Source organism: Neophocaena asiaeorientalis, unplaced genomic scaffold (assembly GCF_003031525.2).
Source record: "Neophocaena asiaeorientalis asiaeorientalis breed wild unplaced genomic scaffold, Neophocaena_asiaeorientalis_V1.1 scaffold30, whole genome shotgun sequence".
In the NCBI taxonomy this organism is placed as follows: domain Eukaryota; kingdom Metazoa; phylum Chordata; class Mammalia; order Artiodactyla; family Phocoenidae; genus Neophocaena; species Neophocaena asiaeorientalis.
Genome location: NW_020174923.1, coordinates 1,764,040 through 1,823,328, shown reverse-complemented (window position 1 = coordinate 1,823,328; position 59,289 = coordinate 1,764,040). Strand labels below are relative to the sequence as shown.

Genomic DNA, 59,289 nt, shown 5'->3' with positions numbered 1-59,289 from the left:
TCTACGCCCCGCCCACGCGCCCCACGCTGCGCTCCGCGCTCCGCGACCCGCCCGGCTGCGCGAGGCAGTCTCGAGGGCTCGGGGCCCGAGTCCTAGTGGCCGTCGTGGCCCCAGGTTCTCGGGCGAAGCGCGGTCACGAGGGGGCCACGAGGCGCTGAGATCAGCCCCGCGCTCGGCCTTTCCGCCCTGACCTCTCGGGGCGCCGCTCTCCGGGGCGCCGCTCCCCGGCCGCGCCCGCGCCGCAGGGTTAGCTGCTCGTGCATGTGCTCGGCTGGCCGTGGGTGTGAGCAGAGCCCTCGGCGTGACAAAGTCCACCGGCGCGGAAGCGAGTCCGCGGCGGCCGCAGGTGGACTCACGGCCCGGCGCGGGTATGCGCCCACTGGCGGCCTCCGAACAAGCCCCCGCCTCCCACTCGCTCCTTTCTGTCCAGCTCCTGTCATTCTTCCCCAAGTTCGCACCGCGCTCACCAGCCCCTCTGTCCTGACGGCTTCCTAGGATGGAACCTGGGGAACACCTACCTGGCCCTTTGTAATCCTGTTTCCTCAAACCCTTATTCACGACCTCACCTAAAGGGACGCCCAGCTGCCCCCTGAGCCAGCCCCAGACATGACTCCTGCCCTCCCAGCCTTAACTCAAAGATACTCCTAAGTCCTGTTTTTCGTTCTAAGCCCCTGTCCTACTGCTGCAAAGCAACCTCTGGAAGAGGTTCTCATGTTTAGAATCATCCAAGTTATCCAAAAAGAAAATTTGTGGGCTTCCCTGGTGGCGCAGTGGTTGAGAATCTGCCTGCCTATGCAGGGGACACGGGTTCAAGCCCTGGTCTGGGAAGATCCCACATGCCGCGGAGCAACTAGGCCCATGAGCCACAACTACTAAGCCGGCGCGTCTGGAGCCTATGCTCCGCAACAAGAGAGGCCGTGATAGTGAGAGGCCTGCGCACCGTGATGAAGAGTGGCCCCCACTTGCCGCAACTAGAGAAAGCCCTCGCACAGACACGAAGACCCAACACGGCCAAAAATAAATAAATAAATTTAAGAAATAATAATAATAAATAAATAATAAAAAGAAAATTTGTAACAAGATTAGAAGACTGCAGAACGGGGTAAAGAAATGCAAAGTATATGGCAGATGAAGGATTTTTAAATGACTTTAAGGAGATGGACATCATGACATGAAAACGAGCAAAGAACAGGTACTTTGAATGATCCATTAACATAAAAGGGTTCAACTTTACTCAAAATAAAATGAAAAACATTCCAATGCTTTTTTCTTATCGATCAAGTGACAAAACTGTTTACAGTTGACCCTTGAACAACAGGGGTTTGAACTGCAGAGATCCACCTCTGCACAGATTTTTTTCACTAAATACATAACGGCAGTGCTACAAGATCCTCGGTTGGTTGAATCCATGGATGTGAAGCTGAGGATACAGAGGGTTGACTGAAAAGTTATATGCACATTTTCTGACTGCAAGGGGTCGGTGCTCCTAATGGCCCATGTTGTTCAAGGGTCAACTGTATTTTGAAAGAATTGCAAGCTTGGGACCTCCCTGGTGGCGCAGTGGTTAAGAATCCACCTTCCAATGCAGGGGACACGGGTTCGAGCCCTGGTCCGGGAAGATCCCACATGCCGGAGAGCAACAGCCTGTGTGCCACAAGTACCGAGCCTGCGCTCTAGAGCCCGTGTGCCACAACTACTGAGCCCACGTGCTACAACTACTGAAGCCCACACGCCTAGAGCCCATCCTCCTCAACAAGAGAAGCCACCGCAGTGAGAAGCGCACGCATCGCAATGAAGAGTAGACGCCGCTCACCCCAACTAGGGAAAGCCCGCGCGCAACAACGAAGACCCAACGCAACCAAAAGTAAATAAAATCGATTCTTTAAAAAAAAAGAATTGTGGGCTTCCCTGGTGGCGCAGCGGTTGAGAGTCCGCCTGCCGATGCAGGGGACACGGGTTCGTGCCCCGGTGCGGGAAGATCCCACATGCTGCAGAGCGGCTGGGCCCGTGAGCCATGGCCGCTGAGCCTGCGCGTCCGGAGCCTGTGTTCCGCAACGGGAGAGGCCACAGCAGTGAGAGGCCCGCGTACCACAAAAAAAAAAAAAAATTCTCGGTCTGTGATGCCGTTTTTGTCACCAAAAGGTGACACCTGAGCTCAAGGTCCCCTGAGAGAGGAGTCCTGTCGATACTGGCGGGTGGGGGGGAGGAGGGTGCCGTTCGTGAAGTTCAGCCTTATATGAATGGGACCCATGAGCACAGTACACGCGCACCCCGATCTTGCGATCAGCTGCGCACACAGGTATAAACCCGTACTACATCAGTGACCAATGACCTATAGAGTTCAGCTCTATTTTTACTATGGGCAAGCACAAAATAGGTATTTTTCCAAGTTAGCATTGTGTTCAGGCATATACTAAACATTCCTCCACGGGTGAAGGGTTTAACATTCATTTTTCGAACATTTTTAATTCAGGCAAGAGTGTATAGAAAAAACGGGGTCCCAGGTTGCCCCATCTCATTTTGGCCCCTAGAGCGTGAAAAAAGAGGAACACAGTGTGGTCTCTGCCTGAAGCTGGTTCCGTTAAGGGCCCTCCTGGGACCTGTCTCAGTAGAGAGGGCGCCCTTGCAAATCTGACTTGCCCAGGTGGGTTCGCTAGGGTGACAGGCAGCAAAATTAATTCAGGAAGGCATTTTATAAGACTATCCCCTCCAAGGGGGAGGAGGGTGGAGGAGGGACGGACTGGGAGTTTGGGATTACTGGATGCAGACTATTATGTAGAGGATGGATAAACAACAAGGTCTGACTGTAGAGCCCAGGGAACTATATTCAATATCCTGTGATAAACCATCATGAAAAAAATATGAAAAAATATATAACATATATGTATAACTGAATCACTTTGCTGTACGGCAGAAATTAACACAACATTGTAAATCAACTAAACTTCAATAAAATAAATTAAAAAAAAAAGAATATCACCTCAAAAAGGAATTAAAGATGTAGCCATCTGGGAATTGTCTGGCAGTCTGGTGGTTAGGACTCCGAGCTTTCACCACTGAGGGCCTGGGTTCAATCCCCCGTCAGGGAACTCCCGCAAGCTACGTGGCATGGCCAAAAAAAGAAAAAAGACGTACACATCTGAATGCAAACATGCAAAACAAAAACTGGGGCGAATACTGCTAATTGTGTCAGTTTGCCTCTGTTTTGTGCCCTGTGAGCTACCCAGGAGGCTCGATCCACCCAGAAGAATGGAGAGTCGCTGAGGCTGCCTTAGGGGTGGGGAGTGAGGGTATGCACGTCTCTTCCGGGAAAGTTTCCGGATGCAGTGTAGCTCTGGAGATTGGTTGCTCTGTCTCGTCTGTCTGTCTGTCTCTCGTCAATCCTCTCCACATTCTCCAATTCACTCCAGGGAGCTGCTCTAGTTAATCCAATTGCTCGCCCAGTAGGCGGGCACCCTGATGGGCCATCAGTCAGCCAGTGGATGGGCCCATTTTTGGCAGGCGCCCCTCACCCCGTGCAATGAGTCATCCGGGAAGTGCCCAGTCCCACTTCCCTTGCACCTTCTGGGGGGCGGCAAGCATCACACCTCACGTGCCCAGAACACGTGTGTCAGGAGAGTGTGTTTGACTTCAGATCTTTGTTCTGGAGCATGGCCTTGGGTCTGCCTTAGATAGCGAGGGTCGTGTAACCAAGACAGCATTTCTTTTCACATTTCAGCTGCTTAATTTGCTCCTAAAATATAGGGTGGGAACATTCTGAATTAGCTTCTGATTCTGGCTCTAACTTCAGGGACCAGCTTTAAGGCGGTGAACAAGCCACCGCCTCTTAGGGTCCCAGTTTGTTGCCCTGTGACATGTCTCAGGACATAGATGCTCAAAGCCCCATTACGGGACTAACAAGCTCTACGTGCAGTTGTGATACGTAGTAGCTTTATAACTTAGGGCACTGAAAGAAGAAGGTACCACTTCCATCACCAGGACCTGCAAGCTTGTGTGGGTGTCACGTTTAGGAGCATGTGTTCAGCTGGGACAGAGGCCGGCGCAGTGGTTAAGAGGGTCACCCCTGGAGTCACCCACCTCTGTATAGCTCTGTCACTCGCCAGCTCTGCGACCTCTGAAGGGTTGTCCGACCTCTGTGCCTCATCTTCCTCCTTTGGGAAGTGGGGATTCTAACAGTCCCTGCCTCACAGGCTCTTCAGAGGGCTGAGAGATAACATACCCAAAGCACTTAACCTGGGGCCCAGGTGAGGGACCTGGCGGTGAGTTAAGAGTCCGTGATTGAGGGGACGCCCAGTGTATTCATTTCCTGTGGCTGCTGGTAGAAATTACCGCAAAGTCTTGGTGGCTTAAAGCAACAGAAGTCTTTCGTCTCAGAGTCCTGGAGGCTGGGTGTCTGAAAACACTGTCTCTCGGCTACACCCCCTCTGGCAGCTGCAGGGGTGAATCTGCTCTTTGCCTCTTCCAGCTCCTGGGGGCGGCCGCCGTTTCTCGGCTTGTGGCTGGCATCCCTCAATCTTCAAGGGCAGCATCTTCAAATCTCTCTCTGCTCCGTCTTCACATCACCTTCTCCTCTGGGTGTCAAATCTCCCTCCACCTCCCTGTTATAAGAACACACATGGGGCTTCCCTGATGGCGCAGTGGTTAAGAATCCGCCTGCCAATGCAGGGGACACGGGTTCGAGCCCTGGTCCGGGAAGATCCCACATGCCGCAGAGCAACTAAGCCCGTGAGCCACAACTACTGAGCCTGCGCTCTAGAGCCCGCAAGCCACAACTACTGAAGCCCACGCACCTAGTACCCGTGCTCCACAACAAGAGAAGCTACAAAAAAAAAAAAAAAAAAAAAGAGAACACACAGGAGGGCATTCAGGACCTACCCGATAATCCAGCATATCTCCCATCTCAAGACCTTTACTTAATCACATCTGCAAAGACCTTTCTTCCACGTAAGGTAACCTTCACAGTTTGGGGGGATTAGGACTTGGCTATCTTTTTTTTGTTGGGTTTTTTTTGTTGTTTTTTTGTTGTTGTTTTTGCGGTACGCGGGCCTCTCACTATTGTGGCCTCTCCCGTTGCGGAGCACAGGCTCCGGACGCGCAGGCTCAGCGGCCATGGCTCACGGGCCCAGCCGCTCCGCGGCATGTGGGATCTTCCCGGACCGGGGCACGAACCCGCGTCCCCTGCATCGGCAGGCGGACTCTCAACCACTGCGCCACCAGGGAAGCCCTTGGCTGTCTTTTGGGGGGCCATGGAGAGAATGGCTGTGATTTTTTTGCCTCCACTGCCCATTTGAAGATGTGCCCTTGTCCCCTTTAAACTTCCCTAACGGCAAACATGTCATCTTTCCCCCCCAACCCAGCTCTCCCTTCTGACTTCCGGTTTCTGCTGACAGCTGCCTTATTTTCTCCATTCCCCGCCTCAGGACTGTCTTTGATCCTCCCATCTCCTTCCCCTCCTGACACCACCCTATCCACACTTGACATTAGTCACCAGGTCTCAGAGGCACCAAGTCCCTGAGCACAGGGGAAACTTCTCCCCTAACACCTTCGATTCACGGACACAGAGCTGAGCCCTGCAGAGAGGCGGCAGCTTGCCCACGTCACCTGGCGATGTGATGCCCAGGCTGGACCAGAGCCCGTGGCCCGGGAGATGCCCTCCTACCACAGCTGCTCATCCTGGTCAGGTTCTTCCCGAGGACAATCCCCCATCCTTTCTCTGTGCCTCTATTCAGCAAACATCTATTGAGCATCTCTTGTGTGCTAGCTGCTGGACAGTCAGTGATGGGCCAGACCCAGGCCCAGCCTTCCATCGCAGTCTGGTCCCTATGCCACCTTGGCCTGGCCTGCTTGTTTTTCACCTGTCCTCCTGTCCCAGGCAGCATGTTCCTTTTCCTGCACCTTCGGGGGTGTCCCTGGGTGCAGAGCACCCTGCCCCTTCCTGACCCCGTGGAAGTGTAAGCTGCTTTCAGAGCCCCAGGCTTGCCCCTGCCCGGGAAGCCCTGGCCCCCAGTCCAGGCCCTGAATGTAGGCCCCATCCGGGTGGGTCCCCTCCTGCCACTCTCCGTCCTGCTTCCTGTCCTGGGGTGACTGAAGGAGCCCCCAGAGCTGCCTCTGCTGTTGAATAGAGTGGTTCCCCCCTCCCCCTCCCCCTCCCCGCCTCCTATCTCTTTTCATTCTTGCTGCTTCCCAGGAGGTGAGGGCCCCCCGACTTGGTCCCCACCAAACCTCCCCAGAAAACAGCTCCCCGTGTCCTTGCCTCTCTGGGGGAGCACAGCGAGGGCTGAACAAAGCCGGGGCGGGTCCCTCAGCCCAGGGCTGCTGAGCGAGAGCTGAGAACCCCCCCGGGGGCTGTCACCCATTCCCAGCCCAGAGCCCAGGAACCTGCGGTCCTCAGGGAACTCCTGTTTGGTCCCCAGTAGGAAGTGCCCCTGCCTGTGGTTTAAACTGTACACATCCTTTCTTTTGACCCTGAGAAACCCGACCAGCTGGACAGCACAGATACCTGACATATTTTTTGGGGGGGATGGTGTACCTTTCCTGTGAGTGTGGGATTTCATGACCCAGTGCTGTACCCAAAACATCAGAGCTGAAAATAGCGGCGATGCTATTTGCTCACAAATCTGTGGCCATTGGGTGGCTGGTCTCTGTCTGGGTGGAACGTCTGAGGTGTTGTCTCCGCTCCCGTGTCAGGTGACCCAGAAGTGGAGGTGGGTGGGGACATGGGAGGGGTGGCAGGGTGGCCTGTAACAGGGACAAACGTCCAGCTGGGTCCTCGGTTCTCCACGGAGCCCAGGGCCTCTCCCTCTCCACGTGGCCTCTCCAACAGGATACAGGGTGCAGGCTATGTGGTAGCTCAGGTCTCCCAAGAGAGCAAAAGCAGAATCCCCCGAGCTTCCTTAAGATGTTGGCCTAGAGCCAGTACAGAGTCACCCCTGTCCCGTTCTATTGCTTGAAGCAGCCCAGATTCAAGGATGTGTACCTTGCGCATCAAGAGGCCATGAATGCCAGGAGGTGTGCTCCACTGCAGGCCTGTAGTGTCACAAGCACTCTACGTGCCTTATCTTTCCAGATGCATCCTAATTCTTCTGCGATGGAGGGCTGTTCTCCCCCTCAGTACACTTCCTATGGGCTGGCTTGCTCCTAGGACTTGCTTCATCTACATGTCTTATCAAGAAGGGACTAAGGGAACTGCAGGTGCCCTGGGGCCCTCTGAGCGGGACTGTTATCCTGCCAACCCCTCCCTCACCAAGAGCTTTCTTTTGGGTCAATTGGAGGAAAACGTAGTGATTTGGGCCACACTCCCATTTTACAGATGAGAAAACTGAGTCTCACCAGGGTTTTTAGCTCACACACTTGCTAAATTAAAGGTGACATAAGAAATGAGCAAATTAGGTTTGAGAGCCCAGGACGCTCGTTTTTTAATTGAAAAATTGGGAAATAAATTTACTTTTCAGAAATTCATTTCCTGGACAGCTTCTCTGGACTGTATCTAATCTGTCAAGCAAGCGATATCCATGTGGTCTTCCACGGCCACCTTTGCTTAGACGTCACTTGGCCAGACCTGATTCTCTCTCATACCTTTCGCTGGACCCCAGGAATGAGTTCACCCACAGAAGCAACCTTTTGTGAAAGGAACTCACTCTCAATGGGATGAAACCTTCTCCTCGAAGGACTAGGTAAGCCCCCACCTCCTCCTCTCCCAAGAGAACATTTGGGAATACTTCCTTATTTGAAAAGTATACGCACAAAAAGTTGGGGTGATTCTGGGTTCTTTCCTTGGCTTCTTTTCTGTGGTTCTTGAACCTCACCTCCTCTTTCCAGACTTACTTCCCCTTCTTTGTCTCTTGATGTCATCTACATTCTGCCCAAAGAAGCCACCAAGTATGCATGAAGTTCTCCCTCGACTTTGCATGCATTTAAGTCACTCCTTCCACTCAGTGACATCGAGGAGCATCTAAATGCCACCCCAACAAGGAGCCTTTCTCCGTATGGCCCCATCAAGCCAATGCCATGTCCTCTCCCCTGAACTGGGAAGGCGTGGAGACCTCCGCAGGGCTCTTGTGATCTGCTCTGGTTTTTGCGGTTAATTGCATTATGGTCTACTCTGCGAGCTCCCTGACGGCAAAGACTGTGATCTACCAGCCTCTTCTTTCCTGGAGCCACCCAGCAAAGCCGTGCCTCGCATGGGGAGATACTTGCTGTTTGTGTGGAAGTGTGTCTGTGCATAAAGAATGACCATGCTTACCTTTCCAGGACTGTGTATATGTTATAGAAGCATCTCCGAGGTCACCCCCTCCAAGAATTTGGAAACAGGGAAATAAGATTTTTATTTGTTTTATTTTTAATTATTTTTAGTTTTTATTTTATATTGGGGTAGAGTTGATTGACAATGTTGTGCTAGTTTCAGGTGTCCAGCAAAGTGAATCAGTTATAAATATACATGTATCCATTCTTTTTCAGATTCTTTTTCCATACAGGTTATTACAAAATATTGAGCAGAGTTCTCTGTGCTATACAGTAGGTCCTTGTTGATTATCTATTTTATATATAGATAATAACAATCTATTATTATCTGCGTATCTGTTAATCCCAAGCTTCTGATTTATCCCCCCACTTCCCCTTCCATAACCATGTGTTTGTTTTCTATGTCTGTGAGTCTGCTTCTGTTTTGTAAATAAGTTCTTTTATATCTTTGTTTTAGAGTCCACATATAAGTGATATCATGTGATATTTGTCTTTCTCTGTCTGACTTACTTCACTTAGTATGACAATCTCTAGGTCCATCCATGTTGCCGCAAATGCCATTATTTCATTCTTTTTCATGGCTGAGTAGTATTCCATTGTATATATTACCATATCTTCTTTATTTTTCATGTGTCGATGGACATTAGGTTGCTTCCATGTCTTGGCTATGGTAAATAGGGCTACATTGAACACTGGGGTGCATGTATCTTTTTGAATTATGGTTTTCTCCAGGTATATGCCCAGGAGTAAGATTGCCTACAGCCATACCACCCTGAATATGCCCAGCCCAAGCTCTTCTGATCTCAGAAGCTAAGCAGGGTCGGGCCTGGCTAGTACTTGGGTGGAAGGAAATAAGATCTCCCATGGACAGGAAGTTGCCAGATATATACAGCAAAGAAAAAGACAGGATGCCCAGTTCATTAGAATTTCAGAGCAGCAACAAATAATCTTTTAGTCTGAGTACGTCCCATCACATACTCATACATGAAAAATTATTCGTTGTTGATCTGAAATTCAAATGTAACTGGGAACCCTGTCTCGTATCTGGCAACCCTACCTGGAGAGTTAACGCATGAAACTAACACATGCAGATTCGAGCAAAGTCATCACCTTAAGAAGTCAGCGTTGGGTCCTTCAGCAAGACGATGTAACTGGAGAATACAAGAAAAGCATACTGACAAAACCACTTTAAACCTTCTCTTGTAACATAGCTTAGGAATGGGCCAGTCAGAAAGTGGAGGGTCAAAGAGACAAGCTTTGCTCACTATCTCCAAGTTTGTCCAGGAGAATCAACTTTGAGGTCCGGGGCGGCTCTGATCCCTCATGTCTCTGGGTGGCAGGGGCCACTGGGGTTGTCCAACGGATTCCCCGGGTTTCCCAGGAAGAATTGTTAGAATTTGGCTTCTTGTGCCTCGTGGGGAGTGAATACGCTGACCTGGGAACTATGACCTCTGAGGGAGGCAGCTAAATGACATTGGTTTTTCTTCCGCCCCATTCTCTCTGTGAACTTGACTCTGATCCATTCTCCACGCGCCGGGTCACCCCCATGGGACATCCAATGTCAGTAAGTCGTGTTTTACTTCAACTAGTGCCCTCTGTTTTCTGGGTCTCTGCTACAGCCGAGGGCAGCATCCGTTTCTTCAAGGTCCAAGGGCAGCATTGACGGAGTGCCTCCTTTACGCCCCGTAATCGTCACACTAACTCTCTATCCAGCTTCAGAGACAAAGAAATAGAGAGGTTTTGTAACCCCTCACAAGGGGTACAGCTGGGACTTAAACCCGTGGCTGCTTCCCATGGTTATTAACCATTATTAACATTCTGGCCAACATGTTTTTAGGACAATTTTCAAAATTTTTTATACAATTTTGAAAGGTCTTTCCATTTACAGTTATTACAAAATATTGGCTATACTCCCCGTGTTGTACATACATCCTTGAGCCTGTCTTACACCCAATAGGCTGCATCTCTCACTCCCGCACCCTTATATTGCCCCTCCTCCCAGAGCCCACTGGAAACCACTAGTTTGTTCTCTAGACCTGTGAGTCTGCTTCTTTTTTGGCAAACAACTTCTTGAAACACAGGTACACCCACGTTTTTACATAAGTAAGCTCAAGTTATATATATGTGTGTGTGTGTATATATATATATATATATATATACACACACACACACACTGTTTGAAACTTTAAAAGAAAATTCAGCCAGATCTTGGGGAATCTTCTACGTCTGTGCTTCTAACAGCCAGGCTACAGAATCCTGCAGAGAAGAGCCTTCAGTGTGATCCAACATCATGACAATTCGGAAAACAAGCTCAAGAAGCTTCCAGAGAGGAAATGCAAACATTTAGGAAGGAGAAATTTTCGCCCTTGAGAGAAAGTGACGTTCTCACGCCCTTTCCCACCTAGGCCCATCGACCGAAGCCTATTCCTTTCTGAGGTCCCTTCGTGGAGTCCCCTACTTTAAGTAGACTCTTCTCCCATTTGTGCTTTACAGGTGGACTGAACTTATTCGAACTGCCACTTGAAGTAATTTACCCAGGTTACCAGGCCGGATCCTGAATCAACAGAGGTGTGTACGTAAAAGAAAGGACTCCAAACGGAAGCAAATACGAGAGAAGGAAATTCAGGAAAGTCAGAGGACGGAGACCCTGGGACTTTATATTCACCACCTGGTGTTTCAGAAGGCTGTTACTTTCTGGACTGTAAATTCATCCTCCCGGATGAAAATGATTACAAACCACTGCTGTCTTTTCCCGAGAATGTACATGTCTGCAACCCATTCTTAGGAGAGACCTTGGCCTTGAGACTTAAACCACCCGGTGACTCATGTCAACAGGCTGTTTTGTCAGAGAGTTTCCATAATTAGAACCTGTGACTGACATGTCTGACCACGAGAATGTATCACAAGGACTTTTCGTGAGCGTGGGTTTTTTAGCAAAACCTGACCTGTTGAAATGTCAGGGCTTGGCGTTTTGGCCTTTGGGGTTTTTTCAGGCTGTCTGTCCTTCCTGGAATCAGCTTCTTTGGATACAACCTTCTCAGCAACCCTATGGGGTAAGGTTCTTATTGTCCCATTTTATGGATAATGACACTGAGGTTCAGAGAGGTAGTGTATTTCATCTGAGACAGGCCATGGCGGGGAGGCGGGGATGTCTCACCTTGAGCCCAAGTCCACTGACCCAGATTCTAGGTTCTCTCTCCCGTGGTGCCCAGGCCTGAGCCTCCAGGATATTATGAATGAGGTCGGTTGAATCTTCGTGCTCTCTACAGAGTCTCCGCCCGACACAACCAAGGTCAGTGTCCAGTGCCTCATTCCCTCAGGGCCCCAAGTGCCTGTATGGTTGACTGGAGCCACTGCAGCCCAGAGAAGACAGTGACCCAGAAAAGCCAGGAGGAAATTTCAGAAGGAGGGAGCGCTCCGTGGTTTCAGATGCCAGGGGCGATAGGCTGACAAACGCACCTTCTTTGTTGTGACTTTGTGCCTTCCTTGGGGACGTGCTGTTCCCTCACTCCGGACTGTCCTGCACTGGCCAGTCCTCCTCCAAGACTCAGCCTGAAATACTGCCCACCCTCACAACGGAAATATCGTTATTGTTTAAGATATAACACAGTGTCATGATTTTATAAAAAAGCACCCACCATAACAAGTTTTTAAACTTGCTTTTAGGAATTTCCCTGGTGACACAGGGGTTAAGAATCCACCTGCCAATGCAGGGGACGCGGGTTCGGGCCCTGGTCTGGGAAGATCCCACATGCCACGGAACAACTAAGCCTGTGCGCCACAACTACCGAGCCTGTGCTCTAGAGCCCGCGAGCCATAGCTAATGAGACCGTGCGCCTAGAACCTGTGTTCCGCAAGGAGAAGCCACCGCAATGAGAAGCCTGTGCACTGCAACGAAGACCCAACGCAGCCAAAAATAAATAAATTTATTTAAAAAAAAAAAAACAACTTGCTTTTATATACGTGTAAAGTGGATATGTAAATTTCATACTTAACCTTTGTAATGTATATATTTTTGTACTCGCAGATTATATATATAAAATATGCCAATTTGTGTATAGAAATGTTAAATACCAAAATGGTACCGTATTGTGTATAGGTTTTCTATCTCCTTTCACTCACTTTTATTTATTTATTTATTTATTTATTGGCTGTGCCGCATGGCTTGTGGGATCTCTGTTCCCTGACCAGGGATTGAACCTAGGCCCATGGCAGTGAGAGCCCCGAGTCCTAACCACTAGACCACCAGGGAATTCCCTCACTCACTTTATAGTGGATATATTTGATATCAGTAAGTATAGATTTACCTAATTTTTTTTCTCAAAATGAATAGTTTTAAAAAACACAAAACTAGTAAATGTTCCTTGCAAAAAATATGTGAATGGTACAAAAAATATATAAAGTAAACAGCCAGACAGTCCTCCTTCTGGAGGGAACCATTATTAAAATTTTGGCAAACATCCTTACACACACAGACACCCACGTTTTTATATGAATGGGCTCAAGTGATACATACTGTTTAGAAAACTTTTTAAAAAATTCAGCCAGATCTTGGCAACATCCTTCTATGTGAATCACAGCATGAGATCAATCTTTTTAATGACTGCATTCTATTTTACTGGGAGATTATAACTGCTTGACTGAAACACTGACGATGAACGTTGGCTTTTCAGGTTTTCCGGATTATAAACAATGCTGTGATACACATCCTCAGAGGCAGAGAATTCTTTCTGGGAAAAGAAAGAAATGGATTGAAAAGCCAGTCTGTACCAGTTTGGAGGTCCCGGATGATTGCAATTATGTTGAAAAATGCACAGCACGAAAACGTCTGAAGGTTCAGCCAATGTTCGCCCAGGTTATTTCTGGGCAGAACCAGGAGTGATTTTCTTCCTCTGTGTACTCTCCTGTCCTTTCGAATGTTTCTATTCTAAGCACGTCTCACCACTGTCTTTCGTTACGTGGACTCCAGTAGAAATGTATTTTTACATGGCATAAGAAATGTGTGCTTTCTCACCACTCAAGCATCACCCTGGCGATGCCCTCTTTCCTGTTTCCTCTGCACCAGCCTTTGCCCTCCATCTTCACATCTGTCCTCTCCCTCAGAGGCTGTCAGTCCTCCTCTGTCCCTAAGGTAGCACCAGCTGCCCTCATGGCGGGGGGGGCAGCTGTCTAACTTGGAGAGCGAGCTGGACTCGTGGTCCCCCTCGGATGGCACCTCCATGGGCACAGCCTGGTTTCCCCACGTCGGGAGCTCAGTGGATTGCAGCTCGTAGGGAAGAATCCTTGAGGGTCACACGGGGGCCAGAAGGCCTCCCCGCCTCGGGCACATCCGGCCCCAATGCCCCACGCACCCTCCCCCAGAGTTTCTTCTACCTCCAGGCAGGTGACCCCGATGACCTGGCCAGGAGGAAGCTGGTTGCTTCTGGGCAGCAGCTGCCCTCGCTCCCAGAAGGTCTAAGAGGACACAGAGGGTGTCCTCAGTATTTCCACCGAGGTCACTGGTCGAGTGGGGTGTTGGATGTCTCCTTAGTGCTGAGACACTTCCTCTTTCATTTGTGTCTCATTCATCCCCCACCCCCCCACCGTCTTGGAGACTGAAAAAGGGGAACGTGAAAGAAAAACTGTACATTTCAGATGCAGCTCCAGCACGGAGACTGTGTGACCGTCTTCAGCAGAGGCCGGGGCAGTGGGTGGGGTGGCCAGGGTGGGAGTGGGATCGCGGCATCCTCCAGGGGTCCCGAGGTCACTGGACCCGGCCTTTCTTCCTCCCCTCCTGTTCACTTTCTTAGCTCCCGCCCACGGAGTCCTCAATGCCACCCACAGGAGATCCTTGGGACCTCAATTCCTATTTTTCAGGGAGTGACGTTCTTAAAGTGAAAATCAAAGTCTGCGTTTGCTCATTTCACTGAGTTTACTATGTTCATTTGCAAGATAGATAGATATAGACACACATCTGTGTGTATACATATGCGTGCACGCACACACACACACACACACAGATTGTGGCAGCTTTTTGGAAACTATCTGAGGCTCAGAAAATAACTCGCCTGACAAGACATCAAAGAACTACAGAAAGAGGCCACGGCACCAGAGGCCGTGGCGACGGACTGCTTCGCAGTTCGCAGGGTGACGGATGATAAGCATCTATTCGCTCCAGCAAGCTGAAGTAGAGCTGTAACATTTTGCTTGTTCCGGGAAACAGTAACCGAGTCACAAACCACAAATAATAGAAGTTAGAAAAATCCCCTTTTAACCTAATGGACTAAAAGATTTTAGCTTGCTTCTCATTTCTGCTAATGGCCTCTCTCCCTTGGCACTGCCGGAGCTGGCCCATTACAGGCAAATCAAGCCTTGGTTTGCAAGTAGGACAGGATCCAGAAGATCATTTATAAGCTGGGTGTTTGGGATGCAGGATGTGTTTCCCCTAGAAACTGTCTTCCCAGAGTGCCTGGGTTCTCAGCTTCACTACACAGCCCAACCCCCGCTGTACCTGGGCTGTGAGTTTTTTGTTTTTATTTATTTATTTTTGCGATACGCGGGCCTCTCACTGTTGTGGCCTCTCCCGCTGCGGAGCACAGGCTCCGGACGCGCAGGCTCAGCGGCCATGGCTCACAGGCCCAGCCGCTCCGCAGCATGTGGGATCCTCCTGGACCGGGGCACGAACCTGTGTCCCCTGCATCGGCAGGCAGACTCTCAACCACTGCGCCACCAGGGAAGCCCTGGGCTGTGAGTTTTTGAGGGCAGGTTGTCTGCAGTGCAGGAGAGAGAAAACAAGTCAGCTCCTTCTCTCTCCATAGAGCCCTGGCTCTGGGCACAGTTTAAACACAGGTTAACTTTCTTTTCCATCTTCCTAACTCCTCTGAGGCATCCAGGTCCCAGTGTCCTAATCTCCTGGATCACAGCATCCTCCCCAATCTGCCTTATCTGTTCTGGGCTGCTCTCCTGCTGGGGGGCTCTGAGACCTCAAACTCCCCACCTTTCCCCACCAATGCAGGGGACACGGGTTCGAGCCCTGGTCCGGGAAGATCCCACGTGTCACGGAGCAACTAAGCCCGTGCACCACAACTGCTGAAGCCCACGTGCCACAACTACTGAAGCCTGCGAGCCTAGAGTCCACGCTCCACAACAAGAGAAGCCACCGCGATGAGAAGCCCGCGCACCGCAACGAAGAGTAGCCCCCGCTCGCCGCAACTATAGAAAGCCCACGCCAGCAACAAAGACCCAACGCGGCCAAAAATAAATAAAATTTTTAAAAAATACAAAATAAAACAGTTATCATTGAGACTTAAGATAATGGCATGTTAATGAATCATATATAGGGAAAACAGACTAGACAGAACCATTAAAATTATTTACAGTGGCTGTGATAGCCTAGTAAGATTGGGGAGATTATTTTTCTTTTTACCAAAAGTTTTTGGTATTATATGGAGAAAGTTTATACCAAAAAAAGGTGTTAGACAGAAGATACTCAGGAGCTGCTGGATTCTTATCCCTGCACTGATCACTGAAAACAAACAAAAAGCAGGTCCTTCTTAGAGGGAAAAAAAGGCAGAAACCAAGCTGGATTGAAACCAATCCTGATGATGACTGTCATGGACTGAATATTCACATCCCCTCCAAGTTCATTTGTCAGAGCCCTAATCCCCATGTGATGGCATTTGGAGGTGAGACCTTTGGGAGGTGATTAGGTCATGAGGGTGGAGCCCTGATGAATGGATTAGTGCCCTTTGAAGAGGCCAGCTAAGTGAGGATAAGTCTGCAAACCAGAGGAGGGCTCTCCCTGGAACCTGATTCTGCTCAAACCCTGGTCTCTGACCCCCAGCCTCCCAAGCTCTAAGAAATGTATTTCTGTGGTTTGTAAGCCACTCAGTCTATGGTACTTTTTATAGCAGGCTGAACTAAGATAATGACCATAAAATGAATGAATCTGACCTTCACATATCTGAACGCTCCAGTGAGTTTTGGAGGCTATCAGATCCAGACTTTCAACACCTCAGAAAGACTAACAGCACACTCTTGAATATCTATGGCCTGTTACAAGGACATTCCCCATGAGGAAAAGAGTGCAGGAAAAAAATAACAACACACTGGGGGGGTCACTTTCCCAAAAACCTACTGAGTTCCCCTTAGGGTCCTCAAAGACATGTACTTAAAATTTTTCCCATAAAGTCCCTCTCTTTACTTTTTTTTTTTTCAGGAAAATTTGAAGACCTTATCATAGGAATTTTGTATTATCATTATTATTTTTGGCCTCGCCGAGTGGCTTGCGGGATCTTAGTTCCCCGACCGGGGATTGAACCTGCGCCCTCGACAGTGAAAGCCCCGAGTCCTAACCACTGGGTCACCAGGGAATTCCCAGAATTTTGTATTATAGACTATAATACTATATTACGCTATGAACAATTTTTGTTGCAAGTGGGAATATTCTAGAAGGCTTTCAAGAATCTGAAAGTAGTAAAGAATGTGGAAACCATTGAGCTCAAGCTCCTTATTTCCCAGATAATTGGTCTAATCTTAAACTCCTTAAGTTAGTGACCGTGCACTCAAGGGTCACTTGTCCACACAGTAGGGACACGTTCTCTCCACCCCTCCTCGGGCTGGTTCCACTCAGGCTCCCGTCACAACTGGACTGTGAGTCTCCTAAGGAGGAGACCCTGTGTTGGTGCCTCTTGGGAACAGTCAGACGTGTCAGCCGGGCCCACGGGGAGCTTAGCAAAAGCATCTGTGTAACGATGTCGGATTCGTGTCACCGTCGAGCAGAAGCATTAAGACGTGAACGTAAATCGCTCTACAGTAAGTGCCCCGGGAGAGGGGTAGGATGGGAGGTGCACACAGAGGAAGAAGCTGCTCCAGCCTCGGGGTGGTAGTCATCCCGCCATCCTCCTCAGAGCGAGGCCTTAAAGGGTGAGCAGGACTTGGCCCATGGCCAAGAGAACCAGAGAGGCGAGACGTGGGGAAGACAGCTACCTAGTTCAGCTGGCGCGAAGGAAACTGGAAGGGCAGGCTGGCTGGAGAGGGAGGTTGACGCCCTGAATGTCGGACAGGGGTTTGAACATGATTCTGTTTCATGCGCTTTGGAGAGGGCTATGCTGTCCGGTGCACCTGTGTTACGCTGACGCTCATTATTGCCACAAAGTTGGGCATCCACCCTTGGTCTGGAACGTCATCCTCCTTTACATTGATTTATAGCATCTTCCCCCAAACTATCACCGCTGCAGAAATGCGAGGGCAGCCTGGACAACGCTAGCTCGAATGTGGAATTTCATCAGGACCGCTGAGCCCTGGGTGCTGTGACGCTCTTCCTTTCGGGATAAAGTCTCGATATACTCATTCTGGCCTTAAATGAAACCAGTGATTTAAATCTCCAAGTCCACAAGCACTGGGATTTTCCATGGAGAATAAGAGAAAAAGAAAACAACTCTACTTTTCCTCTCCCGAGGTCAGTGGTGTTTGACCTCGTGGCATCTTATGAGTTAAGTCTCTCTTCTTCCACGTTTGACAGGGGAGGAAAATCAAGGCCCCAGTCTAAAGCAGCCGTGGACTTAATTACAAAAGAATGATCGACTTTTAAAAAGACTTTTTTGTTTTCCTATCATGTACCTTCATGGGGAAAAGATAAATCAACACACTCCTCCACTCAGTATAAATGTTCACTCTGGACATAACTTCCCTCTGTATCCTTGGGGCCAGCACAGAAGCTTAACCCTCTGCCCTGAAGAGTTACTTTGTATGGAACACTTGTCTGAGCCCTTCGTCATCTTGGTGGACTCGGAAAATGGATGCTCGGGAAGTGTAGGTGACAGTGTTCGGCAGATACCCCTTCCTCTAGCTGCGATGCTGTATTCCAGGGGCCCCACTCACTTCTGAGGGAAAGTTACAATATGTCTTTTAAAACAATGCCCAAGTCATTCCTTTTCTGAGGATTTGCCAAATTTCCCGTCACCAAACAAACCTCTGGTTTAACCTATGAACTGCGGGTTTCCTGCATTCTCAAGAGACCAAAGGCTCTTTTCTCTTTTAACAACCCACACTGTGGGCAACGGAACAGGTCATTTTGAGAGCATCTCATGCCAAGGCTCTGTGACGGTGCCCAGCACTTTAGCGGACAATAGTTTTTTAGCTGTTTCCGCCGACAAATCAATATTCTCTTGTTCTAACAATAGCCTAAGAAAAGTGTTTTTTTTTTTTTGTTTTTGGTAAAGACTTCTTGGTTTCCTTTGGGGGATTCAAATGCTCAAGTGAGTTTAGTTTCCATTTTAAAAGATCTTAAGTCTAACGAAGGCTAATTTAATGACCTGTTTCCAATCTAGAAATTTGTAGGTATTTGTAGATTTGTAAATACCTCTAAGCCCCAATTTTTCTATCTCAGTTTTTCTTGGGACCAATAGTGAAGTCTCACCGTAAAGGTCAGGACTTGGACACAATTTTAATTTTGCCAGAAAGGCCTGGAAGCCACCAGTCCTGGATTACAGCCATCACCACTGAACATTTATTCACACCTGCTTTGCAATTCCGATTGTGGGAAAAGGCCCTTCATTCTGCTTTGGGGAAGAGAAGTACGTGCTCAGCTTCCCATAAACGCCACTTAAAGAAAAGGTATAAACAGACCAAAAGTTATTCAACAACTTCTAATTCGGCTGAAGTTGCAAAGGGAAAAGATGAGCGACGTGATTTCACGAGAGTGGTAATTTTACCCCTGTGGTCCCCACACAAGAGAATCCAGTCTGATCACAAGGAAAATAGCAGGCTGATCCCAACGCACGGACAACCTACAAAATACCTGACCAGCATTCCTCCTTCTCAAAACAGCCGAGGTCATCAAAAACAAGGAAAGCCTGAGCAACTCTAATAGCCGAGAGGAGCTCAGACAGACAGGACAAATCAATGGAAGACGGTGCCCTGGAGGGATTCTGGAACAGAAAGGGGCAACAGGGAAAAACTAAGGAAATCTGAATACAGTATGGGCTTAAGGATAAATTATCAATGTTGGCTCATTAATTTTGAACCAATACGGTGAATTAGCATAACGTAAGATGTTAGTTAGGACGATGCGAGATGGTAAATGGGGAAACTATTGCCAACAGTGTGGAGTACAGGGAAACTACTATCTTTGCAATTTCTCTGTAAATCATCATCTCAAAGCTTCTTGAAACAAGGAGTGTAACATGTTGGTTTGTTTTTAAAACGCTATTTTGATGACAAAAGACATAGCAGCATTACTCCTGCAGGTGGACAAATCGTGAGCCCAGGGACACCCTAGGGCAATTTCAGCGATTTTAAGAGGAGCAGAGAGAAAAGTGGGGTGTTCCCCATTCCCACATCAAAACAAGTGTTTGGGAACGTTCTTGAAGCCCACATCTCCGTCTTCAGTGAGGAAACGTTTACAGACTAGTATTAAGTCAAAGTATCGCTGGAGATCTGACAAAGGAGCGATTTCTGTGCTTTCTGTCACTGGGTGAAACCTCTGCTTTCAAATATTAAGTGCCTGCTTTACACTTGACATTTAATCAGATTTAAATAACATCATAGTATGGAATAGTTTATAAATGTTTATTAAACGCCCGTAATTTTTACAAAGCAAATATTAATAGCAAGAGGCAAAATTTTTGCAAAATATGTACAAAAGTAAAAAGCCTGGATGACTAGCAACTCATTTTATCAAATCAAACCATTCTTTCCACTTTCAGACCTCCTGTAGAAATAATTTATTGCCAATCCTGAACTAAAGCACTGACAGAAAAAAAATTTACAACAGTATCAGATAATGTGCTCAGTTCTGGGAAAGTTATAAAAAGATATATGTATAAAAAATCCTAAGCCACAAATACTTTCATACAGAGCTAATACAAATCATGTTTTGTTAGGTACAGTATCTATGAGGTTGTTACGAAATAGACTTTTTGATAAGGCTTCCGTGGTAAATGAGCTCCACCTTTAGACTAGTAAAGCCATTTAAACATTTTGCGATTCTGCTTTCAAGTAAGAGGTAAAGAAAGGGTAAATGGTATCGTCTGTTGCACTGTTACATATACTTTCCAAGAATTAACCCCTACCTGCCCCCTCTGTTTTTTTCCTAGAGCCATCAAATAGGCATGATTTGAGAACAAATGCAGCCCTTTTACTATGGCAAGAAATATTATAAACAAGCTTTCCAAAGACAAACCCAAATCAGAGAACAAGTAAGTAGCATACTTCTATCATGACCTTCACTGATTGATAATGTATGCATACTGGGTCCCTACTTCCATCCATCTGAACATTTTCATCATTATCAAAGGTAATGTGGTTTTGGAAAGGTCGCAGAATCTCTTATCAACCCAGAAATTACTGCCCTATCATTAACACTTTTTTGTTCCATACGAGCTCTGGCATTTGAAATCAGATGGTTAGACCTCGATGTCACAAGAATGAACAGAGTTATTTAAATGCTAACTATACATTCAAGTACAGACAGAAGAATGCTAGTGGTACAAACACTGGTACTTCAGATTATGTTAATAATCACTTATCAGCCTAAGGCTAGTATCAACTCGATGGTACTTGAAAAGGCCATAAAGTTCAACTTGTTTAAAATGTTCTGGCTTAGACTTATACTTTAATCTCTCTATAAATTTATTAAGCCCTAACCTCGTACCATAAAATAATGGGTATGTACTATCACTTGCTTTATTTGGAACAGGGGGACATGTACACACCACTCACGTACAAGTCCCTCCCTTCCTCATGTTTACTACACTGAAAAGCCAACCTGTGTCCTATCACTAAAAAAAAGAAAAAAAAAAACACAGTACTTTTTGTCCAGCAGCACAAACACATGGACAGATCATCTGTAATTAATGTAACTTTATGTACTGAAATGATGGGAAAGAGAGATAAAGTCAGACTTCCAACTGAAAAAAGACATGCAAAATTTATTCTCGATCCCTCAATTAAAACTAAAAGAAATGAAAAGGTAACAGAGTGACTGTCTCTAGATTTATTAGGGAGTTTATTACAAATGTTTGACTGAGCTTTACAGGCACGATTTCATGGATTCAAACAAGAAATTAAGAGTTAACACTGGTATTTAGCCTTCTCATCACATATACAGAAATAACATTGCTACAAATTGCAATGAAGAGAATCTTGTTTCAAATGGCTTGGTTTGGGGTTTTGTCTAAATGTATCATTATATAATGAAAGCACCAATTTGAGGGTTTCTCAAATAGTGATTTGAGTTTCAGAACATAACAGAACATAACTTGGTAACTTTATTCTTCACATAAATAAGGCATAACACCGGATATGTGTACTAATGCTGAAAATACATTTTACCAAAAGCATAAATACAAGTATTGGGATATACATTGGAAGTTCAGATTTACTCATTCCCGCTTACAAACAATTCTGGGGCATATGATTTTTGTGAGTCTGAACCAACTCTTCTAATCACTTCTGGTATTAAGGGAATCTTCCTTTCTTCTGCTTTATACTGACCACTGCCAACAAATGAACAAGGGACCTCCCTCAACAACCTCCCTTGGGAGTTTAACCAGAGGACCTTTACCATGTAAAACACGTCAGTGCAGCTTCAAACCAAACCAAACCAAACCAAACCAAGCCAAACCAAGCCAAATCATGTTCACTCCACGATGCCTTCTTTGGTTGCTGCTGTGATCTAGCTGTCAAATGCCCTTTCCAGACAATACAATTGAAAAGAAGATTTCAATGCAATAAAATATTTGGCAGCAAGCAATGATACGGGTTATTAAAAATATCTGACAGAGGCATTAAATTATTTGGATCTTCAGAAAAACGTTTGACAAAACCTCTTCCCTATAAAATAATCAAGGCAAAAATCTGTGCTGTTCTTTGATTTATAAGGCAACTCTGTATACTATAAATTTCTTCAAGATCAATGAAGACACTTGTGTGACATTTCTTAAGAATTAATAAGCAAGAAGACATTCAGACTTAAGAGGAGAATGTAATAGAGAATTGGGCACATTTTATTCCAAATCATAACCATGAAGACTTAGAAAATCAAACACACTGAACAGCTTTAAATCCAAATTAGATTTTTAGAGACTGGGGGGACACTGGCATAGGAAAAAACTATGAGCTCCCTTTCAGCTTTGTCACTGAATCTCATCTTCCTCTTCACACAGTGGTGTTTCAAAAGGGTCTGGTTTTCATGCTGTAGGTATAGGACTCCTTCAAACGGTTTAAAAGTACAGTATATAAAACATGTGGACTGAAGCCTTCAGATTGGAACTTAAAGTTCCACTGAGTGTCTAAACCAGCCTGCCATTAATGTAAGTAATTTACTGCCTCAAAATATAGGCTAGGTTTTATTTTAAAAGAAAGCTGACTTTGAGACTTCACACACGTCAGGAAAGGAAATCTCAAATGCCCAAAGTGATATCCTATCTATTTGGTGTTTTAACATTTCTTTGTGGTAGTCAAAATGGTGCTTTGTCAGGCAGTATTTATGGTTCATATCATATATTTCAGATCTGAAATATAACTTAACTGAGAGTAACCTTCCTCTTTATACGTACACTGGAGTGAAATGATGCTTTGGCCATTCGATAGGACCATTTGCTAAATTTACACACAGACTTTCCACCCAAAGTCTCCACGTTACCGTGCACATACTCAGATACTCCTCGGCCCTGAAATGGTTCTAACTCTGTGGATTAAACAATGCACTCTTTTTGGTAAGAAGCACTATAGACATAGAACTATTCCGACGTGCGTGAACTCTGCTGTACTATGGACGCCTGCATCAGGATGTAGGGCTACATGTCAATAGCTCAGGTGTTACCAAGACACGAAAACACTGGCAGTTATGGGTGTAATGATGGTGGAGTTTCAAATGCAAGAAAAGTCAGGTACATTGAGAACAATCCCTGGTCAGTTCACTGCAAAGCCCTATTCTTACTAGACAGCAAGACAGACCCAGAGCCACTGTCTTAGAAAGGCTGGGTGATCCAGAACGTTGACCAATCTTTCAAGGACTTTCTAGCCAATAAAATACCTGAGAACACAGTCAGCTATACAGTAAAGTGAAAGATATCACAGTCTTAATCACAATTTTCAGGAAAGGAAGAAAAGCCATCAGACTCTCCAAACTGTCACCAGTCTTGTCCATCTGTGTCTCTAATCCAATTCTGGCACTACGCATAACCTACAGGGCAGTATTTTTAGTACTGCAGACCAGCCACTCTGATGAGCTCACTGTGGATGTATCTGTAATTGCAAAGCTACTTCATGGGTACATTTTAATTTGGTAAGTGGTGGAGGAGGTCAAATGTAATCACCTTTCAGTATGAACTAAAAAAATTACTACTTATTCTTGAAAGTATCCTTGAAACCTTCAAAATGTACCTCAAGAAAGCTGGAATTTCTTAAACAATAATGTTGCAAACCCATACATACTCTTTCAGAGACACACCAAGAATGAATAAGGATCTCAAATAAAAGTGAATAGTGTGACAGGAAAATACTGCCCTTGGCAAGCTCCAAAAAACAAAAAAAATCCCACCGTCTGGAGTTGATGGGAACAGACAGGAGAGCGAAAGAACAATGTTTGTGATGGTGCAGCAGTGGTCCCACCGTAAGGACCCACATCAGCTGAGACAGGATTTCAAAGTCTGAGAGTAAAACACATAATATTCTTGGGAAAGGGTGTATTTATTTAGAAAGTTCTATTATCAGGTTCTTGCACTTTTTTAGTTGCTGCTATGGCCAGAAGGTTTCCCGTATGGCACAATGATTACATGATATTTAAATATGAAAAGGGCAAATGACATTTCACTCATGACTTTTAATCAAAACGCTACGGATGGCATGCGCCTGCCTTGTGCTCCCCTGGACCATTTGTGAGCGTTCATTACCATCAGACCAGAGATCCTCATGTAAACTTTAAACACACCAGAATATTGCCTTCAGAAACCACAGAAATTTAAAAAACAAAACAACTGTTGTGTATATAGGCAATCAGAAAACCGTGAAGGCTAAATCTGGGTGAAGCTACAGAACGCCATTCCTTAGATCACACATCTTTCCAGTGGCCCTTTCAAAACAGGTCACCATAAAGCTGGGCACAAGTGTGGCTGCTACCTGTAGGGCGAACAAACGGTATCTCACTCGTTCTAGAACTGAACATACCAACCTCAGACCTACAAATATTAAGGACACCTTCTATACTTGGCACTACAGGAGAATTCAGTTTGAAAAGTGGAAGAATTTAAAGCCTGAGGGATGCCTTGTCTGAGGTCTGGCAGGACATGACTCCACTCCAATGGAAGCCGGAGTGAAAGAGATCAAAGCCAAGCCTCAGCAGATATTGGCCCCGTGTTACTCAGCGGCTCTCAGCCACAACCAAAGGCCGCAGAAGAACGACTAAGATTTCCAAGAAGTTAAACACAGAATCAAGATTTTTCTGATTCCTGTTGTAAACTTCTATTTTAAAAAGACAAAACAAACCGAAAACAATCAAAAAGACAAAAAGGTGCGCAGACAGCAAGTGTCCTGTGCGTCACTGGAGCATGAGCTGCTTGAGGTTGTCGTGAAGGATGGTGTCCTTCACGTCACGGAAGACGAGGCGGATGTTCTCCGTGTTGATGGCTGTGGTGAAGTGGTGGTACAGGGGCTTCTGCTGCTGGTCCCGCCGCTTGTTCCGGAAACACTCCACCAGGAATTTTTGGACGTCTCTTAAGCAGTGGGGATCCCCTTCGAATTCTAAGAAATAGTCTTTGATGCTCACAATTTGCACTTTCTCCTCAAGCAAATCTGTCTTGTTCAAGAAGAGAATTATGGAGACGTTGCTGAAAACCCGGTTATTGACGATGGTTTCAAAAATGTTCAGAGACTCTGTCAGGCGATTGGTCAGACGATCTTCCATAAGCACCTGGTCAAACTCACTTGAGGAAACAAGGAAAAGTATTGATGTCACGCTGTCGAAGCATTCAAACCAACGTTTTCTTTCTGATCTCTGACCACCTACATCAACCATTTTGAAAGGAACATTTTTAATTTCAAAGTCGTACTCGTGAATGCCTTTGGTGGGTCTTCTGGCTAGCAGAATGTCTTGCTGTGATGGAATGTAATCCTGGAAAAGAAAAAAAATCGTTTCCTACTCAGTAATCCAGGAGTAATGAGAATATTTAACGTACTACTAACTGGGCTAGTGAATGGATACGTAAACAAAAGTATCTTTTAAATGACAATCCCCTGGTAACATTAAAGCATCAACGCTATTCTGATTCTCATCATAAAACAGCAAGATACGCTGCAATGTGAGCGTCCGCACTGGTTCGAAATTCGCTGCAAATGAAGGCGTCTATGATTTTTTCAGCCTGCCGGGCGACCCGAGTGCCCGTCCACGCGTGACGCCCACCGTGCCAGCAGCCACCCGCCGCTGCGTGTCCATGGCCACGGTCACGGCTCCTCGCCCCTCTGTCAACAGCGGCGGGGCCCCAAGTCAAGGTTCTCCGCCCCCCCGCGGCCCCTGCTCCGCGCCCCCGCCTGCAGGACCGAAAGCTCTACCCGGGTCGCCTATGTTCTCACGGCTGCAACGCGGCCTCTGCTCTGCCCCCTTGACGGAGCTCACTCTGCGGGGCTTCCCGGCTGTTGGCTGGGGGGCCGTTTCCGTGGCAGGGCCCCAGCTTTTCTCCTCTGCCGGCACCCGTGCCCGGACACAGCGGTGCCTCGGAGGGAGGGTACACCAAGACCCTGGACAGATGGATGGACGGACGGACGGAAGCTGCTGGCCTCCCGAGCCCCTGGCTGTGGCCGACAGTGAGTGCCCCTGGGCAGTGAAACCGGTTCTTTCTTCTCAGCTTAGTATTTTTCCAGAACTTTGATGGAGCTTTTTGCCAATACTGAACAGGAAGGCTTTAAATGCTCATCACCAAGGTCACAATTTTTTTAAATCAAGGCAAGGTTTTAAAACAATGCCAACTGTTACTCACAGTGCTGCATTTTATACCTTTCCAAATACTATGATTTTGAAATTTCATTACAGTGTGAATACTTATCTCCTTAAAATAGTGTAGCAAGAATCAAAAAACAAGAAAAAAACCAGCAGTTCTCAGTTGTCTGCAACCCACAGCGATGTATAAAGTGCCCACAGGGCTCTAATGAAACACGCTGGGGTTCGCACGTGTCCCCCCAGCTCCCGCAGACACACACGCACCTGCCTCACCTGTAATCAGCACCACCCCGATTCTCTGCCCGGCCCCGGCTTTTGGCTGAGCATTTAATCATGAACTGTTTCACATGCTGATACGGTTGTATTTCATTTTAAAAGAGCATAACATACATCAAACAGATCAATGTGCTGTCATTTACATAAATATTCCCCTACTAGTGGTCATTTAGGTTGGTTCCAATTTTTTGCGTAATATAAATGCTGCAATTAAAATTCTCATGCACATCCTTCTTTCCCCCCCTTTTGGGCTGTTTCCTGAAACCGAATAACCAGGAATAAGATGGTGACGCAGCCGAGGCTTGTGAAGACTTTCACGACTGGGACTTAATGTCCACCTGCTCTCCAGAAAGGTGGGGCCGGTTCACGGCACTCGTGCGTGCCAGCCGCCTCAGAAACAGGCCAGCCCCGAGGGGCAATTTTTAATTTTCTAATTTCATAGAAATAAAAAGTTCTTTATTATTGCCTTAGTTAGGAGCTCAGGGCTAATTCACATAAAGCGCAAACACAGGACGAGGTAATCAAGTTCTCAAGGGTCTGGCAGAGTCACGGGGATTAGGACTGTGGATTCTAGAGCCAGCTGCCCACAGACCACCTGGGTGACCCGGGACAAGTCATCACTTAACCTCTCTGCGTCTCAGTTTTCTCACCTGTGAAAAACACAGACGACAGCACCCACGGGGTGCTGTGAGGACTAAACACGGCAAGTGGGTGAAGCGCTTAGGAACCGGGTTCGGCACACGGCCCGTGTGTTCCTGTCTAGCGGTTCCCACTGTCACCACTTCTGCCAAGAGAGGGAAACCAAGGCAGCGACGGCCCCCCTACTCGTGTGCACCTGACAGCCCTCCACGGATGCAGCCTCTTCAGTCCCAACACTCACCGTCTTCGTCCCCAGCCCCGTCCACCAGGACGCTCTCCTGCCCACGGCCTGCCCCTCACGGTGGACCTTCTCCATCACCTCCCACTTTATATCAAATCCCGCTGCTCCTTCTTTGAACCTTCCTCACCTTTTCTTTCCCCTCTTTATTTTCACCGCCCCCGTTTTTTAACGTCTCAGCCTGGATTACCATCTTGCCCCTTGGTCCTCCGCACCTCCTGGGTCCACCTCTAAGCCCCCAGAGACCACCCCTCCTGCACCATGCCCTCAGAGCTGGCGGTGAGGCCCCTCCCTGCAGCAGACCGGACCTCGCCGACCCGGCTTCCATGACCCTCCTTATTCCTTGTTTTCCGGAACCGGCAGACTCTGCCCCACCTCGTCAGGCTCCCCAGAGCCCAGCGTGGAGAGCTGCACGAGCCTCACATCCTGAGACCGCCGCGTGTCCAGTCAGCGTGATGCGTGACTGTGCGACGAACGGCGCATCCAGACCCTGGTGACTGCCTTCCTGAAATCTGTTCTTGTACGTTAGAGCCAAGCACTTCTGTCAGACAGATGTGCCTCCTGGCCCCAGGCACGGCCCGCCGTGCGCGTCCCCTCGTCCCCCCAGCCGCCCAGGCTCACGTCCTCTCAAGGGCTAGCTCCAGCTTCTCCATCCATGAACTAACACCATCTTCACCATCAGTCTCATTTACTCGTCCTCTGCTTGTTTTATGTATGTTAGTTTTGTCTCTGACTAGAATGAGTTCCTTAAACATGGAGGTCAAAGAACCAAACAGCTAACGACGAGCAGATATTACAATTGCAAGGCACCAATCTGAACACCTCACTGGGTGCCATGGATTGAACTGCGTCCCGGCACCGTCCCCGCACACCCCGCCTGCATTCATGTGCTGAAGCCCTAACCCTCAGTGTGATTGTCTTTGGGGACAGGGCTTTTAGGAGGCGACCAAGGTTAAATGAAGTCATATGGGTGGTGTCCTAATCAGGTAAGTGTTGGTGGCCTTAAAAAGAAGAGGCCATACACTTCTTGCACGTGTGTGTGCTGAGCAAAGGCCACGTCAAGGCACAGCGAGAAGGCCACAGCCTACAAGCCAGGAAGAGTCCTCACGAGAAACCGGCCATGCTAGCAACTTGACCTTGGACTTCTAGCTTCAAAAACTGCAAGAAATAAAGGTCTGTTATTTAAGCCACCCAGTATGTGGTATTTCGTTATGGCAGCCTGAGCAGACTTTTGAGACATGGGGTTTATTTCACGTAACCGCCCCCGAGCCTGACGGGGATGGTTCTCTTACTATGCCCATGACGTGGATGAAGAAACTAACGTCTAGAGATGCCTAAGGCCACACAGCCAGTCTGCGGTGGAACTGGGATTGGAACTCTGGGGGTCTGGCTGCAGAGCCCTGTCCTTGACCCTGTGGTTCCATCTCCCAGAGGGTCATGGGGCTTGGCACATGGCGGGGATTCAACGGTCCCAGAACTTCAGTCAGAGGTGGCGAAGCAAACGCAATCCTGTGAGCTGTCTGACGTGTACAGAGTGGGCGGCCAGTCTGCAGCACACCCACGTTTATTCTCCTCGCCTTGACAACTACCTACTGATCACAAAAACACTTTTTTGTTTTTATTCCAGATGTGGCCTCAAAACTGTTCTCAACGTAAGGCTCTAAGCAGCCAGTACAAACTGACTGGGGCTGGCTCCGAGTCACTCGTTCCGACGCTATTTGTTGAGTGCCTACGAGGCACCAGGCACTGTCACCGGGCAGCAAGAACTCAGCCCTTCACAACCAAGACCCGAGGTCCTTGCCCTCAGGGAAAGAGGCGGGGGAAAGACCAGCAAAACCTGTAAGCGAAGAGGCCAACTGTAAGAAGGACAATGGGGCCTGAGAAGCGCCAGTGCCGATGCTGGAGACAGCGGAGGGGACCCGCCTCGAATGGCTGCTCAAGGAAGGCCTGTCCGAAAAGGCAGACTGAGAAGAACGGGGCGAATGCGCACTCCTGGGATCAGAAAACGTGAAATAACTCTCAAAGAATTAGTTTACCTACTAAAGCTTCTCTCCATTTGGCTTATACGGAACTTTTTTTTTAAGGCTTATTGCAATCTGACCACACGGAAAAGTGACAATGAAATAAGTCTTAATACAAAGTCTCACTGATGTGGATTGAGTGAACAAAAACAGACAAATACAGAGACCCTAACTTCTAGAGCACCTGTGTCTACGAAACAGGTGGGAGAAACACATACTGACTGAACGGCAGACAAGTGTAATTTAGCAAAATACAAAAAAAGAAGGGAAAATGCAAAACAGCGTTCTAGACACACACATGCTACTTTCCTACTTGCCACAGGTTTCATTTTGTGCTTTCCTTCTGTTTTATTTTTAAAGTTAAACATCTCAAAGAACCCATAAAACCACATTAAACTTTACAACAGAAATCTGGTTTAAGAGGCGGCATACGAAGCTATACTCAATTGAATGGGTCACCACTGACGCTAGGGCAATGGTTTTCGAGCATTTTCTAAGCAGCACAAAGCTTCCTTCCAGTGAAGTCTCTGCACAAGTCCAACACGGAGAGCGGCCAGCACCAGCCCTCACCAGTCGGCCACGGCCTCAAGGGACGCACTACAGGACAGTCTGATGGTCCAGCTCCTTTGCAAGGGCGACTCCTCCCACATCACGGCCTTGAGAATCCAGCCTCCTACGCTCCAACCCAACACACGGGGGTCCTGAACTGGAAAATACCATTTGCTGAAAAGATCTGAAATCAATCAGCCCACCGCGTTCTTTCAGTTTCCACTTACAGAAAAGCAAAAGACACTGACGTAGGCTAGTTAATGTGCCATCTCATTTTCAAGCATAAACTTCTTTCCATAAAGAGTTTTACTTTCACAAAATAGTGGACAGGGCATTCCTCAAGGAACTGGCAGAGGTCAGGACAGGAGAGGGAGAAAACATGAAGCAGGAACAGTCGGCATACTGCCACTAGGAAAAAGGATACAGCTTAATACATCATTTTTCTAAGTTTCCTTATCCTAACTACTGCTTTCAAATGGCAATAAACACAAACATTCAGTCTGAAAACTTACTGGTTCTCCAAGTTTATCCAAGTTATCCAGGAAATATTTTACAGATTCACCCTGAAAACAAGAAGAAAATAAATAGTTATTAGGGCTTAGAAATGGAAGACTTTGTTACAACAGTTTATATTAAACTGTCCGGTTGTACACTTAATCCAAACCCAAACATACTTCGTTTAGTCACCAATTTCAGACTGAGCAGCTAACCCCACTAAAGACGCATAAAATGTCTGCCTCTGTCAAAGTGCTACAGCCTGGTGAGGCTCACAGAGTCTTTACAGAAGCGATACCCCAAGCACTCATCCATTCGGACAGGATCACATGTACGTGTTCCGATATATCTGTGTATCCAAAGGGAAGATGTAATTAAAAGGTGAAAACTGCTTTTGTTATACACATACAACTACAATTCAGGTGGGATTATTTGTCTACATTTTCCAATCACGTTTATATCAAAAGCGAAGCAGGGATGAGGTGAGAACACCTAACAGGCAAGTGCCTAGACAGACACGCCTTTTTGCTCCTGAACCCTGAATAATGCTGCAGGCTTCACCTCTCCAATCGAGGCTTCACCTCTCTTCCCTACCTGAGTGATCAGTCTACTCTCTCTGAGCCCAGACTTCTATCAGACCTCAGGCAATTTCCAACATCTAAAGTGCAGGAGAATACATTCCTAAGAGGAAATACTCGAACAAAGGACAGGCAGGGCTGTGCCTCGGAGTCTCCCAGCGTCCTCCCTGTCCTGCTGGGTTTCTACCAGCGCAGCACTTGTCCTGCCCGAGCTCCAGAAGGCAGTGCTTCTTTCACACAGAAGAGAATCCCCTGAAGACCTTGTCTGACTGCAGGTTCTGAGGGGGCATCTGAGGGGGCAGGGGCGGGCACGTAATTCCTGCAATTCAGGTCATTTCTGGGACCACAGTTTGAGTCACGAGGCCTTAAAGCAGCAGTTCTCAAAACTTTAGTCTCTGGATCCCTTCATACATCTTAAAATTCTTCAGGATCCCAAAAAGACGTTGTTTAAGTGGGTTATAGCTACCAATACTTACCACATTAGAAAGTAAAACTGAGACATTGTAACATATATTTATTAATTCATTTAAAAATATCAATAATAAACCCATTCACGTTAACATATTTTAGTGTAGCTTCATAAAAGCCAGTGAGACACTTCTGCTTCTGCATCTGAACTGCTACTACAGGTCGTTTCCGCTGTAGCATATGAAGATCTGGCCTCACAAAGAATGCTGATTGGAAAAGGGAGCATTTTGATAACCTTTGTAACTGTAGATATTTTTGTTTCTACACCAGAATTTGACAAATGGTAGTTTCTTAAAAGTGATGTCCCTGTGGAATGGAAAGCCTACTGATGAACTTTTTGCACTTTTGTTACAGACACTAAAATTCGCTGGTCTATCTTGTACTTTGAATGGGTCTTTCACCCACCCACAATTTTGTAACACCAAGCGCTGATCACACGGAACATGGTGGGCAATTAAGTATACAGATCTTCCAAATGTTGGCATGTTTCATGACATAATATTAAGAAATCATATTCATTAATATCATAATGATCTCATATGAAGGCTTGGGAAGTTGACAACCTCACAGTGGTGGGCAGATACAAGTTTTCCTAAATTCTGATTTTCACTGGAAAGCTCAAATTTTATCAATGGCAACAAATACTGTTACTTTCCTTGAACTGGCAGGCTCAACTTCATTCATTTTCTAAAAAAATGCCTGTCAAATGCCCAAGTCTGAGTAAGTTGATTGTTTCTTTCCAGTAGAAATGATGTTCCACGAAAGATACAGTTAGTTCAGCTCACGTCACAACCAGTCACAAAAGTACTTTCCCTGGAGACCACGGTCCTGGGGCAGGAGCGTTCTCAGGGTGCCGCCCAAGCCATCATACAGCGTAGTACAGAGCTGCTGAAACTGAGATCTAAAACAATCTTTACTGCTTAATCAAGGATCTCTTCGGCGAACCTGGTGTGTGTGTCTTAAACTGCAGATGTAGAGCGGTGATGAATACACCAACTAGTGGTGTGTTTGGGGCTGATACCCCATCTGCGCTCAGGCACTGGCTGGCAGCTGCAGCCCTGCTGTTCTGTTCTCTCGGTGCGAGTGTCAGCTTAATGAAGGGAAAGAACATCTTAAGTGACACTCTCAGGAGTGCTGAACATGAAAGCTCCTTTTAAGGGTTCCTGGGATCCCCAGTGGTCCACGGACCGCACTTGAGAACTGCTGCCTTAAAGCACATGGTGGCGAGCGCGTACACGGGTGTGCGCTGTGGTGGGCGCGCTGGGGTGGGAGGCCTGGCTGCGATCTCCTTGTGACGCAAAGGAGCAGCGGCAGAGGAGTCTGCTTTCTTCTGGACCTGGAATATTCGTACAGTGTCTACAGCACCTAAAGATGATTTTTAAGAGAAGGGAAAAGAAAAAGCTTCCAAAAAATTCATTCTGGGGTAATGAAGAGATTATTTGGTCAAGCCTGTACAGGTACTTTGCGTTATTTCATCCATTTTAATGAAAAACATAATATTTTTGTTTTTATGATGGACAACATATATAGGCCAAAGGGAATTTGGGCTTAATCTTTAAATAACATCAATATTTACTTATTGAGTTGTCTGTACAACCCAAATGAGGCTATATATTTAAAGTACTTTAAAAAGTAAAATTCAAACGAATATTACCAATCCTGTTACACTGAAGTATACACGGTAGAGTCTCTTGGACAAATGTGATAAAAGGTAGTCACTCTGTTTCTGTATGAGTAAGACTTACAGAACTGCTACCCTTTCAGTAATGTGCATATTGAATACTTACATAATGTTAAATACCTTAAATGAAATTTAAAACATTTCAAAAAGGTGTTTTTTTGTTTTGGTTTTGGTTTTTTTTTGCGGTACGCGGGCCTCTCACTGCTGTGGCCTCTCCCGTTGCGGAGCACAGGCTCCGGATGCACAGGCTCCGCGGCCATGGCTCACGGGCCCACCTGCCCCGCAGCATGTAGGATCCTCCCGGACCGGGGCACGAACCCGTGTCCCCTGCATCCGCAGGCGGACTCCCAAGCACTGTGCCACCAGGGAAGCCCCCAAAAGGTGTTTTTTGACTGGTGTTACATGTTGCATTAATTGACTTTCCCTGATTTTAGAATTAGTAAAATTCACTGTGGAAAACTTGAAAATTAGAAAAAGGAACAAAGAAGGAAAGAGGCAATAATCATTAATTCCATCGCTCAGAAACAACTACAGTTAACGCTCAAAGAGATTGCCTTCCAATCACTTTTTGTATATTTAACACTGTTGAAATAATATAGACAAATCTGCATCCTTATTTTTCACTTACGTAACTGTAAGTACATTTTAATGGTCAAAATAATTCCCAGTATTTATATGCTAAAAAGTTAACTAAAACCGCTAATCTAATGTTGGATATTTGAGTTATTTCCACCTCTTAAATAAGGTTTTAATATTTTAAAAATAATGTTGTGTAAACAGCTTTATGCGCTCTTGAATTACATTCTTAGTGATCTCAGAAGAATCACTAAAGGCAAAGAGATCCAACATTTTTAATACGCCTACTACTCACTGACACACAGGTCCTACTGATTCTCTCCTACACGACAGTTACAACACTGAGTAGATGAATAGTGAAACTATGAGGACGAAAAATAAGCCAAGATCACAGGAGAGTGTCCTACAGATGCTTCTGTACTAAGCTAGAAAGCAGCCTCCCAGCGGCCCCACACTGCTGCTGCTCATCACTTTAGGGACCCCAGAGCAAAGGAGCTCTGTGTAAAAGAGAAAAGAACACGCTCCATGTCCACACTGACGATAAAGGTTCAACTACACAAAACTCTACTTCAATTAATGTTGCTGTTTAACTAATGGTCAGATAAACGAAGGTTAAAGTAACCCTAAGATGAACATGTTATCGAAAGCAGCAAGCCTCTTTCCCCCCTTTAAGAACTAAATGCTTACGCCGAACCCATCATTTCTGAGGGTATCGGGAAATTGGTATACTCATTCTGGCGACCTTGCAAATTCACAAACTTTTTAGAGAGTTACAAGTAGTACACTTCATAAAGCTTTTAATGAACTTTTGCACATTCTAAGGAATCTACTGAACATAAAACGACACAAACAAAACGATATTTTACTTGATGCTGCCTATAATAGCAGGATCCGGAAGTTTACTTTTCCACTTTTACGGGAATGAGTTAATACGTTTTGGCACACTAACGTAACAACATCGTGTAAGTCATCAGGTAACAATTATTTCGATATAATCGCTACATGTGAAATATGTATGCCATTAAGAGCTAAATTAAAGCAGGGGCTGACAAAGCTAAGCTCCGCAACCCCTTACCCGACCCACACGCTGCTTGTATGCTCACCCCTACACTCACTTGGCAGCAAAACCTGACCTCAGGTGGCTGAGGCTCTTTATATAGTCTTTATTTCTCCCACTTGGTGAAACTGTTCAAACGTTTTGCTGCAAAAGAAGTGTGGAGGGACTTCTCTGCTGGTCCAGTGGTAAAGAGTCCGCCTTGCAATGAATGCAGGGGACGCGGGGAACTAAGATCCCACATGCCGCGGGGCAACTAAGCCCGCGTGCCAGAACTACTGAGCTCGCGTGCTTCAACTAGAGCCTGTGTGCCGCAAACTACAGGGCCCACGCACCCTGGAACCCATGCACCACAGATACAGAGCCCAGGCGCCATGGAGCCTGTGCAGCACAGCTAGAGAGAAGCCCGCGCACTACAACGAAGAGCCCGCGCACCGCAACGTAAGACCCGATGCAGCCAAAAAATTATAATAAAAAGTAATAATAAGTAAATAAATAGAAAAACAAAAGAAGTGTGGAGATTACGTAATAAACAGTACATGCATTATATTATCTATCTGTAATCCAAAAAATGTTTAATGCCATTAATAAATGTGGACTCGGGGATTTATGATAAGAATAGTTCTGCATTACATATGCTTTGATTTTCGCTATTTAAAATATGGACAAGGTAACTTTGCACTTCTGTGAGTGACTATATTCTCTTTTCAAAAAAGTAAAAAAGGAAAAAATCATCCCTATTTGTTCTTCTCTTGGTATTACAATACAAATATAAAAAAGTATTTAGAAAGTTCTTTTCACTGAAGCTTCCTGATTTAACTGCATTCCCTAAGAGGGAAACTTAGATCTTTGGGGTTCAAATTATTACATACCTTTGTTTATTAGGAATTCATCATCTCACCAAAATCAAATAATATATAACACAAATATGCACGTGCTCCTGTTACTAAGTTTCAGCTTCTACTGAAGAAAGTTTCATCAGTGTAATTTACAAAGTCCTTTGTGCACCTGAGACTGTATAAAATCTAAATAAAAACATTTTAATACATTTCACACATTTAAATGCGTGGATTATCCCTAATATTTTAAGTCCTAAATAAAGCCCCCTTTGCCTTCTGCCCCATCACCCGGCCAGGACTCAAGGATTATAAATGCTTTAAAATATTATTCCTAAGAAAAACACATGTTGGTTTAAAATAACTCCTCAAAAAAAAGCTATTTACATCATAGGTGATACTACTAATCCTTGCATTAGTGAGGAAACTGAAAGTGGGAGACATAAGAATCTTAATCATCTTTTAATGCACGTGGTGGTAACTCTTACTGTTGAGAGATGAAGTTCTGAAACAAAACAGTTTTAAACACACGCATGCAAACGCACACGTGCATATGTGAACACACACATGCTATAAAAGGATGAATACTTTTCTGAATTAGGTAATTTAAGGGAAATTTCTTTTTTTTTTTTTGCTGTACGCGGGCCTCTCACTGTTGTGGCCTCTCCCGATGCGGAGCACAGGCTCCGGACGCGCAGGCTCAGCGGCCATGGCTCACGGGCCCAGCCGCTCCGCGGCATGTGGGATCTTCCCGGACCGGGGCACGAACCCGCGTCCCCTGGATCGGCCGGCGGACCCTCAACCACTGCGCCACCAGGGAAGCCCTAAGGGAAATTTCTTACAGTAGCTTTAAAGACCTTTTACTGGAAAATAAAAAAAAAAAGAGAGAGAGAGAGAGAGAATGAGAGAGAAATCTTTCACAACCTCAAAAAACAAAAACCCCCCACCAAACTAAAAAATATAAAATGTGTGTTATTTGCATCTGAACCATGAAGGACACAGAAAGTGAATAACGGCATCTCTGTTCTCAGTAACCGAGAGCTTCGGCCCTGGCCTTTTGTCTGAGCGTTAGGCCCTCATGCAAATCGGATACCTCGCTCAGTGCCTGGCACCTGGCGGCCTGGCTCCCTCCCCCCCAAGTGTCTGGTGAATGAAGTGTGAATAACCAGGGGGTGATTCCCCTCAAATCCTTTTCCCTAACCGGTTCAGAGGTGATCGAAAGTCTTCTGGTTGTCTAATATTAACACTAAATCTAGTCCTTTCCCTAACACTGAGCCATCTGCAAGTCTCTAGACTTGTCTGGGCCACAATTTAACCGTCAGTAAAACGAGGAAGTCGCGTGGTTCAACGCATAGTCACCAGAGCTCTGTCTGCCCTAGGCAACAATTTCAGTTTGTACAATTGATTTAAATTTAAGTTCTTCTTTCCTTTATCTACGTGCCTGTCACCCTTAAAGTCACTTTTGTTGTGACTCATCATTCAGGTTGTGTTGCTTAGTCTCCTGGCTAACACAGAAGTAAACAATTTCATGTATCAGGCAAGAAAGACCACGGGTTTAAGACTCACTCTTCGTTGGTTATGACTTGAGAGCTATTGTAACTCTCCACAGTATGCTTTATGTTACGGAAGGGAATTTTTAATAAAATTCCAAAGAAAAGCCATTTCGCACTTACGACTTTTTAAGTTTAAGATGTTTTAGGTCATCCCTTAGTTCTTTTTCTCTGTTTGAAATACTGAGATAACTTTCTAGGTTACCGAAGCAAGGCTGAAGAGTCCACAGTGGCGCGGCACTCCTAAAGTTTCCATATTTCCTTAACCTGTGGATATTTGGGTTCTGCCTAAACAAGGGCAGAGCAGCCAGTGGGCCTGGGTTCTACTCGCAAGACAGGCTCTTCTATTGACAAAGCCAGGGAACCCTGGTGAAGTTAACGCAAGGATAAAATAAAATGACAGATGAAATTAATTTGTGTCAGCTTTACAGAGCTGAGCCTAAACTAGGAATGGCTTCAATGTCCTCCCCATTTACAAGAGTCATGTGTTAGAAAGACCGTCTTTGCTTGCAGAGACAAAACGGGTCAGGGGCCCTGAGTTTGAAGGTAACAGAAGAGCTGAGAACACGAATTAGAAAATAACTTCTATTCAACAAATGTGTAATTATAGGGATACCTGGCAGTTTATTGGCCCAGTTATCAAACAAGCGACAGATTTATTCAACACCCTCTTCTGCACGGCTAAAATATATACAGGACAGGATTTAGAATGCACTACTTTAAAAGGATGTGGGGGGGCTGCCCTGGTGGCGCAGTGGTTAAGAATCCGCCTGCCAGTGCAGGGGACACGGCTTTGAGCCCTGGACTGGGAAGATCCCACATGCTGTGGAGCAACTAATCCCGTGCACCACAACTACTGAGCCTGTGTGCCACACCTACTGAAGCCCTTGCGCCTAGAGCCCGTGCTCCGCAACAAGAGAAGCCACCGCAATGAGAAGCCCGCGCATCACAACGAAGGGTAGCCCCCGCTCGCCGCAACTAGAGAAAGCCCGTGCGCAGCAACAAAGACCCAAAGCAGCCAAAAATAAATAAATAAATTTTTAAAAAAAAGGATGTAGAATTTCAGCTAGATAGCCAAAGAATACACAAGAAGAAATTATCTGCTTTTTAAGAAGAATATACTCATTTACTGGCAGCTTTATAGCAACAGGAAGGGGACAACTCTACCTAAACAATATAGGTACAATCTAGAGGAGATTTTAACTTCAAAGTCTTATTTAGATTTCTAAAGTCTATAGAGATAAGGATCAACTTCAGATATTTTAAAAGCAAGGCATACATATTCTAGAAAGCAGTTTGGTAATCTGTAACAGGGGCTTTAGAAACGGCCCAGGCCCCAGAGCTGCCGGAATAGCACAGGAGCGGAGCGGATGCCACTGCGGCAGAGGGGGAGTCACTGGGGCGCCCCCTTCTTGTGTTTCATACATTCTAGACCAGGATCCTCCAACCATGACCTGTAGGCCAGACCCAGCCCACTGTCTGTGTTTGTGTGGCCCATCTAAGGAGTTTGGAAAAAAAAAAAAAATTAAAAGACTACTTCATGACAACTGAAAATGATATGAAATTCCAATTTCAGTGTCCATAAATAACACCGCATTGGAGCACAGCCGTGCTCATCGGTTTATGTCCTTACTGTCTACAGCTGCTTCCTGGCCGCCGCCAGGAGAGCAGTCGTGACAGGCCACGCGTGGTGCTCTTCACTCTGCACCACGAACTGCACGGACACAGTTATAACGTGAAAATGTTTCAAGTGTCATCAGTAGTGCAATACCACGACTTTTTGTTTTTTATTATTACTAGTGCACGTCCACCAAAACAAGCAGAAAAGAAGAGGACTTTCTGTGTCGCGCTTTCAAGGCACAATGGAATGTGGATCATTTTGATATCAAATGAGACGGCAAAGCCCTGTGTTTATTATGCAATGACCCCACAACTGCGCTAAAAGTACACACGGACATCAATACTACCAGACAAGCACTCTACAAAATAATGCCAACTCCTACAGAAAAGCAATAGTCAGAAAAATTACAAAATTTTAAATGGAATAGCTCATCACAGAATTTCTTCACAAGAGGAAAGAAATGAAAATGAGACTGCAGCTGATAGCTGACAAGTTTCCAAGGAGTTCGCATTTGTTAGCCAAGCAAGGACTGCCACGGACTGCTCAGCGGTTGTGTACTCAAGGGATCAATGCCAAGGGTGAAGTGACTGAAGAATAAGCCTGTATGAATAGGCTGTGTGGAAGAACTACAGATGAGGGTATTTTCAAGGAAGCTGAGCAAACACTAAATCAGCACAACCTGAACTGGGATGTGTACTACAACTGATGGTGGTAAAAATGTGTGGAGAAGAAAAAGGACAAATTTATGAAGACTGTGAAGATGGTTACATCACGTATTCTTCACCAGCAGGGACTCTGTAGGAAATCCATTAAATCTATATTGTTACTGAACCAGTATTGTTAACGACGAATTTAGTTCACTCTCGTGGACTTGACCATCACCAGTTCGTGAATTTCTGTCAGAAACAGAAGCTAAATATGCTGGTTTGCCCTATTACACCAGTTCGATGTCTTGGCAGAGGTAAGGTTTTACTGAGATATTTTGAACTAATGGATGAAATCGAATTTTTTCCGAACGAGAACCACCTTCAACCGCTAATGCAGAACACTGAATGGCTTTTCAAAATCAGCTTTAGGGAAGACTTGATTACATTTCGTAATGAATTCAATCCAAAACTAACAGGCAAAACAGTTTTTTGCAAACTTTATACTGCGGTAAAATCATGTTGACAACTAGTGTCACTGGAATCATAAGCAATGTCCAACTGCTTTATACCCTTTCTTTGCTGTCAAGTTAAAACAGTAGGCCTCCATTCTCATGCAAACGTGCAGCAGATATACATTTCTAAAGTCAAACTACAGTTCCGGCAACATCTTTCAGACCGTAATACAAGTGTAAAAAAAAATCCATACTTCAAAATCTATTTAACTGTGCAACGACTGGAAATGGTAAACCTGCAATGTAAATGACATGCCCAGAGGCAAACACCAGGAACAAGCTAACAGAATTCTCTAAATGTCTTACAAGCAAAGTCTATGCTCAATTAAAACCAAATGCTTGGGTTTCCCTGGTGGCGTAGTGGCTAAGAATCCACCCGCCAATGTAGGGGACATGGGTTTGAGCCCTGGTCCGGGAAGATCCCACATGCCACGGAGCAACGAAGCCCCGTGCGCCACAACTACTGAGCCTGCACTCTAGAGCCCTCGAGCCACAACTACTGGGCCCACGGGCCACAACTACTGAAGCCTGCACACCTAGAGCCTGTGCTCCGCAACAGGAGAAGCCACTGCGATGAGAAGCCCGCGCACTGCAACGAAGAGTAGCCCCCGCTCGCCGCAACTAGAGAAAGCCTGCGCGCAGCAACGAAGACCCAACATAGCCAAAAATAAATAAATTTAAAAAATAAAAATTAAAAACAAAACAAAACAAAAAACTCCCCCAAATGCTCACTTGGCAGTACCCATCTGTGTGCAAAGACACTTCCAAGGGTGGAACGTGTAAAATCGTTAATGGATGAACATTTGCACCTGATTGTGATAATAGGGAACACCAAAACCCTGAACCCTACTTAAGCAAAATGTTATCCCCTTCCAAAAGAATCCAATTCTTCTCATTAGTAAACCTATACTACAAAAAACCGTAGACAACTTTATTATGTTCTGAATTGCGTCAATAAAAAAATCTGTGCAAACTAGAATTCTCTCCTGTTACACTGATTTTGTCTCTTGGCATGTGACGTCTAAAATATCATACCACCTAGCCCTTTACAGAAAGTTTTCTGACTCCTGTGCTAGCCAAGCGGTCCTTAATCTTGGCAGTGCATCAGAACCACCTAACGTGCTCCTTAAAGACAAAGATCCCCAGGCCCACCACAATTCCACCAAACCAAACTTTTCCGAAGGCCCACGAGACATGGTTTTGAGGGGCCGGCTCTAGCATCAGCTCAGATCTGCACAGACAGCAGATTTTATTCAAAACTGGATTTTATATTAATTTTACCTTTTGATACTGATTATATCAAATCAGCTTGGGTTTTTTTTAAAAAGCTTTGTAAAAATGTCACGAATATTAAGAATCCAGATCAGAAACTTATTTAGCTTCATCTTATTACAAAAGTAGGTTTCAAGCAATATTTACTTGAGTTCAACTAGGTCTCACATGAAGAGCATCAGGCCTCCATTTGACATATTTGAATTGTGACATAAACAACAGAATTAAGTCTAGAAGTAGCTTTCTCTCTCTCTCTCTCTCTCTCTTTTTTTTTTTTTGCGGTACGCGGGCCTCTCACCGTTGTGGCCTCTCCCGTTGCGGAGCAGAGGCTCCGGACGCGCAGGTTCAGCGGCCATGGCTCACGGGCCCAGCCGCTCCGCGGCATGTGGGATCTTCCCGGACCGGGGCACGAACCCGCGTCCCCTGCATCGGCAGGCGGACTCCCAACCACTGCGCCACCAGGGAAGGCCTCTTTCTCTTTTTTAAAAACTGATTTGGTGATTCAGACACACTTTATTTCCTGTGTTACTACAGTTCTAGCAGCCTTCCTCTCCATATTCCTAGAGCCCGTTTTCAAATGTCCAACAGCCTTCAAAGCTGAACTCCCAGAGATGTTTGTGGTTAAACAGTAATGCACGTGGTGCTCCAGCTGTAACAGTGTTAAGCAGCTAAAAGGCGCACGAATGAGAACAAGTATGAGAACTGCCACTATATTCTAGCAACAGGGCCCTAATGGACGTAAGACCTCAATTAATCTTATAAAGTGATTCTGCTTCTGCAACAGACACTGAAACTTTGCATGACAGGTAAATAAAGCAATGCAAAGTGTTTAATAAGGAGCACTATCTTTTTACCTGGTAAACAGGTGAAAATTACACTGTGGAATGAAAAGAGGTAACAGAATTCAATCAAATGCAAACTATAAGTAATGCAGTGGATTTCAGTTTGCTACTAAAATGAACTACTGTTGCTTAATCTTGTAAAATGTCTGGAATTTAACTGCAGGCTTATTAGGTATGTCTATAAATGGCAGAAAATCCACTGTGAAGAAATAAGTCAATTAGAAAGAAATAAGTGAATTAAAAAGCATCCCGGCCTTCCCTGGTGGCACAGCGGTTAAGAATCCACCTGCCAATGCAGGGGACACGGGTTCGAGCCCTGGTCCGGGAAGATCCCATGTGCCGCGGAGCAACTAAGCCCGTGCGCCACAACTACTGAGCCTGCGCTCTAGAGCCCGCTAGTCACAACTACAGAAGCCTACACACCTAGAGCCCGTGCTCTGCAACAAGAGAAGCCACCGCAATGAGAAACCTGCGCGGCACAACGAAGAGTAGACCCCACTCGCCGCAACTAGAGAAAGCCCGCGCGCATCAACGAAGACCCAATGCAGCCAAAAAAAGAAAAAAAAGCATCCCATTTTTATGTGTGGAGGCCCTTTTAGTTGTGAGATTAGCATTACCTAAAATAGTTTTTTAAGAGTAAACGTATTTCTTGAGAGTATAAGAAATATTAAAATTCAAAGAAAATCTATATTACCAAGACAATTAAGCAGTGAGAAATCTTCTTTTGAAATCTAAGTATACATGTGATTCTGAAAATGATGGCATAACTCGAAGTTAATATCCAGTTTCTCTTTATATAGAGAAGCAACCACTAGCCAAGTACTACAAACAACAAACACTTCCTGAAGTACTAGTAAACTACAGAACAGAGGTCTGTGTTCTAAAATAGCCAAATGCAACGGTTTAAAGTGCTTCACACCCTTGCCATGCACTTTAAGTCCTTCCATTTGCAAGTCTGGAATATTCAAAGAGGAAAAGGAATCAAGACATAAAATTACAAATCTGTTTACTCTTTAAACTGGTTACAGCTGTGAACTCAACTGCCGTATGGTGCTGCCTTGATCGCCGCAGCAAGGTTTCTGTATGCCTATAACATGCCTTTAATTTTCATCAGTCTTATAATCCCAAAACGAAGCCAGGGAGAAATGTTCTCTGAATATTCACTAGGCAGGCTTCACTATGCATATATTTGGAGAACATCTATTCAACAGGAAACTAATTAACTTGCCTTTAAAAGTGACCTAGAAGTACGGTTGTTGTTTTTTTTTAATCAATAATTCGTATTTTGTATACACTTGTAATTTCAGCCCTGCAAATATCCTGGTGAAGCCACATCTAAATAAGGAGGCTTTAAATATTCTATGAATAGACTCTGTGTAATATAAGCCTTTCCATCTAGCATTTACTTATATATAAGGTTTACAGCAAAAATTAAATGCCAAATAAGTAAGGTACAAAATGGAAATATTTGAGGTCAAAGCTGGTTAATGAATCAAGACTCCTCATTTCAATAAGGACGTGGCTAGTAATAAAGACAGAAGGTAATACTTCTTACTGGATGGGTTCTGGGTCTTTTTTCCTCCTTCGTTTTTATTTCAAAATAAACTACAATGGAGCGGCTGGCGAGCCCACACACAGGGTGGGCATGAGACTCTCCTGGTGCTCAGGCCCTCGCCACGAACAGCCTCACTTCTGCGTTCATCCGCCTGCCCTTCCAACATTCTTGTTTTGCCTGGTCTTCACAAAGGACCCATTTTACTATTTCTTATCTTTGAGATGACCTACCTTTTTTTTTTTTTTTTTTAAATGACTTTCTCTATTCATTTTTCTCTGGACAAAAACATTGTAAGGTATTGAAGTGACACGCAGCACATGTTTAATAAGGGGATACTGTCATCTTTATCACTGAAGCATAAAGTACTACCACTCATGCCTGTTCTTTGGTTCACAAGGAGAAAGACAGTATTTACTTCTATTCAAAGAAATACAAGCTATTTTCTTTTGCTCTGTAGATAGGTCAAAATTAAGTAGACTCCAACTGAATGCACTTCCAAATTTCTTGCTGGCATTTTCTATGTACATCACTCACAACTCCCAAAAGAGCCAAAATTAGTCAGTTACGTTAAAAACCATCCAAACATTTGAAAGTATTTTTCAAATTAAATACCTCTCCAAACGAAGATAGCTTACAATAGCCTAAACAGAACTTCAGAAAGAATACCTCTGAACAGTTAGTTTCCGATTTTTCTTGCATTTAAGCCGTAAAAACAAACTAGTGCACAGTAGTAACGAGAAGTCTCTGGAAGGAAGCTAGCACTTTATTTCGTAAATTGCCGTTTTCTTGCCACCGCTCACAAATTAATAAATTCCTTTTTATATCAAGTTTTCTAATTAGACTTATCACCAAAATGATTTAAAGCTAATGGTCCTAGTTTTCTAAGAGTGCTCCTGTAGTCCCACCAAATTCCAGCTGACACACAACACAAAAGGTAAATGCAGTTTAATCTACTACGGATGTCACAAGAAAGAAGGCCTTTATTTTATTAAAATGCTTCATCCTGAAGAGACAGAAAAAAGAGTTTGGCCATATGTCTAATAAGCATTTATAGGTGTTTATGTCTTACACTTATATGCTGTTCAACTTTGTTATCTTAAAGTATCAATTATTTTCAAAACCCTATATAAGAATTACAGCCGCTTCTTTAAAATACAGGTTTCAGAGTGGCAGTCAGCATTTTATAAAATCTTATTCCCTGAAAAATCAGACACACATTTTAAGTGTGAGGAAGGAGCTGAACACCGCAGAGGCGGGCTAGCTCTGACATGGTGTACGGTGCCGCTCACTACGGCAGCAACGTGGCATGATTTACCGAATTATTTATTCCATGTTACTATTTACCACCCTACTATTCATAAATACGTATATATGAAAGAATTTTCCATATAAATCAAAAACGCACATCCATTTCTAGAAGAATGCCTTATCAGTCCTCTGAGAAAAATCACCTCCTCCAAGAAATGCTAATGGCACAACATTAAATGAACAGGATAGAAAATTGTACAGAAACTACAGAAAAGTTTAACTCAACAGCCAATATTGTATTCAAATACTGGAAGAAAATACACCCAACTGTCAACACAGATGTCTTGGTGTGGAGGTATGGTGGCTAACTAGATGATATTCTACAATGGGCATACACATGTTTTAAAATCTCAATTTAAAAAAAAAAGCTAATTTAGATTCTGGAGCCCATTTCAAATCAAAAAACAAAAACAACTTCCCTGTTTTTCAGTTTTCACATAATGATAACACTAAAAAGCTTAGAGTTTTGAACCCTTAAAAATTCCTCAAAGTTAAAATACTTTTTTGAAAAGGGTCAATCATACACAATCCCAACAGCATATAAAGAAATGTCTCAAATTCTAAAAGAAATGACCTCAATTGTTAAAAAAAAAAAAAAAGAATGTGCAGTTTCCCAACATAAGATATAACTTCCCAAATATAGTTTCAATTCCCCTGCTATCTAAATAGAGGGGCTCATACAAGCACTTTTTAACACCCAGAAGTCCTTGTGAACAGACACCAGATGGAAAGCTCTGCTCTGGGCTGATGTGCTGCAATGCATCTTGAAATCCCCACAACTCAAACATTACGCAATAATCCACGTTAATTAACAAAGTAATTCTATGCCTAAGATCACACAGCAGGTGACAGGAAAACCCAGACTTCGATGGATTTCACAGTCAAGCCATCACCCCAAACTCTTGGCGGCAGCGAAGCTCCACACGCCACCCCTCACCTCCGATCGATCAGGTCAGACAGCAAAGACACATGCAGCCTGTGAATGTTTTACATGTTGATGAATGTGGGTAACAGCTTGTAACGTGTGCTGGAGTATCAATTCCTGTTTCTAAGTCACTACGGGGCTAAGTGTGTTATTAAGGGACACAGGGAAGCACAGCAGTAATTATGACTGTCACACCCAAACTAGCTACGACCTTAACCTTGATGGACTTGGGTTTTATGTACAAAGCGAAGCGAACTGGCCTACCTGCCCTCCTAGGCCTCTTCTCAGTCAGTGAACACTTGCTGATTCTGCACACTCTCGGAAGAGAGGTTACCGATGCAGCACTCTACACCGTTTATTGTATCATTTGCGCTCCTCACTGGATCGAGAGCCTCCGTGAAGGCAGGCCAGCCAGGCAGCTCCTGAGTCCCAGGGTCTGCTCATCCCAGAACATGGTGTGGGCAGATGCTCAGCACACGCTTGCTGAAGGAGGGAAGGAGCAGCGCTGCTAAGTTACCGCCCTCACTGCATAAGCAATGGTCTCAAGTAAACATTATTTGTGTTTGCCTGGCCCAACAGATTAACACTATCATTAACTGATATTAACTCTTCTCTGAGAGTGAGATTCAAAGAAATTGGTTAATATAAATACAATATACTCTTAGACTTTAAAAAGGCTTGAAAAAACCCAACCTAGTACGTCAGGTGGGCTGAACGCGCTGCAAAAGGGCAATGAGAAGAGTAAGCTGGACTTCAAGAGAACGTCTCCACTTCCTCGCATCACCTGCCAGCCAGCAGTAACCTTCCTGCTGTCCGGCATCAACGGACACGTCCGTCTTCACCTCACGAGACCTCTCAGGGGCACGTGGCGCTCCTGACCATTTATTCTTCTTTAAAACCCTCTCCCGGCCCCCATGGCATTACACGTTCCTGAACGTCTTCTACCTTTCTGGCCATCTCCGCTAGCATCTCCTCCTCTGAACAGTCTCAAACAGTCTGAAGGTTCCTTAAGACTCTTTCCTGAGCCCTAACTGATTTTACGCCCTTTCCCTGAGTAACTGTACGCGTTCTAAAGACTTTAAATATCATCTGAACACAAACAGCTCTGAAATTTCTCCCTCTAGCACGAAGCTCTGTTCTAGATTCCAGACATATATACCCAACTGTCTACCTGATTCCTCCTGTATGTCTCAGAGAGCTCAAAACCCAATAAACCCAAACTAAAGCCGTACTCTTCCCCCTCAAATTTCCTTCTCACAGGGTCTTTTCATTTCAGCAAAAAGCATCACTGCCCACCTGGTTGTCAAACCAGAAATCCAAGTCCCTCTTTACTCATGCTTTTCTCCCTCCCCTCAGTCAATCCATCGGCAGCCCCGTGACTCCCCTACCAAGTGTCCCTGATGCATCTCCATGGCGACCACCTGACAAGGAGGGCTCCTTCTGCAGAAGCCTCCCAGCTCTGGGGCTGCTCAGCCCCCAGGACAGCCCAAAGGCTCTCCTCCTTCCCTCGGATTCCCGCACTCAGGCGAGCCCTGGCCCGCTGCAGGCCCTGCACACGTGGTGCTCCTTCTGCCTGTCCAACTCTCCCCTCTCCTGGCCTGGCCGACCCTTTCCCACCCCTGGGGTCTCAACTTCAGTGTCACCTCCTCTGACTGCCCTCTCGTTGCTTCCTCCTCTTCTCCTCCAGAGCATTTATCACAGGTGGGATTATTTACTTGTTTGCATCCAAGATCAACGAGAACAAAGATTACTCTCATGTGGTTTGCCAGCAAGTACCCAGCCTGCAGAAAAGCACCTGACTCATTAACAGGTGGCAGGTAACATGTCCCTGAACAGCTGCTGAAAGCTGCCAGGTACCATGATTTCACTAAGGCTTAACTCTTGTTAAAGAGGAATACGTCTCCTGAAATGTGCTACCCAAGGCCTTCTTGTTCTTTTACACTTGCTCTTCAGTTTTCACATTTGAGAAGAAAAGAATTCACATTATCATGATGAAAAACGGATACTTCTGAAGTAATGCCCTAAACCTTAATATCTGCACATAGTATAAAATACAGTTACATATAAAAATATCAAATGGATATGTATATATATTCCTATCAAAAGAATAAGGTTCTACAGAATGATTTTTTTTTAAAATAAAGCACCTTTTTCAAAAGAAAGCTATCTTACATTAAGGCCAAATGTGCAAAATACAAGAGATGGGAACCTTGGTTTCTTACTAGATTGTAAGGCCATCTTAAAACTGATTGTAGCATTTGATCATAACATAACAGTTTAAAAAGTCAAGAAAAAAGTTAAGTATAATTCTCTTTACCCTAGCCTAAGAGTTGAAGTGTATATAATCTATATGACGATTCAATGTCCCCACCATTTTTGAAGCTGTAGCTAATAAAGGCAGTTTTACTGCAAATGTGGCAAGTCAGTATCAGTTAAAAATGGGAAATCATTTGTACTGCAATATTTAACTCAGTAGGCTAAATCACATCACTCTTTTAAACATATTTCAACTAGGATATACGGTATTTGCAGCTTTGTGAATATGAAGCATTTAATTATTTAGGTTTTTAAAAAAATCACTAAAAATGAATTTAAGAGACCATCGGACATTTGAACAGCAGACAAGTTTACCTGTCTGAAGCACAGGTGTGTGTGCACCCTCTCAGCTGTGAGGCCTCGCGGAGCCAAGCTGGCCAGGAAACCCCTTGTGAGCAAGTCGCTAGCGACCTGGAGAAGCTAGAGCCACTGCTCACTGCCAGCGGCTTCCATGAGTGTTTCTTTTACTTAATATCAATAAATGGAAACCACCACACTACACAGCGTGAAGCCTAAATGCAAGTCACATGATATAGGAGGACAGACTCTCTATACATTTCTATTGAGGAAGTTCATTCTATCTAACAGGAAAATAATTTTTAAAAGATTACCCAGGGATCAAAAAATGGTAACCAGGATATTGAAAAGGAAAGCGAAAGTCTCTCAACCCCATGACAGTACTCATTATCCCAGCACTTCTTGTTTAACCTCTCTAGAAGGGAGAAGAGAAATGTCCTATTAACAGGCTAAATGTAGCTGCACTGGTTGGAAGAACCCAAAGACACTGGGTTATTTTGGGGGACGGGGGTGACAATACAAGAGTTTTGTTTGCTGGCTAACATTGTTTTTAAATGGCAAAATTAAAATTTCGGGGCTTCCCTGGTGGCGCAGTGGTTGAGAGTCCGCCTGCCAATGCAGGGGACACGGGTTCGTGCCCCGGTCCGGAAAGATCCCACATGCCGCGGAGCGGCTGGGCCCGTGAGCCATGGCCGCTGAGCCTGCGCGTCTGGAGCCTGTGCTCCGCGAGGGGAGAGGCCACAGCAGTGAGAGGCCCACGTACCACAAAAAAAAAAAAAAAAAAAAAAAAATAAAAATTTATAAGCCATGAGGATCTTGGCGAACACATGGCCCACGTCCCCAAAAAAAAAAAAAAAAAAAAAAGAAATTAAAATTTCATTTTCTTTAGGGGAGCAAAATTAAAATTTGTTTATTTTGCTCCATTATTCTTTTAGGCTAATGAAAGTTGGTTTTTTTTTTTTTTAACAAAGTGGTCAGTAGCTCTAAAATCTCACAAAAAGTAACATGAAATCTTAAAAAAAAAAAAAGATTCAGTATTTTATGAATATAAGGAATTTTTTAGGTTGGAAAAGAAGTCCAAATACCCTCCTCAACGTTGAGTCCACACAACACCTCTGCCAGGCCACAGGCACAGGAAACGGCAAAAAGGGAAAGAGGATACATGTGTGCAGGGGGAAGGGCGCCAGAAACAACCGAGCAGGGAGAGGGAAAGACAGAAAGCGGCACATTTGGCGAGAGTCACAGAGCACCTGCGCCCATGCTGCGGTGACCTCACGACGCCGCTGGCAGGAAGACAACTTTGGCTAATTCAGACCACACATCTGAAGCGTCTCAGGAGCACGTTCTCCACATTAAATACTTCTGGCTAGAAATCTCACGGTGCAAATGGGAAAGATCAGTACTGGTGAGTTTTATCATACATCTATACACTGCCTTATTTTCAAAGCATTTTAATTATCATTATTACATTTGATTCCTTAGAATTGTGTTTTAAAAATCATTTACAACTATATACAAGGACTAACCATAAAGATATAGACCTGTCATTTATAAAATGTTTTTTGTTTAAAATAAATACATAAGCAAAGGGCTTTCCGAACGGACATTGCTATAGCTGTCAGGAAGACAGATTAAGCAACATTTTTTAAAAGTTTGCATATCTGTCAAGGAAATGGAAACTATACAGTCAATACAGTGAAAGGTAAGGTAAAATTAGCTAATCTGGGTCAGTATGGTAATTTATGTACGAGAAAAACAGTCAAAATAAAATAAGTAGAGAGAAGACTTTCAAACGGACGTCGCGCTGGGTGGGATGCTTGGGGTTAATGTTTCTAATGTTAAAAGTTGAGAACATATCATCCCCATTTTCACAAAATGTTAAAAAGGTACTATGAAGAAATGAAGAGCCACATCATGAATTTTCGATCTGGAAACAAAGCACAGTGACGCTGGAAAGGAAACAAGAACTGACGTAGCAATGAAAACCTCAAACCTCTCCCTGGTGCTGCCTTCATCAGAGATACCAAATGGTCTAATGAGACTGTAAGTCATATTCTGCACTGTTTACAAGTCAGGATTTTTATACGTGAAATCAAGTTCACAGAGTTAATCAAATCAAAGTTTACAGCACTCTTAACTCGTAGGAAACTACTTATGGCTTGTGGATATGGCATATACTAGGGCTGTTAATGGTTAACGATAAGAAAATGATTAATGTGTGCCAGGCACTGTGTCAAAGGCTTTACGTGAATTACCTCATGTAATCCCTACGACGACTAACAAAGGTAGTTGAATCATCCCCATTCCACAGTCGCAGAAAGAGAAAGAGAGCCTGGGGGACTCGCTCAGTCTCACACAGTGAGAGGCAGAACCGACATGAGTTCCGTCCGGCCACCTAGTTCGCACAGCACAGCAGAAAACCACATCACATTTTAAGGTCCCCACGTTAAAACCATTTGTAATAATATTTTACAATATGGAAAATAAATGAATAGATTTGAACATGGTTATTTTCTAATTTGTTTGGAAGATACAAAGTAAAGTTCCATGTAGCAAAACCAAGTATACAAGTCTTATGACTTAGACCAAAAACCAAAATAAATCAGAGAAGGGTAATTCTACTAGAGTATTCTGCTTCTATTGTAGACTAGTTGTGTATGAAAAAGTTCACCCACTGCAGTGATTTAAAAATCTTTTTTATTCGTTTTGCCAAAAGAAGAGAGATTAAATTTGAAAGATTAAGACAAACAACTACCATCGCTGAAAGAGACTGGTAAATGTAGCCAAGGCCACTAAAGTCCAGTTTCCTTGATCCGTATCAGCTCATTCTAATAATGCTCTGCTAATGTGGATGTAACAAAATCTCTTAAAAAAAGGCATCTCGTAAAAAAATAAAATGTTCACAACAAAGACTGAAGTGAATTGTATCATACAGCTAGAAAAAAACCAAAATACTTTCAAAAAAGGAAATAAAAATCACTGCTAATTTCCAGAAATAGGTACTTTCTAACTGGAACAAAAACTTGCAACAAACTACAATCTGGAATGCTCATAAGCAGAATGAAATATGTGACAACTACATGAGAAACACTGCAAAGGAATTCATAAGAATAACGAAGACCGCTCTGATTATCTCCTCCAAACCAAGAACAAATCTGGGCAACTGTATACCAGATACGTGCCCATTTCAAAACGTCACTTTCCTACAAAAAATATATGGCTGCTTTTCAGATAACTGGTTGCCATTAAACTTCTATGCTTCAGGGTACGTGAAAAACCATGTTGACTGATGAAACATCAGTTGAGGGTCACTAGCAGTTAGTTTTCAAGGAGGTGAACATTCAAACAGCCTTCACCCTAATGCAAGGTGGTTAGGATAAACCGTACCTCTCTAACTTAGTAAATTTACCATTACATTTAAGATTATTACCATTACCATTGTAACTATAATCTGAGTTCATAAAGTAAAAAAGGAATGGCACAAGGAAACTATGGAAAGTTCGGAATATTAAAAACAACTGTGTGCGTACCGGTGCAGTGCTATGTATCTGTAAGCTGGAACTTAACTAGGGGAGTGTTAACTATCAGTGCAGGGTGTTGCTCAGAAGAGGAAAGAGCCCTGGAGGGCTTGCAAAATGGGGCTCTGTGCACGGGCAGTCAGCAGGCTGAGGCTCCAGGGTCTATCCTGTCATCGCTGACTACCTCTGTGAGCTGAAGGAACCTCTCTGTCTCTGAATTTTTTAATCTGTGAAATGAGGACAACAGCCCACATTCCCTTTGTTTTCTTCTACTTAAGGATTAAATGATAGTGTATGTGGTAGAAATAATTAATGTACTCTGAAAAGTACAAAGCAATTTTTGTAAAACATAAGGTATTAAAAAGTGATGTAATTAATTATCAGCACTTGAGGTGATTTTCTGGAGAGAGAAGCTGGCACCTGTCTGGGGTTAACATGACAAGATACGGCAGACTGGATGCGCTGCTGCTTATCTGTGACAGACGAACAGGGACTGTGCAACGCACCAAGTCCTTGGGCCGTTATGCTTTTCTTAAAAGCAAGCTCCCAAGTCTCTCTCCTGAGTTAGGTCCACACTCTAGTAAAGAAGAGCAATAAAAGGTAATATAAAAAGCAGCACAAGGAGGTCCCTGGTGGCGCAGTGGTTGGGAGTCCCCCTGCCAATGCAGGGGACACAGGTTCGAGCCCTGGTCTGGGAAGATCCCACATGCCACAGAGCAACTAAGCCTGTGCGCCACAACTACTGAGCCTGCGCTCTACAGTCCACGAGCCACACCTACTAAAGCCCACGTGCCTAGAGCCTGTGCTCCGCAACAAGAGAAGCCACCGTAGTCGGAAGCCTGTGCACAGCAATGAAGAGCAGCCCCCGCCCACCGCAACTAGAGAAAGCCCGTGCGCAGCAACGAAGAAGGCCTGATGCAGCCATAAATAAATAAATTAATTAATTAAAAAAAAAAGCAGCACAGTATTTTAGAATCCCTCTTCAGCACCCAGGGTTCGGACATCCCACAGCTGGTCAAGTTTCTACCAAAAATAAAATCATGTAAACATGAACACACCAACTCGATATAACAAATCAAGAGATCTACTTAGGTGTGCGTGTATATGTGTTACATACGTGCACACACACAGAATCTCACCGAGTTATAGTAAAGCTATAAGCACAGGCCAAAGCAACCTCTTTGTCCTCAATGTAAACAGTAGTACAGCTCTGGGTTCCCAAGGCTTGGATAACACAAAACCATTGTGACACTGGATCAAGTTTACCAAAACCAAATTCTATAGACCTAAATGTAAAAAACTCTACAATTCCTAATGTAACATATAATCCTTGTTATATAGGCTGAATATTTCATCCTAAGCCTAGAATCAGGAGGTTTTTAGCAACTTGAAGTCAAAGTCCTTCTTTGATTTTATTCATAAAGAAAATGGACAAAACCCTTCTCCAACAGAAAACTGAAAATAGTTTACAACTGAAAGTAGTGATTCACCCTTTAAAGCAAATCCTATCTAGCGTTAAAGAACAAACAAATGCCTCTAACTCTACAGTATTTCAAATCCATACTGCAGTGCAAACAAAGAAGCGAATCCCTCGGCCCAAAGGGAAGTTCCTATTCTACTGAGCGCTCAGCTCCTTTTTGCAGGCCGCTGCGTGAGGCTAAGTAGGTACTTTGTTACACAGACTGAGGGAAGAGCTGCTTAAAGAAAAAACTAGCTCATCAGCTTGGAGAAGTGTAACTACCCTCAAGCACAAACTGTACTACTTGAGTAAGAAAAATTAAGTCTAACCCAAGGGACCACGATAACAAAGAAAATGGTTTCAGTGGCAGGAATTGCAAAGAAAAGCCCGGTCATCACAGGAAGCTGTATTAACGCCGACACCGTTACAGTATGTACAGACGCAGCAGTGCTCCTCCCAGAGTCACACACCTTCTTGTCCTGTGTAACCAGGTCTATGCGTTCTGCTTACATTCCTGAATAAGCAACTGTGTTACACAGTCCAGAACAATCTAACTGGCAGTGACTCCTGCTACATGTCCCCAGTTGCATCGCTTCCCAGCCATCTCTTTAGTCCTCTAAGTTAGCAAATTCCCTAGTTACAGTCACGTGAGTTTTTCTAAAGAGAGGGTATCTCCTCAGTACAGGGGCAGGCTATGGTGAATGTACAGCCAAGGCAGAGCATTACAGACATTTAATTGAGACCTAGAAGAGACCACTTCTTAGGATATACTGTCCTCAGTGTGCTAGCTTATACGAACGAGAAAGGCACCATAAGCTGTAACAACAACTTGAGTCTTTAGACTTTTCTTTTTCCACAGTAAGCTATTTAGCTTACCCACAATGAGACTAACCAGAAAAGGAAATGTTTGCCTTTGGGAACTAGGGAAAGAAAACATTCATGTTTGCACCCAAAGTTATTCCTAACAAACGAACAGCCTGCTAAAAACTAAAAACCAAAGCTGTGATATCACTACCCTACCCTCGTCCCCAAAACTGATTAAAGGGCTGTCATTCATCTTAAGCAAAAAAGCCGTAGGGAGGCTTAAAAACTGCCCCCATTTTTTTGCATTTGAATTTGCATTAATAAATTTAATAATCAAGGGTTAGTTGAAACCAAAAAGGCTAATTTTTCTTATTTTATCTGCTAACTCCTCTCATTTCCCCCATGACTACTTTTTCTATCCAAGATTCAAGAATATACTACATTGTTAAACATAACAAAAAAGAAAAATTGATTCTGTAATACAAGAACTTCCCATCTCCTGGAAAATTAACAAACTAGCATACAGAAACACTCATGTTTCCCAGGAAAAAAATGAGGACTGTTTCTTTTTTTCTAGAAGAATATTGTAATTCAGATCGTCTAAAAAAAATGAGGAAATGAAATGTGTCAGGCCCTATGTTAATGAGAGAAAAAGACCAAAAAAAGGCAGACCAAAGGAGATTCTGCTTTAGAGGGAGATGAAAACACAAACCAAAGAGCTGGAACACCAGGTGAGGCACCAGATGGGGGTCGAAACGCAGGCAGGCAGGCAGGCAGGCAGGCTAAGGAAAGGCATCCCCGTCCAGCGCGAGGCCCAGGGAAGGCTCCCCGCAAGAGAGGTCGGGCACGGTGGCCCCGGAGCAAACCCACCCCACGGCCTACGGCCTGCCACAGATACAAACCACGGGGCTCCTCCCAGGCTCCCCAGGCAAGGAAGGGAGTTGAGGAAACTGTTCTGTTCTGGTTAAGCAATGATTCCAGCTGAATCTGCTGCAAGGGGCCCATGGACCACATGCAGTCACATTAAAATCTGGTTGGCGCTGTTCTAAGTGAAGGGGGAGACCTAGTAACCAGCTACGGGCCTGAAGAACTCTGGCAGAGGGACTCTGTGAAGACGGCCACGGATGCAGAAGCCCAGGGCACGTGGGATTTGAGAGGTCATAGGGTATGTGATGTGGTCTAATGACAGTGGAATCCTACTAGGCAAGCCAGTTAGAGTCCGGACTCACACGGAGAGGTTGCACTCTGTTCCAGAAGCTGTGGAGAACAAGCAGAGCTTTCTGAGCAGACCTGGCCGTGTCTGGACAAGATCACCTGGGAGTCCAAGCAGGAGGTACCAGGACATGGAGAGGTGGAAAGGAGGGACTGATGCAAGAGACTTTTGGGGGCAGAGAAGACAGGACTCGGGGCTTTGTGTGTGTGGGCGGGAGAAGGAACCAAAGAGGACCCCGAGGAAAAGTTGAAGTAGGCAAAAGTGCCTCCCCAGGGTCAACAGCACGCCGAGCACCACGCAGCATCCTGAAGTCTGAGAGCCACTGATCCAGCGCACTCACTGAGCACCTACCACCTGTGTCAGGTATACCATTAACAATGCCGAGGAGACACACGGGAAAAAATCCCTGTCCTCCAGGAGTTAAAACTAGATCTCTCCCTGCTCCTCTTTCCCTGTGTCTCTACCTTTCATCAGAAAAGAAGTATTTCTGGAACTCGTCTCTCCTTGCCTGTGAGGCCTTCTCTGCTCTGAAAGCATCAGCTGGCTCAAGTCAAGAACCTGGAGGTCCTCGGCCTGAGTGGTTTTACCCATTCGTTCTTAATGGCGAATAAATCCTCAGGAATGCCTTCTCCACAGTGATGGCCATGAGACTGTAAGATGTGAACGTTCAAATTCAGTAAGTGTCACTGAGGTCCAACTTCAATTAAATGGACTTATGGAACTTTCCCACAGAGAACTTTACAGCACAGCCGTTTGTTTCTTCACTGAATCAATATGTAGTGTGTGCTATTACAGATGGATGCTTTTTCCCTGACCTGGAAGGACGAATAACATCCTGAGAAAATTCATAGTGAAAAGTGTGGTTTGTTGAGAAAATGAATTTAGAAGAGAATAAGCAGCACTTAAAAACAGGACGGAGGGGCTTCCCTGGTGGCGCAGTGGTTGAGAGTCCACCTGCCGATGCAGGGGACACGGGTTCGTGCCCCGGTCCGGGAGGATCCCACATGCCGCGGAGCAGCTGGGCCCGTGAGCCATGGCCGCTGAGCCTGCACGTCCAGAGCCTGTGCTCCACAACGGGAGAGGCCACAGCAGTGAGAGGCCCGCGTACCGCAAAAAAAAAAACCCAAAAAAAGCAGGAGGGAGGGTAAAGGGAGATGAGAAGGGGTGTGTGGAAGACAAAAATTAACCCCAAGTCTGAGAATTGGATGGAGGTCACTTGTCAAGTTAATTCATAATTTTCAACATATAATGCTGCCAGCTACTCAGTTTTAACAATTATGTGAGATTGCCCTTGTCTCTCATTAATGGATAAATTAACAGACAACATACACACACTAAAGAAGAGAACTATACCAGACAACACATAATCAAGTGCTAGGCTGTATGTTACACACCAGGGCCATAATTCAGAGAAAGTAAAGATTCAGGTCTCAGTTTTATCAAGAGCCAACGTGAACACTTTTCTAGAACTTTTCATTGCCAAGACTGCTGCTGAGTACAAACTGTAACAGCAAGGACTGCTGGCTGCACATCATTTTGCAGCCACACCCAGAAATGAGAATCGCTTTAATGCCAGTGACATCATCAAACAACGTTCTAAGCAGTTTTACTTTTAACTGTCACTTTATTTTGATCACATTACAGTAAAACACTTCAGATCTGAACTCCCTCCAAACTGCATACAGTCTAGATGGCTATCATTCCTGGGACCTTTCCGGTCTTTGGCAAATAAAACCCCGAATACAATCAAAGCATTCACAATTAAATTACAAAACACTTGATTAAAAAAATCTATTTCAATCATTATTTTTGTATCTTTAACCTAGATCAGATCCTTTTCCACTTTCTCTTCAATGTTGTATAATAGCTACAAAGTCTTACGGGAGTCTCGTTTAAGACAAAGTAGATATAATAAATATAAAATAAATTCTAGGTGCTTCCCATGTGAAACAGAGATATAAAAAATAACAGATTACTTTTGTTTTTTAAGAAGGAACATTTCGTAAAACATGCTTAGAAGCCTTAAAAAAACACAGCATGCAAATATACAAGAAGCATGACTGTTAAACATTATTAAGGACTTTAACCTCTTTACAGATTAAATTAATCTGAATCATGAAATAAATACCTCTAAAGACTAAAGATAAAGAGCACATCTGAACAATCAGGTTACTGAACTCTTAATCCAAGAGTAAAAGGTCAGTTTTTAGAAAGATCAATATTGTTGCTGGAATTGAGAGATTACTTCTAAAAGGAGAAAAAAATTAATAATTTGAAAGTGCCTGAGAAAATCATTATGATCTTACTTTCAAAAAGGAAAAATGACCAACTAATTATAACAACTTCACCAAACCTATGGGGTTTACCTTACTTTTATCTTGCTCAGTTTAAAAAGTTCATCTATAGAGCAATCCAAGTTTCTGAGGCTAAAATTCTGGATAGATACATTATATTGTGGAAGTCAGTGAAAAAGGTGTGTTAGAATCAGATGTTAATAAATGCCGTTAAAATAAAATCACAACATTAAAAAAAAAAACAAATCTCTTACCAATTGAAATTCTCGACGCCGGTCATAGGCATTCTGTATACCACTGTCTGCCCATAATGCTCTTATAGCAGGAAGATACTGTAAAAAAACTCGAGTTTCCACGATTCCCTGGGCCGTCAAGGGGGTCCGTGTATCAAACGCCATCAGCTTGTCTCCATTGAGGTGGTTTGAGGTATCCCCCCAAGGAATGTGAAGCTTCTCTCGAGCATCTACCAGCACCCTCATACCTTTGTTTAAAAAAAAAAAAAAAGTGTGATGGGAGTCATTAGATATTCTCAGAGATTTGATTCTAGTATTATTTCCTTAAACTTCTTAAGTACTCCAGGCCTGGTGCCTCCAAAACTGGAGACCAACGTCAAGACAAACAGGAGTAACTTCTCAGAGTGTAAAAAAAAAAACTAACAGCTGTTCACAATCATAAAATTAGAGCCTTGAAAAGCAAATACAATTAACACAAGTGCTCCTCCTGAAGGACTTTAACACGTTCTAATTTATAAAATAACTCCTGGGTAGAACGCAGTCACAAGAGAACCAAAACTAGCAAAGGAAAAAGAAATCATGCTGCATAGCCAGATGTCCAGGCTCCGAAGAAAGATCTGCAAGCAAGATTTTGTGAGTCTCTCAAAGAGACGTTTATTTATGAGACGTCAAGAACCAAACTTATCACCCTGTGATCTGCTTGGTCCCTGAGCACCCTGCTTAACCCTGAGTCTTCCAGGATCACATTCAAAGCTCAGAAACTTCTCCCATCTCAAGCTTCAAATCAGTGTAACGCAGAGAGTGGAGTCAGACCTCCCTAGAAGGAGGAAGACCAACTGCAAAAAAGACGTAGAAGCTGAGATTTCAACTCACAGAGATTAAATCAAACCCATTATTTCTAACACTAGACTGTTACCTTTAGTCCCTCTTAACAATCACAGGACTATTAGGTCATCTGTTTGGTTAACTGAAAAACCGTTTTGCTGTCAATTTTCTGATCACGCCAACTCAAAAAATGCAGATGGCTAGTGACTGCATCTCATCATCAAAGCTCGAAGTAGGTCACACGTAGGAGCCCGTGCACATGAAGAACCAGGTGTTTACCTGGCTGACTATCAGTTAACATGCTGGCTCTATTCATTGACAGAATCCCTTCCGTTCAGCTGCATCATTCAGCTGCATGGGGATACAAAGGTACCTTCGGTTAAGGACTGGCTAGGCAGTCTTCGGCCTTGAAAGAGACCTTAATTAGTTTGGTTCTAAACTTGAAGACAGGATAAATACAACCACTTTTTACAGCTTAACTTCAGAGGTACTAGGGCTGGCTGTGGTCTGTGAGCTCCTGGCCTAGTGC

At 44.7% G+C, this 59,289-nt stretch overlaps 1 protein-coding gene across 1 annotated transcript; it reads right to left on the bottom strand.

Annotated features, from left to right (window-relative positions):
- Positions 1-19,777: 19,777 nt before the first annotated feature.
- On the bottom strand, positions 19,778-58,184 carry GNA13 (G protein subunit alpha 13). Its single transcript, XM_024760691.1, has 3 exons — positions 57,957-58,184; positions 30,394-30,444; positions 19,778-25,336 (listed from the first exon to the last, which is right to left on the bottom strand). The coding sequence occupies exons 1-3, from the start codon at positions 58,179-58,181 to the stop codon at positions 24,764-24,766; spliced, it is 849 nt and encodes a 282-aa protein (XP_024616459.1). The 5' UTR covers positions 58,182-58,184; the 3' UTR covers positions 19,778-24,763.
- Positions 58,185-59,289: the final 1,105 nt, after the last annotated feature.

What these genes read in the sequence shown, in the direction of transcription:
- GNA13 (XM_024760691.1), bottom strand. Translation starts at nt 58,181, where the DNA reads ATGAGGGTGCTGGTAGATGCTCGAGAGAAGCTTCACATTCCTTGGGGG. An exon ending in GGCGTCGAGAATTTCAATTG is followed by an intron (nt 30,445 to 57,956) that starts GTAAGAGATTTG and finishes TCTTGTTTTCAG; the next exon opens with GGTGAATCTGTAAAATATTT. An exon ending in TGGATAAACTTGGAGAACCA is followed by an intron (nt 25,337 to 30,393) that starts GTAAGTTTTCAG and finishes TTTCTTTTCCAG; the next exon opens with GATTACATTCCATCACAGCA.